The sequence below is a fragment of the Giraffa tippelskirchi genome, chromosome 4 (assembly GCF_054371585.1).
Source record: "Giraffa tippelskirchi isolate mGirTip1 chromosome 4, T2T-mGirTip1v1.2.pri, whole genome shotgun sequence".
Lineage (NCBI taxonomy): Eukaryota > Metazoa > Chordata > Mammalia > Artiodactyla > Giraffidae > Giraffa > Giraffa tippelskirchi.
The window spans coordinates 99,556,809-99,607,635 of NC_137278.1; the positions used below are offsets into that span (position 1 = coordinate 99,556,809).

The 50,827-nt window shown below is 47.8% G+C and overlaps 1 protein-coding gene across 5 annotated transcripts; it reads right to left on the reverse strand.

Moving 5' to 3' along the window:
- Positions 1–17,779: 17,779 nt before the first annotated feature.
- Positions 17,780–50,166, reverse strand: MALL (mal, T cell differentiation protein like). Of its 5 annotated transcripts, none has more exons than XR_014051953.1 (5): positions 50,029–50,166; positions 26,813–26,980; positions 21,831–21,953; positions 18,764–19,351; positions 17,780–18,479 (listed from the first exon to the last, which is right to left on the reverse strand). XR_014051953.1 is itself a non-coding variant. In XM_081484812.1 (4 exons), exons 1-4 carry the CDS (start codon positions 50,131–50,133, stop codon positions 19,140–19,142), a joined length of 603 nt encoding a protein of 200 aa, XP_081340938.1. In that variant the 5' UTR covers positions 50,134–50,166; the 3' UTR covers positions 17,780–19,139. The 5 variants fall into 5 exon arrangements, 3 of the variants coding, with proteins under 3 accessions (XP_081340938.1, XP_081340939.1, XP_081340940.1); XR_014051954.1 differs by having other exon boundaries at positions 17,780–18,556; XM_081484812.1 differs by having other exon boundaries at positions 17,780–19,351; positions 21,831–21,948.
- Positions 50,167–50,827: the final 661 nt, after the last annotated feature.

The following is a 50,827-nucleotide window of genomic DNA, read 5'->3' on the forward strand; positions in this document are numbered from 1 at the left end:
GACCTGACACAGCCAAATAAATAAACAGACTTTTCAAAAAAATTAAAATGCACCTGCTTTTCAACTGCTTTGCACGAACGCTCATGAACGTCAGTCTGTGGGAAGGGCCAGCTTGGTAGGAAATATAGAAGCTACTTTATTTCCTTCTTCCTCACCCTGCCCTTCAAACACCATGCAGAGTCCTTCTTCTCCTGACTCCTGGTTGAAATCTCAGCTTCTCTCCTCACAGCCTTGTTGTCCAACAAAAAGACAACTTGAGCAAGCCACAGCTGCTGCATGCTTAACTCGAACATTCTAGTAGCCACAGTAGAAAAAGCAAACTGGGACAAGCAGAATTAATTAATTTTAATAATGTATTTTATTATAATGTATAATGTATGGGCCACCTGATGTGAAGAGCTGACTCATTGGAAAAGACCCTGATTTTGGGAAAGATCGACGGCAGGAGGAGAAGGGGATGACAGTGGACGAGATGGTTGGATGGCATCATCAACTCAATGGACATGTGTTTGAGCAAACTCCAGGAGATAGTGAAGGACAAGAAAGCCTGGCGTGCTGCAGTCCATGGGGTCGCAAAGAGTCGGACACAGCTTAACAATTGAACAACAATGATAACAATGTATTTTATTTAACCCAGTATATGTAAAATATTGTCATTTAAACAGTTATGTAAAATAGATATTTCACACTTTTCCCCCGTACTAACCCTTTGAAATGCAGTGTTTCTAAAAATTTTATTTTTTGATGATTTTCTTGGCTGTATATAAGCTTTTTAGTTTGATGTAGTCCCATTTGTTTATTTTTGCTTTCATTGCCAGTGCCTTTGGAGTCCGATCCAAAAAATTACTGCCAAGAGCAAGGTCAAGGAGCTTACTGCCTATGATTTCTGCCAGAGGTTTTATAGTTTCTGATTTTACATTCAGATCTTTCATCCATTTTGACTTAGGTTTGTGTGTGTGGTGTGAGGTAGGGATCCAGTTAGATTCTCTTGCACATAGCTCTCCAGTTTTCCCAGCACCAGTTATTGAAGAGACTGTCCTTGCCCTGGTTTGCATTCTTGCCTCCCTTGTTGTAAATTCAGTTCAGTTCAGTTGCTCAGTCGTGTCCGACTCTTTGCGACCTCATGAATTGCAGCATGCCAGGCCTCCCTATCCATCACCAACTCCCGGAGTCTACCCAAAGCCATGTCCATCGAGTCAGTGATGCCATCCAACCATCTCATCTTCTGTCGTCCCCTTCTCCTCCTGCCCCCAATCCTTCCTAGCATTAAGGTCTTTTCCAATGAGTCAACTCTTCGCATGAGGTGGCCAAAGTATTGGAGTTTCAGCTTCAACATCAGTCCTTCCAATGAACACCCAGGACTGAGCTCCTTTAGGATAGATTGATTGGATCTCCTTGCAGTCCAAGGGACTCTCAAGAGTCTTCTCCAACACCACAGTTCAAAAGCATCAATTCTTCAGCACTCAGCTTTCTTCACCGTCCAACTCTCACATCCATACATGACCACTGGAAAAACCATAGCCTTGACTAGACGTACTTTTGTTGGCAAAGTGATGTCTCTGGTTTTAAATATGCTATCTAGGTTGGCCATAACCTTCCTTCCAAGGAGTAAGCGTCTTTTAATTTCATGGTTGCAATCACCATCAGCAGTGATTTTGGAGCCCCCCAAAATAAAGTCTGACACTGTTTCCACTGTTTCCCCATCTATTTCCCATGTTGTAAATTAATTGACTATAAATTTATGCATTTGTTTTGGGGCTTTATTCTATTCTGTTGATATGTGTGTCTGTTGCTAAAGAAAACAGAACAAATGAACAAACAAAACAAAAAACTCATAGCTACAGAAAACAGATTGGTGGTTATCAGAGAGACAGGGCCTATGGGGTGGACAAAAGGATGAAGGGGTCCAGTTGTTTGGTGACAGATGGGATCTTAACTTTTGTGGTGATTACTTTGCAGTATACATGAATATCGAATGGTTATGTTGTACACCTGAAGCTAATATACTGTTCGTATCAGTTTTATGTCAATTAACAAAATGAAGTGCAGTATGTATTTTACAATTCTAGATTATCTCTATTCAGACTGGCCTCATTTCAAGAACGTAATAGCCTCATCTGACTCTCAGATATCGAGGAATGGTTTTGTTTCCAGGTGTTTAAAAAATGTGGTCCAGTCTGGAACTAAAGCTGTGATCTTTTATTCAATTTGAAAGTCCCTTCCCCACCCTGGACAGATTTGGGCTTGGAAACCAGCAGTAGAAGAAGGGGCAGAAGGTGTGTGTGTCAGGGATGGGGGGAATAGGTGGTCTTCCACTGATAGGTGGTCTTTCTGTCCCTTAGCTCCATCCCTCTTCCTCTGCCCAGGACTAGGGGCCAGGGACAATTAGAGGTCAAGGACAGAATCCTGGGTGTGTGTCTCCTTGACGTTGTACCTGCCAGAGTAACATCCTAGGCTGCCTTCTTCCATCCCGTGCTTCTAGGCTGGGGAACAGTCACCTGTGGTTCCCTGATGGGGGCTCTTCCTCCACTGGCTGTTTGCACTCAGCTCTGGGCTGCTGGCTGCCCTCCACTCCTAGATTCCCTTTGGGGAGGTCACCTTGCCTCTCTAGGCCTCCCGAGCCCTTCAGAGATGCCCATTCCTGTGACTGCCCCGGCTGCCCACCTGCGGGGGGCAGTGCACGCCCGCCATTACTCTCCCATTTTGCTCCAGGGGCAGCTCCAGCCCTGGTCTTGCTCTTAGATGCTCCAGGGACAAATCTGGTGCTGCTCCCTGAGCCCACTCCCCCACCCCCAGGGGACCCAGCCAAGTTCTCTGGTGACTCCCTTGATGCCCATTTGTTTGGTCTGCAATCACTGTCCTCCCTTACCCTCTACCTTCAAAGTGGATAACGGAGAATAATAGTAGCAGAACCTCCCTTTGCTGAAACCTACATGATTGGACTTCCTGTCTCTCTATGGAGATGCCAAGACCCCCTTATCAGCCTGTGACATTTACAAATACAGTCAGGAAGGGTGTGCCACACTAAAATATTAACATTGGCAGCCCCCAGGTATAAACATTCCAAGGGATTTTTATTTTTGCATCTTGGAATTTTTTATTATATAAATGTCTGAAATTTATTGTTTTTATTATAATTTTTAAAATTATAATTAAATTATATAATTATATAATCTTATAATTAAATTATAATTTAAAATTTTATTATAATTTTTTGAGAAAACCAATGACTCTGGGAGTCAAGTAAGATAAGAATATGAATGTTTAAAGAAAGCATAAGTCAAGAGTGAAGTGCACATCAAGTGTGTGTGTTCCAGGTCTGTGCTCACATGTATAAACAGGATGCTGTGTATTTGGAGAGGAAAACTTCTCTGCTCCCTTCCTTGACTCTATTCTGCGTCATCTCCCAGGCTTCTCGCTGGCTGCTAGTGTTTTGTTACCTTTCCAGTGGCAGAATCTGGCCGGACGTTGGAAGGTGGTGCAAGGAAAGAGTGGTTGTTCTTTAACCTCTGCTTCCAGTGGTTGTTTGGCTGCTGCTGCAGCCCAGGACTCCAAGGGCCTCAGGGGCCCCCCTGGAGCAGTGTCTGCAGCAATGCCTCCTGGCGTAGCCACCTTCCCTCTCTGCTCCCCTGGCACTTGCCTCCTGCAATTATAATCTCTGAGTTACCTCTCATTCCCCTTTTCGCTCTTCAGCCCTTCAAACCATTTGTAATGTCAACTACAAATTGGCACCTGCCATCCATCTTTACAAGGATTAAATCATGTGCTCCTGCAGCTGCTGATTTTCAACACCCCGTGAAAGGAGTTCAGGGTGGAGAGCAGAAATGAGGCACTCTGTGCTCTGGGAAAAACTGGCAGGACAGGTCTTCAGATAATTACATATTTTCAGGAGCTGATTTTATGAGTCCAATTCTTGTATCTCCCCATATCTGTTGTTGTTCAGTCACTAAGTCGTGTCTGACTCTTTGCAGCCCCATGAACTGCAGCATGCCAGGCTTCCCTGTCCTTCACCATCTCCCTGCCCCATATCTAGAAAAGCACTAAATCCTTCATGATGATGACTGTTTCTCCTGACTAGCAGAAGCTTCATGAGACTAGTAGAAACCTTTTGCAAACTATGTGCTTGATTGTATGTACTCCCCCTTCACCAAAATCAGATATATACTGACGTTTTCCCCCTGTCTCTTGGGAGCAGTTTCTTAGAGCTATCTGAGGTGCTGTCTCCTGGGCTGCAGTCCTCATTTTGCCCAAAATAAAAATTAACTTGCAACTCTCATATTGTGCATTTTTTTTTAAGTCAACAGAAGAACTTTCCTGAGTTAAATCCTAACTCTTTGAAACACCTAGCTTGCCTTCATTTCTCCGCACTGGACTCTGGCTGTTTCACAGTCAGCTGAGTGCTTTCCCATCATCTGCCCATGTAGCTACGTGGATGCAGCATCCCAGTCCACTCTGTACCTCCTGGCTGGGTTCTCCACTGCCCAGGGGGAGCAGGTGTGTGGTTGTAACGTGGGACACTGGCCCTAGGCCAGCCTGGCCCTGGGTCTGCAGCGGCAAGAGATCCCTCAGCCCAGGCCTCCTGGTCTCTGTGCCTAACGTCCTCCCTGGGATGCCACCTCCACCCCCAGTGACAGGGCTTACTTCTGGAGATCTGTCCCATCAACCTGAGAAGCCTTTCACATTTGCCCTCAGGTCACACTGACACCCTGGCTATGACTCCAGACGGTCTGCCCTGAAGGACACTTTTGGGACATTAAAACCTTTATCTTCTGGATAAGGAAATGAAATTGACACAGAAGTGGAGAGAAATGATCTGTCCAGGGTTACACAGGGACTTGATGAAACAGCCACTGCCAAATTCCAGGCCTCCTACTTTTTGATCCAAACCACTTAAATAAACAAAAACAAAACTTAATTTTAGATCATTGTAGATTCCTATGCAGTTTTAAGAACAACACACAGGGAGATCCTGGTACCCTCTGCCCAGTCTCCCTCAGTAATAACAGGTTGCAAAACCATCGTACAGCATCACAACCAGGATGTGACGTTGACGTAGACCCCTGATCATGTTTAGATTCCCCTACTGTTATTTACTTATTTGCATGTGTGTGTGTACTTACGTCTATGCAGTTTTACCATGCGTATATTAGTGTCTCCACCACCACAATCAAGATACAGAACATTTCCACCACCACAAGGATCCCTTGTGAGTCCTTTTTTTTTATAGCACAGAGAACTGTATTTAATATCTTGTAGTCACTGCAGATGGTGACTGGAGCCAAGAAATCAGAAGACATTTGCTTCTTGGCAGGAAAGCTATAAAAAACCTAGACAGTGTGTTGAAAAGCCGAGGGAGACATTACTCTGTCAACAAAGGTCCGTGTAGTCAAGGCAATTGTCTTCCCAGTGGTCATGTACGGTTGTGAGAGCTGGACCGTAAGGAAGGCAGAGAGCTGAAGAATTGGTGCCTTTGAACTGTGGTGCTGAAGAAGACTCCTAAAGAGTCCCTTGGGCAGCAAGGAGATCAAACCAGTCAATCTTAAGAGAACTCAACCCTGAATATTTGTTGGAAGGACCGATGCTGAAGCTGAAACTCCAGTATATTTGGCATCTGATGCAAACATTAGAAAAATCCCTGATGCTGGGAAAGATTGAGGGCAGAGGAAAGAGAGAGTCAAAGGATGAGATGGCTGGATGCCATCACCAATGCAATGGACATGAACTTGGGCAAACTTCAGGAGATGGTGAGGGCTGCAGCTCATGGGTTCGAGAGTCAGACATGACTGGGCGACTGAACAACAAGAACAACAAATAACCTATAAGGGGCTTCCCAGGTGGCGCTAGTGGTGAAGAATCCACCTGCCAATGCAGGAGATGAAAGAGGTGTGGGTCCAAGCCCTGGGTTGGGACAATCCCCTGGAGGAGAGCACAGCAACCCACTCAGTATTCTTGTCTTAGAAATCCCTTGGACAGAGGACCCTGTCGGGCTACAGTCAAAGGTATGATCATAGGGTCACAAGGAGTCAAACATGACTGAAGCAACTGAGTACGCATGCTTTAAGCTATAATGGCAAAGAATTTGAGAAGAATATATAGGTAGGGGCTTCCCTGGTGGCTCAGACGGTAAAGAATCCACCTGCAATGTAGGAGACTCAAGTTCAATTCCTGGGTCAGGAAGATCCCCTGGAGAAGGGAATGGTTACCCACTCCAGTATTCTTGCCTGGAGAGTTCCATGGACAAAGGAGCCTGGTGAGCTACAGTCCATGGGGTCATGAAAGAGACAGGACTTAGTGCTGAAACAACAACAACAACATATATATGTGTATATATACAAAGCTGAATCACCCTGCTGTACACCTGAAACCAACACATTTACATCAACTATACTTTAAAAAATGTTAAGCAAAAAATATGATTCTCTAATAAATATTTCTAAGTGGATCAATGGAAATTTTGCCTTACTGCCTTCTGAATTTAGCACACTCATACACTATGAAACAAACGGTTTACCGGACTTATGAGTCCTTTATAAGCACACTCAGTACCCGACTGCCCCGCCCTCTCCTCAGCCCCCAGTCCACTGATCTGTTCTTTATTTCTAGAATGTTGTCAATTTAAGGTTGTTTTTTTATAGAATCATATGTAATATTTGGGGATTTTTTTTAAACTCAGCATAATTCTCTGAAAATTTATCCAGGTTGCTGTGTGTATCAATTATTCCTTCTTTCCAATTACTGAGCAGTGTCCCCTGGTATGGATGTACTGCTGTTTGTATAACCAGTCACCCATTGAAGGTATCTGGGTGGTTTCCAGTTTGGGGCTGGTACAAATAAAGCTGCTGTGTGTGCTCATGGGCAAAGATTTGTGTAAATGTAAGTCTTCGTTTCTCTGGCAGCAGCGCCCAGGAGTCCAATCACTGAATCATAAAGTGGTTGCATGTTTAGTTTCACGCAGTGCTATGCCATTTTGCATACACTCCCATCAACAACGTGTCAGTGATTCAGTTTTTCCGTATCCTTGCCAGCATTTGGTGTTAGTCATTGTTTCAAATTTTAGCCATCTTGATAGGTGCACGGGTTTAATGAGAATTTTTCTGCTGGTGAAGGAGGAAAAACAACTCTGCATGTGCTTATCAGCCACTTCTATATAATTCTTTTTTTCCTTCAGATCTTCTGTCCACTTTTTAATACAGTTCTGTCTTTTTACTATGGAGTTGTCAAAGTTCTTTATATAATCTAGATACGAATCCCTCATGAGATATATAATTTGCAAACACTTTCTCCCATTCTGTTAATTGTCATTTCACTCTTTCAATAGTTGTCCCCAGCAACTTCCCTGGAGGTCCAGTGGATAAGAATCTGCCTGCCAGCGCAGGGGACACAGGTTCCATACCTGGTCTGAGAAGATCCCACATGCCTCAGGGCAACTAAGCCCACGTGCCACAGCTATAGAGCTCTTGCTCTAGAGCCCAGGCACTGCAACTACTGAGCCCATGTGCTACAAATACCGAAGCCCTGGCACCTGGAGCTTGTGCTCTGCAACAAGAGAAGTCACTGCAATGGGAAGTCCATGAGCCGCAACTAGAGAGTAGCCCCTGAGCAACAACAAAGACTGAGGACAGTCAAAAATAAGTGAATTTTAAAATATGGAATCCTTTGAAGCCTAAATACTTTTAATATTTAGCAAAGCCAGTTTCTTTCTTTTTTTAGCTTGTAGCTTTGGTAACATATTTAAAAATCATTCAAGGTCATGAAAATTTACTCCTATGTTTTCTTCTAAGACTTTAGCAGTTTTAGCTCTTAAACATTTAAGTCTCTGATTCATTTTGTGCTAATTTTTGTATCTGGTGCAAAGTAAGGATTCAAGTTCATTCTTTTGCATGTAGGTATCCAGTTGTCCGCACTGTCTGTTGAAAAGACAAGTCTATCTCCATTGAATTGTCTTGGCATTCGTGTCAAAAAACAATTGACCATAAATGTAAGCGTTTAATTCTGGATTTTCCATCCTGTTTGTTTGATCTGCTTGTCTAATCTTTTGCCAGTACCACACTGTACTGATTATTATACTTTGCATTTAGTTTTAAAATTGGGAAATGTAAGTCTTCCAGCTTTGGTTTTTCTTTTTCAGAGTTGTTTTGCTTGTTCTGGGTCCTTTACATTTTTGTATGAATTTTGGGGTCAGTTTGCAGTTTCTACAAAACTGCCTCTGGGATTTCTGATAACTATTGCACCGAGTCTGTTGGTTAATTGCAGGAATATTGCTATCTTAACAATATTGAGTCTTCTGATCTATAAACAAGGGAGGTCTTTTTTTTTCAGGTCTCTTAAAATTTCTTTCAACAATGTTATGTAGTTTCCAGTGTGTACAAGTCTTGCAATTTTTAAATTAAATTTATTCCTAGATATTTTTTTCTTTTTTGATACTATTTTACATGGAATTGTTTTCTTAATTTTATTTTGGATTGTACATTGCTAGTGTACAGCCAGCAATCACTTTTAATGGGCTTTTGATTAGCATGTGTTTCAATTGCAAACTTAGTTAAGGAAACCTCTTCTGGCATTGAAAACTGTGTTTGTAAGTTTAACAGATGTGTTTTCCTTAAGTATTTCAATGGTCTGATAACAAAGTCATTTTGAATGAATTTGGAATATGACGAAACTTATATTCTCTTAAATGTTCCAGCACTGTTTATAAACTTAGATTTCAGCCTAAATCACAAATTGAAAGCAACTACACACCAGAGTGTGAGTCCCCAGTCTCTACTTGCAAAAAAAATTCCAGACATGAGATCCTTTCTTGACACCCAGACCTTAATACTGAACCATTTCTGAATTCATGACTAGTCCTTCTGATCTGAGTATCTGGGTGCCTGCTGGGAAGAACAGTTCCTGCCCCAGTTACCTGCAGACCTTGGGGGCAAATGCACTCACTCAACTGAGGAATCAATTAACAGCCTAGATCAGGAGCTGATTGTAGCCAGTTCAAACAAACAAGCTTACTCCACAAAGCATGTACATAAATGCAAGAGCAAGTTTTTTTTGGAAAACATATTTTGATGTTTCATACCAATTCCACATTTAATATTTCCTCCAAACTTTTAAATTTATCTTTATCATAATTGTTTATAAAGATAACGTAATGAATTTTTTCCACTAAGCCCTATATAGTTATTCAGTTTATCCCAATGTGCAAAAAGTTGTATTATTTTCTGTGTTCCATGATATAGAAAAGATTGGGAAGTGGGACTTCCCTGGTGGTCCAGCATTTAGGACTTCGCCTTCCAATGTAGGGAATGTGGTTTTGATCTCTAGTGGGGGAGCTAAGGTCCGACATGCCTCTGGGCCAAAAAACCAAAACACAAGACAGAAACAATATTGTAACAAATTCAATGGAGACTTTACAATTGGTCCACATCATAAAGTCTTTAAAAAAAAAGATTGGGAAGTAAAATGCAGGAGGTTCTGCTATGTGCCTGTCTGTCAACTCCATGTTACCTTGCTTCTCACCTAACAGCTGAACACCTGGCTGCCAATAAACCTTTGCTAAGGAAGGAATGACCCCTGTCTGTCATTTACACTTTCAGCCAGTCAGGTCAGTCCCTCAGTCGTGTCCGACTCTTTTGGATCCCTGGACTGCAGCATGCCAGGCTTCCCTGTCCATCATCAACACCCAAAGCTTGCTCAAACTCATGTCCATCAAGTCGGTGATGCCATCCAGCCATCTCATCCTCTGTCGTCCCCTTCTCTTCCTGCCCTCAATCTTTCCCAGCTTCAGGGTCTTTTCTAATGAGTCAGTTCTTCACATTAGGTGGCCAAAGTATTGGAGTTTCAGCATCAGCATCAGTCCTTCCAATGAATATTCAGGACTGATCTCCTTTAGGATGGACTGGTTTGATCTCCTTGCAGTCCAAGGGAATCTCAAGAGTCTTCTCCAACACCACAGTTCAAAAGCCTCAATTCTTTGGCGCTCAGCTTTCTCTAGTGTGAATTTATTTATAAGGTGGTATTTCACTTCTCAGTGTGACAGGAAAGGCAAAGGTCCTGTTTACACTGCACCAGTAAGAGATGCCTGTGGGGCTGGCTGGTTTCAATCACACAAGCGTTTAGCTTAGACCCAAAGCTGCAGAATACTCTGAACTGATTCAGCACCAAAAACAGAAAGTTTGTCGATTTTGGGCAGATGAATCCACCTGCCTTGGGACTCATAACTGCATTTCAGGCCAGAAGGGAACCAGCAGCTCTATGGGGAAGTCCAATGCTTTGCAGACAATGTTGCCCCTCCATCGCTTTTTTTCCCTTTCTTTCTTTTCTTTAACTGAAGTATAGTTGATTTACAATATTATATTAGTTTCAGGTGTATAGCACAGTGATTCAGCATTGTATAGATTTTACTTCATTAAAAGTTACTATAATAAATGTATATTACGTAACATAATATATACAGAGTGAAGTGAAGTCACCCAGTCGTGTCCAACTCTTTGCGACCCCATGGACTGTAGCCCATGGGATTTTCCAGGCAAGAGTACTGGAGTGGGTTGCCATTTCCTTCTCCAGGGGATCTTCCCAATCCAGGGATTTGAACCCAGGTCTCCAGCATTGTAGGCAGATGCTTTACCGTCTGAGCCAGCAGGGAATATTAATATATACAGAAGGACTATACAGAAAAGATCAAATGACCTGGATAACCACGATGGTGTGATCACTCACCTAGAGCCAGACATCCTGGAATTCAAAGGCAAGTGGGCCTTAGGAAGCATGACTACAAGCAAAGCTAGTGGAGGTGATGGAATTCCAGTTGCGCTATTTCAATTCCTAAAAGATGATGCTGTGAAAGTGTTGTACCCAATATGCCAGCAAATTTGGAAAACTCAGCAGTGGCCAGAGGACTGGAAAAGGTCAGTTTTCATTCCAATCCCAAAGAAAGGCAATGCCAAAGAATGTTCAAACTACCGCACAACTGCACTCATCTCACATGCTTGCAAAGTAATGCTCAAAATTCTCCAAGCCAGGCTTCAACAGGACATAAACCATGAACTTCCACAGTCAGTTCTGGTCTTGCTTTTGCAGACTATATAGAGCTTCTCCATCTTCGGCTGCAAAGAATATAATCAATCTGATTTTAGTATTGACCATCTGGTGATGTCCATGTGTAGAGTCTTCTCTTGTGTTATTGGAAGAGGGTGTTTACTATGACCAGTGCGTTCTCTTAGCAAAACTCTGTTAGCCTTTGCCCTGCTTCATTTTGTACTCCAAGGCCAAATTTGCCTGTTACTCCAGGTATCTCTTGACTTCGTACTTTTGCATTCCAGCCCCCTATAATAAAAAGGACATCGTTTTGGGTGTTATTTCTAGAAGGTGTTGTAGGTCTTCATAGAACTGTTCAACTTCAGCTTCTTCAGCATTACTGGTTGGGCATAGACTCGGATTACTGTGCTATTGAATGGTTTGCCTTGGAAATGAACAGAGATCATTCTGTCGTTTTTGAGATTGCATCAAAGTACTGCATTTTGGATTCTTTTGTTGACTGTGATGGCTATTCCATTTCTTCTAAGGGATTCTTGCCCACAGTAGTGGAAGGGGATGACAGAGGATGAGACAGTTGGATGGCATGACTGACTCGATGGACGTAAGTTTGAGCAATCTTCGGAGTTGGTAATGAACAGGGAAGGCTGGCTTCCTGCAGTCCATGGGGTCACAAAGAGTTGGACGTGACTGAGCGACTGAACTGAACTGAACTGAATCCCATACCATTAGTTTGTCCCTCCTCACTCCCCTCTCCCACTGGTAACCACTAGTTTGTTTTCTATTTCTGTGAGTCTGTTTCTGTTTTGCTAGATACATCCTTTTTTTTTTTCTTTCTAAAAATGTGGAGCATTTTTAAAGTCTTTATTGAATTTGTTACAATATTGCTTTTGTTTTATGTCTGGGTTTTCTGGCCCTGAGGCATGTGGGGATCTTAGCTCACCGCACCTCCTGCATTGGAAAGCGCAGTCCTACCACAAGACCTCCAGGAAGTTCCTGATTCTGTTTTATTTGTTAGATTCTACATTAACATGTGGGGACTGAACAGCATGCTACTAAAAAACCCAGTGGGTTAAGGAAGAAACCAAAGAGGAAATCAGGAAACACCCTGGGACAATTGAAAATGGACACACAACTTTTAAAAAATCCAAAATCTATGGAACTCAGCAGGAGCAATTCACAGAGGGAAGTTGATAGTGATACAGGCTGAACTCAAGAAAGAAGGAAAATCTCAACTAGACAACATAACCTACAACACCCTGCTTTCTCTTGCCTTTCTGGAATGTATGCGAGGGGCCACTAGCCAGTTTCTCACACAAGCCATCTGAGGTTAGGGGCAGAGTCCTGCGCCTCTCGGTCTTCCCCTCAACTGTACAAGCCCTGCTGACAAGCTGTGCTGGGCGGACCCAGGCCTGAACCCAGTGGCCCCACTGGTCACGGGCTGTGGGCTGGCTGTGTCCCTCCTCCCACTTACCCAGGAGGGAAGCGGGTAGGGTACACCTTTAAAAGAATGACATAGCCATAGGATGTGACACAAACAACAAGGTCCAAGATGGTGGAAGATGCAATTTCCAGTGAACCTTGAGCTTCAGTATACACTCACTGTAATGCGTTACCATCTAAATGACACACCCACAGGTGCCAACACAGTTCTGAAGCCAACCATTAGAGGCCAAAAAGTGGGCAGTGGCCCAGTTCCTAGAAATCCCCACCCCTTCCTGAAATAGTTGGAATAATCCTCCCACTCATTAGCCTATAAAATTACCCAGCCCATAAAAACTAATCACCCCACCTTGTGAGATGGCCCACACTTTGTCTGTGGCGTGTGTTTCTCTCTAAATAAATCCACTTCTTACCTATCACTTTGTCTCTCACTGAATTCTTTCTGCGATGAGACATCAAGGAACTGAGCACGTGTGATCTCAGTTAAAAGACAGTGGGTTCAAGTCCCAATAAGAGTTACGTGGTGTTACTACCACCCCTGGGGCTCCCCAGGTGGCTCTAGTGATAAAGACCATGCCTGCCAATGCCGGAGACGTAAGAGGCTTGAGTTGGATCCCTGGGTCAGGAAGATCCCTGGGAGAGGGCATGACAACCCACTTCAGTATTCTTGCCTGGAGAATCCAATGGACAGAGGAGCCTGGTGGGCCAGTGTCCATGGGGTTGCACAGAGTCGGACATGACTGAGTGTCTTAGCACACATGCACACCGCACATGAGCCCTCAGTGCAAACCGAGCGAGACCCCCAACCTTCATTCCAGCGAAACGGGCGACTGACTCGGCTGGGCCACTGCCGGTGTCCTGGGAACAAGGCCATGTGGAGCAGGGCTGTGCTGGGCCGCACCGTCCTTTTCGATGTTCTTCCAGGTTGCTCATTGCTCCTCACCTGGCCGACCCGACCCCTCCCTCTTGAACAGATGCTGCCGCAGGTGGAAGCGCTTTCCTTCAGCCCCTGCAGGTGTTCCCTGCAGATTCCAGTCAGTCCCCACAACACAGCACTGGGTGACGGCTGATCTTTGCTCGGGAGCCAAACAGAGGAAGAAAGGCAGTTGGTGTCCACAAGTGCAAGTTCAGGCTCAGAGATCTCTCTGTGGGCAGCACCCCGTGCTGAGGGTGTGTGTGTGTGTGTGTGTGTGTGTGTATGTGCAGTTGTGTATTTGTGTGCAAGTTTGTGGGCTTCCCAGATGGCACAGTGGTAAAGAATCCGCCTGCCAATGTAGGAGACACAAGAGGCATGGGTTTGACCCCTGGGTCAAGAAGGTGCCCTGCAGGAGGAAATAGCAACTCACTGCAGTATTCCTACCTGGAAAATTCCATGGACAGAGGAGCCCGGAGGGCTACAGTCCATGGGGTCGCAAAGAACCAGACACAACTGAGCGACTGAGCACGCATGCACACACATGTATGTGTGCAGGGGTGTGTGTGTGTACGTGTGGGTTAAGGAAGAAACCAAAGAGGAAATCAGGAAACACCCTGGGACAATTGAAAATGGACACACAACTTTTAAAAAATCCAAAATCTATGGAACTCAGCAGGAGCAATTCACAGAGGGAAGTTGATAGTGATACAGGCTGAACTCAAGAAAGAAGGAAAATCTCAACTAGACAACATAACCTACAACACCCTGCTTTCTCTTGCCTTTCTGGAATGTATGCGAGGGGCCACTAGCCAGTTTCTCACACAAGCCATCTGAGGTTAGGGGCAGAGTCCTGCGCCTCTCGGTCTTCCCCTCAACTGTACAAGCCCTGCTGACAAGCTGTGCTGGGCGGACCCAGGCCTGAACCCAGTGGCCCCACTGGTCACGGGCTGTGGGCTGGCTGTGTCCCTCCTCCCACTTACCCAGGAGGGATAAGTGGGAGGGTACGTGTGAGCTATGTAGGTTATAATTTCCAAAACTAAAGTGGACTTTTTCCTTCTTGACACATTCTTTTAGATGAAAAAATTTTACAGAAGCATAAAAATGAAATCATATTCAGCTACAGTTCCAGTGGATCACCTCTGAAAAAAAAGAAAAAATAATTTACTTTCCATGAAATTAGGGCTCTTCTAAGAAACTCCAAGATCCCCAGCAGTAGAGATACCAGCTAAAGACAAACTCGGTCGATGGTCAAATGGCTGGAATGGTCTCAGGGTTCACTGTGGTCCAGAGCATGCTGGTCAGGGGACGTTTCCACCTTGGTGCCCACCTCAGAGCAAGCCCCCAGCTCCTTGCTCAACATCTTTACCTTGGTTTCTCAGAGTCTGTGAGCTCTTCAATAGCAGAGGCCATTTCTTATTCATCTCAGCATCCAATGCCCAGACTGGATGCCATAGGTGCCCCAAAATTGTCTAAGAGCATCTGAGACAGGGTCCTGTGTTGGTGGGAAACACAGATGGCCCTGACTCAGCACTTTGAGCTTCCTGAGATTCAAACTCTTCTCACTCTGCTCCTTCACATCTCCAGTGACCTCCAGTCAGAGCCTGATGCGAAGAGCCGACTCATTAGAAAAGACCCTGATGCTGGGAAAGATGGAGGGCGGGCAGGAGAAGGGGATGACAGAGGACAAGATGGTTAGATGGCGTCACCAACTGAATCGACATGAATTTTCACAAACTCCAGGAGATAGTGAAGGACAGGGATGCCTGGCATGCTGTGGTCCATGGGATCACAAAGAGTCAGATACTACTGAGTGACTGAACAGCACCAAGACCTCCCAGGCTCCAAGTGGACTTGGGAGAGGGCCATATTCAGAGCAACCCCTAATACCACTTCTGAGCTGAAGCCTCCTAGGAGCTCTGGTGTGGGCATGCATCTGGGGGCCCTTGGTGGTGTGGCCCTGGCGCTAGCCCTCACCCGTGCCTGGAAGCCCCGGGCAGAACACAGGACTTCCCACTCACAGTGAGGGTGGCACTTAATACCTGTCATGTCTCCTCACAAGTAGACACCCCCATGGCCAAGGGAGAAGTGGCCATGTGAGGGCTTGGGTCTCCCAGCTTCTATGAGAGTGTTGGCCATTATTCTTAATTACTGATATAAATGACCAATTTATTACTAGTATGAAGAGTGTGATCCTCCTTATAGTTGTACCATGATGGGGAATCCAAGGTAGGAGTAGTGTTTTGTTTTTGGAAAATTCAAAGATACAGATTATTATTTTTTTGGTCACACCTTGCAGCTTGTGGGATCTTAGTTCCCTGCCCAAGATTGAACCCAGGCTCTTGGCAGTGAAAGTGTGAAGTCCTAACCACTGGACTGCCAGGGATTGCCAAGGATGTTGTTGTTGTTTAGTTGCTAAGTTGTGCCCAACTCTTTGCGACCCCATGGACTGCAGCCCACCAGGCTCCTCTGTCCATGGGATTCTCCAGGCAAGCATGCTGGAATGGGTGCCATTCCCTTCTCCAGGGGATCTTCCTGACCCAGGGATCAAACTCACTGGGGCCCAAAACCCCCTACATAAAGGTTTGGGGTGCTGGAGGGAGCTGGGGAACTGGGTGGGCAGGGTCAGGGGTGCCCCTGAAAGCTTCTGGGAACCTGGGCATATACCTGATAGGCAGAAGCTGATGAAAGGAAAGGGTGGGTGTTAACACTGTGCCTTACCCTGGGATCAGCCACGCTCTGCCCCCCCTCCAGTGGTCCCTGGGAGCAGCCCTGGGTCAGCTCGGGCCAGTGTGTGCCCCTCCCCAACACAGGCGCATCACTCCAGGGCCCGGTGAATACAGCCAGGCACAGAGGGGAAAGTGGGCAGTGATGGCTGTGAGGATATCAGACAGAAGACCCTCCCCCCGCCCCCACCCCTCTTCAGGCAGAGCAGACCCTTCTTCTGGCTTGGGTCCGGCCATCACCCGGCCAAAGTGATGGTGGATGGACCAAGGGGCCTCCGTGTGACACCCGCCCCCTCACCTGAAGCCTTAACCCCACAGGCAAACTGTGCCAGGGCAGGGCCCCGGGCCTCTTTCTCCACGTGTGAGACAGTGGGTAAAGCTCCAAGGGCAGGGAACATCCCTGTCTCCCCCTGCGGCAAGGGCAGGCTTCTCTGACAAAATCCCCAAGGACGCCACTGGGGTCGATCAGGATTTTCTGCCACCTCCCGCCCTAACCCCCTCCCACCACCGGGAAGGCCCTCTGTTTCCGCATCGGAGTGGAGCCTGCGCGCCACCCAGTGGAAAGCTTGGATAACTGCACCTCTTTCAGTCAGTTTCCCACCTCTATCTGGCTCCTTCATTATGTTCCCTTAAAAGGCTTCTTGGGCTTCCCTGGTGGCTCAGTTGGTAAAGAATCTGCCTGTAGCGCAGGAGACCCGGGTTCTATCGTGGGTCGGGAAGATCCCCTGGAGAAGGGAACGGCAACCCACTCCAGTATTCTTGCCTGGGAAATCCCATGGACAGAGGAGCCTGGCGGGCTGCAGTCCATGAGGCTGCAAGAGTGGGACACGACTGAGTGACTAAACCACCACCGCAAAAGGTGTCTTAACACTGAAAAGAGAAATAATTTCACGACCTTAGTGGTGGTGGAGTCATTTCCTATGGTTGCTGAAGAAAAGGACCTTAACTCAAGGGGGCCCTGGTGCATTCCTGCCAAGTTTGATGACACAAGTCTTTAATGATCCACTTACAGGGATCACAGGTTCCATCCTGCTGCTGCCACTGCATCTACAGGTGCCCCAGAGCTGACCTACACCTTGCAATAACTTGCCATAAGTACACCTGAACACAAGTACATCTTGGTATAACTCCTCTTAACCTATCAGCACCTTGACATAACACCTCTTGACATATCTAAATCTTGCATAACTGCATCTTGACATGATACACCTTAATGTTACCCCACTTCCTCATAGTTACACCTTAGCACACCTGTGTGTGTGTTAGTTGCTCAGTCGTGTCTGACTCTTTGCGACCCCATGGACTGCAGCCCACCAGGCTCCTCTGTCCATGGGATTTCCCAGGTAAGAATACTGGAGTGGGTTGCCATGCCCTCCTCCAGGGGATCTTCCCCACCCAGGGACTGAACCTGAGTCTTCTGCATTGGCAGACGAGTTCTTTACCGCTGAGCCACCAGGGAAACCATTCTTACTGAAGTGGAAACAATGCCACAAACCCAAGCGTTGGAGCCAGATTTGGCATCTTGGTGCAGCTGCCTGTGAAGCCAGGCTGGGTGGGCTAGGCCTTAGAACCCTCCACAGGCTGCGGGTGTGGGGTCTCAGTGCAGCTGCTGTTGGGACCTGTGACAAGGTGGCCAGCTCCAGTGGTGAGCCCACAAAAGTGATGAGTTCCAGGCTTTTCACTGTAGAAACCACTTTTATTTGGATGTGACTGCTCAGGAAATACTGAACATCCCAGACAGATGACAGGTGGGAAAGTCACAGATGAATGGTGGCTTTTTAAGCTATGGGGTGATTAGAAGGTGAGCTGTCAAGGCATGAAGCCAATTTTCTCTCTGGTGATCTCCCCACATTCCTGACCCTCTCTCCCCTAAGAGCAGAGAAAAGTCAATACAGAACTGTAAGCCCTCAAATTGGCTCAGACAAATCACTCCCACATAATAACTTATCGCATTTCAAAATGGCAGCAGGTCCATGCAGTTGGGGGGCTGAGCCCTGACTCTCATCAGAGACTGAGCCAGACGAATGAGGGACCCCAGCACAGGGCCAGAAGCGTCAGACAACACAGCCTTCTTTTGAAAACTATTTAGTTGGGGATCCAGCACCTTGATTTTACATTTCTCTGGGCCTTTTCTTTGAGAATGCCCTGGAGCACAAATGCCTTTGCATGTCCCGGCCCCCTGGAAACCCTTCACTGCAGGAAGCTGGCTGGATGGTCCAGGGCCCACCCAGCTGGACCACTGTGAGGAGGCACGCAAAAGAGCAGGGACCCTGGGGATGGGGTCCTTTCCAGCTTCCTTGATATCCTCCGTGTGACTAGAGCCCAGAAGAGAATCCTGGCACGTAATGTCCTTCTTGCTTCCTTGATGGTCTTTTCTGAGGGAAAGGAGTGGGGTTTGAAGGCCTGACCCAGGCGTCCTGCAGCCCTGAAGTTCTCTGAGCAGCCTGACTTACTGAGAATCGGAAAAATGGGTTACAGCCTTCTCTGTCCGACCCCTCCTCCCCTCCCAGTCTTGGTATATAACAATTTTGTAGTCAGTCCTTTATTTTTCCCCACAAATCTACCCTCAGATTTCCCTTGGCTCCTAAAACTGTAGAGGAAAGAGGAAGGGGACATGAATTGGAGTCAGGCAGTGTGGGAGGGGACAGCAGGTTTGTACCACCACTGCAATGAAGAGGCAGGATCCCGGGACAGGAACAAGGTCTGTGGTTCTTCAGAACTGCAGGCGTTGACAGCACCATTTTGATTTTAAGAAAATAATGAAGGTTCTCATCAGTCAGCTGTGGGGAAGCTCATTGCCGAGGCAGATCCCCAAACCGGCAAGATGATGGTAGACCTGGAATTTTCCGCATAAGATGTTAGTTTTCTAGAAGAGCGAGGGTCATTGTCAGATAATCCCAAGAGACAATTACTCTCCCTGGGCGAAACAAAACAAAATGAAACAACAACAAACTCCTCCCCCCCACCAGCCTTTTCATATTCATCACAATGAATTAAAATGTCCAAACAGATCTGCCAGTGTGTGATTTCATCGCTTAGTCTGAAAAGATGGTCTGTGGATCCCATGATGTCATCGTTGGTGAGCTGTTTATCATCCAGATGGCAAAGGTTGAAAACCACTTTTGGAAGCTGACACTCCTGGTTTTGAAAGGGCATCTTCCACGTCGCCTGGTCCCCTGCTTCTTCAGTGGTAATAGATGCTGAAGGCATGCAGGATGTAGAGCAGGGTGGTGATGAAGGCAAAGAACTGGAAGAGCCGGGGAGTCACTGCCTTAGAGATGCTGGCAATCACTGCCCCCTCCCAACCCCACACAGGCCCACGGCAGCCTGGATAGCCCTTGTTTGGACCCTGCTTCATCCGCTGTCTGCCTAAGCCCTGCCTAGCCTGAGGGTAGCAACCACTGGGCCGCCCCTCCACCCTCCTTGAAGCACTCCATGCCCTTGTCCCCCTGTGACTGTGCGGCATCGCTCTCACCTGCAGACCTGGACTCCTCTACCTGCCATAAAGTGGTCCGTCTCCATGTCTGCCCTGTGTGCCCTCACCTCATTCTGGGCACTTTCCCCCTCCTTCACCTTCAGCCACAGTCTGTGCTCAAATGACAGTTTCACTCACTGGTCCAGAACTCAATTCTACGCACCCACCTCTTAGATCTTCAGAGGCTCAGAGGCCCCACAAGCTCTCTGTGGGCAAACTGAACTCCTGAGATTCCCTCACAAGCTCAGTTGATCCCAGGATCCTCATCTCGTCCAGCTACCCAAGCCCAAAACCTGTGCTCCCTCTGACCCCTCCCTCCCCCACCGGCCATGTCCAAAGCCATTCCCAAAGATACCCGGCTGCACTGTCTAATGATCTCTTGGTCCAGCGGAGGACTCCATCTTCCCTTTGCTCCACTCTGTCCAATCACACTCTGTTTCATTCATTCATTCAACACATATCTTGTAAGCACCTGCTATGGGCTTCCTTGGTGGCTCAATGGTAAAGAATCTGCCTGCAATGCAGGAGACGCAAGAGAAGCAGAATATGCAGGTTCAGTCTCTGGGTTGGGAAGATCCCCTGGAGGAGGGCTTAGCAACCCACTCCAGTATTCTTGCCAGGAGAATCCCATGGACAGAGGAGCCTGGCAGGCTAGGGTCCATGGGGTTGCAAAGAGTTGAACAACACTGAAGTGACTTAGCATGAGCACGCATGCTTCAAGCACAACCATGGATCTAATGGTGAACAAAAATTCAAAAATTCCTATCCTCATGGAACTTGCATTTTAGTGGCACATGCAGAAAAGACCCAAGATAAACCAGGAGAGAAGTAGGAGCTACTACTCTGAGTGGGACTGAGTGGCAGCCTCACCGAGAGGGGGTCCAGGGACAGCAAGGAGGCTGGTGTGACAGGGGCCGCTGAGCAGGGGCGAGCAGCACCCCGCGTGATGGGAGGCAGAGTGGTGCTGGGCTGGGGGGCAAGGAGGCAGACAGGCCGGAAAGGCAGCTGAAATACCCCCGGGCCATCCTGGAGGGTCACCGCATTGGCCTGGTATCTTTCTGACAAAGGGAACAGCACCCTATATCACACCCCCTCCTACTGCTGCCCGATCCCTGGGGGAGCCCGACTGACACAGGACATTTCTGGCCACAGAGACTGGAGCTGATGGGCTGGGACCCAGTGGACGTTAGATCTTCCTGAGAAGGAGTAAGGAGGGTTAGGAGCACTTGCGTGCACACAGACACACACTGGAGGAACCCACCACCTGCCATGTGAGCCACCTGCCACTTGAGGGCACCATCCCCCCCCCAAGCGGGAAGAAGCCACCTCAGGGACTGGGAAGGCTGTCGGGCAGGCAGGCAGTGAACCCGAGTTCCAGAAGTCCTGCTCGTCCCACAACTCGTCTGGACCACCTTGCCTTGGATTCCATCAGCCAATATGTAACCCCGTGGATGTCTGTCACTGAAATAGAAGCACGCGGGAACTTGAGCCGTAATGAGGAATTGAGCTCCATTCCACCAGCAGTTTTTCTTTCTTCATTTTTTTAATAAATTTTTTATGTGGACCATTTTGAAAAATCTTTAGTTAATTTGTTACAATATTGCTTCTGTTGTTTATGTTCTGGTTTTTGGGCCATGAGGCATGGTCTTAGCTCCCCGACCAGGGATTGAACCCACACCCCCTGCCTTGGAAGGTGAAGTCTTGACCACTGGATTAACAGGGAAGTCCTAAGGATTTTCAATAAGAGATGTGCATTTTGGAAAATTTATGTTTTGGAAAAACATATTCTGAGGACAGTGTAGTAGGTGTGAGTGAAGTGTTAGTCACTCGGTCATGTCCAACTCTTTGCGACCCCATGGACTGCCAGGCTCCTCTGTCCATGGAATTCTCCAGGCAAGAATACTGGAGTGGGTAGACATGCCCTTCTCCAGGGGATCTTCCCAACCCAAGGATTGAACCCCGGTCTCCTTGCATTGAAGGCAGATTCTTTATTGTCTGAGCCATCAGGAGGAGAGACGACACCTAAACATGGACTTGGCACCCTGTGAGCTCAGGCACATCTGACTGCCAGCGCATCTGTGTGCCCGCATGCGCTCACACACACACACACACACACACACACGCACCCCTCCCATCCCACAAGACTCCTTCAGTCTGAGGATGTAGGGTCGTCTGTTCCAGAGGAGACAGAATTGAGCCCCCTGGGTTTCCCTCCCTGGTGGTGCCTGTCATGTTCTTGTCCAGCACTTACCGAGGCCGCAGTGTTTATATAGTAGTTTTTCAGGTCCTGGGTCTCTGACATGATGGTGGCGTGCACTTGTAACACGGCGGCACTCATGTATAGGATGCCTGTGGTCCCGTGATACAGGCTGTCCTGGAAAGATGGAGCAGAGGCCACGGCCACTGTCACATGGGCTCGCAAGCAGGTAACACCTTCCCCTCTGACTCAGCTGCTGGGCAGAGGGGGCCAAAGAGACAAGCCTGCTTCCGAAACTCCTGCTTTTTCCTTTCACAGTGTTTCTAGTGAAATTTCTATGTTGTGAACAATAGTGGATTAATAAATGGCAATACCAGTATGAACCAAGATTTATTGAGTGCTTCTTCCTGGTCAAACTGTAGGCTAAATCTTTTCCTCATTTATCTCATTTAACCTTGTGAACTATGAGGTCGGTTCTATTTATCGTTAATGCCATTTTGAGGAAATAGAAGACCAAGATTAAAGTCAGTGACTAAAGGCTGAGCCAGGACTTGAAACCAGGCCACATTAACAGCAAGCTTGTCCTCCCCAGTTGTTGGTGCTACGAAGGCCTGCTGTTCGCTAGGTGTTTTCCTGACTGTATACACTTGTGTCATTTCATCTTCACACCTAGTTTCATAAGGCAGCTACTATTAACATGCCCACTTTACAGATGAGAAAACCGAGGCTTAGCTGACACATGGCAGAGTTGGGCTAATCTGACTCTAGATTTCCATCCATCTTTGAACCTTTGTGCTAACCTCTCAGCAGTGTTCTTTAACTTATGATGTTATTCTGGAAGGAATGTCATAATAGGCAAATTGGCATTTTGCAACCCCTAAAGAATATTCATCAGAAGATGAAAGAGAACATTGGAGAAAAGAGTGATGGGGTAAGGTTGTCACAGTGAAAGCAGGACCACCAGTCACCATGTGTGATGTGACTTGAAGACACTTATGAAGCATCCTTGCCAGAAAGGTTTAGCCCACTTTCAGTTTAGCCTTTAGGTGCTAACTTCTGGCTTACAGAAAATTCAGGGACTAGAGGAGCAAGTCAAATCACACCAGGAAGAAGCAAACAAACCAAAACGTGGGACCTTCTACAGCGGTGGTCCCCAGCCTTTTCAGCACCAGGGACCGGTTTTGTGGAAGACAATTTTTTTTCCACAGACCGCGGCTGGGGGTGGGAGGGTGGGGGTTGGTTTCAGGATAATTCAAGTGCATTACATTTATTGTGCACTTTATTTCTATTATTATTACATCAGCTCCGCCTCAGATCATCAGACATTAGATCCCGGAGATGGGGGACCCCTAGTCTACAGGACCGCTGACCACTCAGTTTTTTCAGCAAGTCACTGGAAGGGAGAACCATGATAGTGAGAGGGTAACAGGCAGGAAGGCCAGGGGTCTCCAAACGGAGGAAACAGACTGCAAGTGTCAGACATTTTTTCTCTCTCTCTTAAGCGGCAGGATTTTTTTCCCCTTCTCTATACAAATTTTAAAAGAGGTTTCCCTTAAAATTCTCTGCTGCCATGAAGACACCAGGCTCAAACCTTGAGCTAACCAACGCGTTTTTCTCATGGAAATGTTTGTCTTAAGCTATGTTAATGAACTATGTATTTACCCTAGACTCTGTCTTCAAGTCTGTTCTGCCTAAGACTCAGAACCAAGTTGACAAACCAGTGTGTTTTACTCATGCAAATGTTCTCTTAAGCTATGTTAATGAGACTGTTTTTGCTTGGAAACCTGCCTTTCTTCAAGATTCATGTCAATCATTTCATGGCCTGGGACAACTCACCTTGTGCCAATGTTATCTCAAAATGCATGTTGTGGGTGAGGGGCCTGGCACCAGTCTCTGAGTTTTGAGACAGCTCCTTTCTCTAATTAACAGCTTGCTGACAGGTATATAACATACCACTTAAAGGCTAGCAGGGGGGCACTCTTTCTGCCCCTTTCTGATGTCTATGTCAGAAGCTTTCTCTATCTCTTTTATACTTTAATAAAACTTCATTACACAAAAGTTCTGAGCGATCAAGCCTCGTCACTGGCCCCGGATTGAATTCTTCTCCTCCGGAGGCCAAGAATCCCGGTGTCTTTTGTGGTTCGGCGACCACCTATTGAAAAGTAGATTAAAGGTAGTCAGGAAGCACCGCTACCGAGAGCAGGTGGGCCTGGAGAGGACCCAGATCCAAACAGGTCAACTGCAAAAACATATTTCAGTTATAATGGGAAAAAAAGTGAGGTCGCTCAGTCGTGTCCGACTCTTTGCGACCCCATGGACTGTAGCCCACCAAGCTCCTCTGTCCATGAGATTTTCCAAGACAAGAGTACTGGAGTGGGGTGCCATTTCCTTCTCCAGGGAATCTTCCTGACCCAGGGATCGACCCCGGGTCTCCCGCATTGCAGGCAGATGCTTTTACCGTCGGAGCCACCAGGGAAGTGACTGTGTTATAATGGGGGACAGTTATAATTTTCCAGGACTGTGACCTGTGTCTTTGATGATAATGAAGAATTATCATTAACTTTATGTAAGTTTGATAATGTAAGAAGGCTTGTGTATTTTTTGGAGGCATTCTGAAGTGAAGTGTGTAGAATGGAATGACATGGTGTTTGGGATTTACTTTAAGATTCTTTAGGGGAAAAAAAAGCTAGGTGAAGCAAATGTGGTAAAGTCTTGAAAATGCTGGAATCTGGGTTATGGTTATATGAGGATCCATAATATCAATACAATCCTCCCTACTTCTGTTCTGAATTGTTCAATAGAGAAATATTTCCAATGGTTATCAGGATGGTGTGATGACATGAAAAATATTTAATGGATGGCATAATAATAAATGAAAGACTCTACATCTAAAATGATTGGTTCGGTGAGATTTATACTATTAGGTAGTTAGAATAGAAAACAGGAGTCCAAAATGACGGTGGCTAAAAGACAAGGAAGGGAAAAGCCTGTGAAAACAGAACAAAGGAAGGTCCGAGGACCCGAGTGAGAACTTCAGGTAGAATAGCACTCCTGGCTAAGCCCAATTTGCATAGGGCAGGCCCAGGGGGAGGAAAAAAACATATAAAAAGAGCAGCCAAAGTGCTCTCCCCACCCCCGCGTGCTGGCGCGCTCCTCCACTTTCTTCTCTTCGTGCCTCCCGGTTGGCATGCCCTCAAGCTTCAAGGATGGATTCTCCATCTAAATAAAATAAAGCTGTAACACTGATTTGTCTAAGAGCTATAACATGATCTGTTTGAGACCTGAGAGCTATAGCACGGTCTGTCCAAGACCCGAGAGCTGTGACCTGCCGAGGGCGCTAATGTCGCTCCAAATCTCTGTTGTGACAAGACAGAACCGAGGAGCATACACTCGCCTGACAATACATTTTGCATAAAATTTGCCAGGAATAGGGAAGAATGAATTGTGATAGGTGATTGTGGTAAGACCTTGAGATCGGGGTTGTTCTTTTCCTACTATATTTCTTTCAATACTGCTCAAATGATTTTACCATAAATTAAAATTAGAGGGAAAATGCGTCAGGATGTGCTTGCTACGGGAGGAGCTGGGCTGTGCGTATATACCTATTAAGGGAGGCAGTGGAGGGGAATACAAAGCAGGATGGATTCTGGCAGAGGAATGCTTTTATTCCCATCTAAAACTCCAATACTTTGGCCACCTCATGCGAAGAGTTGACTCATTGGAAAAGACCCTGACGCTGGGAAGGATTGGGGGCAGGAGGAGAAGGGGATGACAGAGGATGGGGTGGCTGTGGATGGCATCACCGACTCGATGGACATGAGTTTGGGTAAACTCCAGGAACTGGTAATGGACAGGGAGGCCTGGCGTGCTGCGATTCATGGGGTCACAAAGAGTTGGACACGACTGAGGGACTGACCTGAACTGAACTGAATAGTTGTTGTTGTTTAGTAGCTAAGTCGTGTCTAACTCTGCAACTCCATGGGCTGTACTCCACCAGGCTCCTCTGTCCATGGGATTTCCCAGGCAGGAATCCTGGAGTAGGTTGCCATTTCTTCCTCCAGGGGATCTTCTCAAACCAGGGATCAAATCCCTTGTCTCCTGCATCTCCTGCATTGGCAGATAGATTCTTTACTACCGAAGCCCTATCTAAGAGTTGTTGTTGTTCAGCGGCTAAGTCATGTCTGACTCCTTGGACTGCAGCATGCCAGGCTCCTCTGTACCTCACTATCACTTGGACTTTGCTTAAACTCATGTCCATTTGAAGGAGGAAATAGACAGAACAGGCTTCATCTAGAAAGCAGGACTCCATCTTGGGCCGGACTGTGGACTTTGAGCTATAAGCCTATTATCTATGGAAACGACATACCAATGGAAAATCAGACCCCTCAGATGAAGGAGCCTCAGGACTTGTACCTAGAATCTCTGTCACCTAAAAGAATATGCTAATTATCTCTGTAACAGAACAAAGTCGTAAATCCCATTATGCTTATCGGGGTATCACCACAGGCCTATTGATAAAAGTCCACTGTTTAACTATCTAGGCTTATGACACATGAATCATGAGTTAACTTTGATCATATCTCTCTTTTACCTTGTGCAGACTAGTTTCAAGGAATTTGGGGAGGTGGGTTTGAGCATGTACACTTAGGGTATATAAGGTTTTCACAAAAACTGGTCGGGGTCCTTGGCTAAGAGGAGACTCTGCCTTGGGCCTACCAGTGTAATAAACTGCACTCCACTATATGCATTGTCCTTCTGAGTGAGTTTGTTTCCTGAAACACGTGGCTACAACACACTGAGTCGATAATGCCATCCTACTATCTCATCCTCTGTTGCCCCCTTCTCCTCTTGACCCCAGTCTTTCCCAGCATCATGATCTGATAGTAAACACATTCAGATAAAATGTTGAGATTCCCTAGGGGGCCAGCCCAGGAAACGTCTCTGGTTCCTCCTCCCACCCGTGTTTGTCCTCACCATGCCCAAGACATTGGTCTGGGAGGAGCCTCAGGCCCTGGGTCTCTCTCCCTGATTCTTACCAGAATTTTCCAGGACTCATATCTTTTGTAAAATCCAAACATGTAAGACAACAGGAGCATCAGGGAGATGAGGAAAGAGGTGAGCGAGACATACATCACCCATCCTTGTAGCAGCGGGCTTGCTACCTGTGTGGCTGCCACCAGGATCCAGACCCAGACCCCAAATATCTGTAAGAGAAAAGCACAGAAGAAGGGGCTTTATTGGCTGGTGTTGATTGTGATGCTCTTTGCATATTTCCCATTTCTGTCCTCCTCTGGCTTTGGTTAAGCACTCTTCAGGGGCTTCCCTGGTGGCTCAGATGGTAAAGAATCTGCCTGCAATTTGGGAGACCCGAGTTCGATCCCTTGGAGAAGGGAATGGCTACCCACTCCAGTATTCTTTTCTGGAGAATCCTATGGAGAGAGGAGCTGGTGGGCTACAGTCCATGGGGTCACTAAGAGTGGAACACGACTGAGTGACTAACTCTTTCACTTTCACTTTTGGTCTTCTACAGTTTGTGCAATGGTGATACAATGTGTTGAGGTATGGATATCTTTTTATTAAATATGCTTGGTATTCATTTTCTATTCAATATCTGATGATCCCATTGTCTTGATCTTGAGAGCCTGATTCTATAGTTTGTGGCTTCCGTTAATGTTCATTCCTGTTCACCTTTTCCCTCCTATATTTGTTGAAGCTTGATTGTGATCACAGCTGTAGGCTTAGCTCAGTTCTAAACGATTCTCTTAGAGACTTTCTATATAAAGAGCTCCACTTACTTCTGTCTAGCTTGGATGGAAGATACACAACTTTCAGGTCCTGGGACTACCAACTCTCATCTTACAAATAAATGATACATAGACATAGATATGGGCTTCCCAGGTGGCTCAGATGGTAAAGAATCTGCCCATAATCCAGAAGACCCGGGTTTGATCCCTGGGTCAGAAAGATTCCCTAGAAAAGGGAGCAACTAACGACTCCAGTATTCTTGCCTGGGAAATCTCATGGACAGAGCAGCCTGGCAGGCTACAGTCCATGGGTTGCAAAAGAGTCGGACTCAACAGAGCCACTAACACTTTCACTTTCAGACATAAATAAGTCACCCCATCCCTTATGGGGCTCCCACTGCTGTTGTCCTGGAGGTAAAAGCACTTTTGAATTTATGGAGAAGTCTCAGGCTCTTCCGAAGAGACAGGCAACAGCAGGAGAAGCCAGAAGAGACCAGGGAGTGGACCACAGGGCAGAGCTTCTTAGCTTCTTGCAGGGTTGGGCAACATTCCCGGAAGCCTGGCTGCCTCTGACAGCACATTGCCCCAGGCCTCAGCAAACAATCTCCAGATGAATTGTGGAAGTCCTAGGCTGCACCTGGGACTGCCCATGAGTGAGCCAGGGGCCACCTCGTTCCAAGGAGGAAGAGTAGAGGAACAAGAGCTGCTGTCCTCCTGAGCCGGGCTCTTGTGTGTAGATTACAGTGACCAGGTGGCTGATGCTAAAGGAGGTGCCAGGGCATAGGTTGGGGGCACCTGCCAAGCACCTTCCCTACCAAGCCATGAGAAATGCCTGAAGATGCTGGCCCACTGCCAGTACCCAAACAATGCTGGTTGTTAGCGGCAATGGCATTCAGGACTTAGTGACTGTGGAACCTATAAAATTTTACACTCACAGGAGACCTCTGAGGGCAGAGAATTGTCTGTGCCATTCACCGATGTATTCCTGGTGCCCAGCCCAGGGCCTGGAGAAAAGCAGGTAGGGAGGGTGACAAAGAGCATTCTTTGGAATGTCTCAATGATAAACCCATGGGCTTCCTTGTTGGTAAAGAGTCCACCTGACGCAGAAGACCCAGGTTCAATCCATGGGTGGGAAGATCCCCCTGGAGAAGGAAATGGAAACCCACTCCAGTACTCTTGCTTGGAGAATTCCATGGACACAGAAGCCTGGTGGACTACAGTCCATGGGGTCGCAAAGAGTTGGACACAACCTAGCAACTAAACCACCACGATGATAAACCCGCCACCACTACCTCTAGTTCACTAGGGGCTTTACAGTTTATAAAGTGCATTCACAGAGGTGCATTCACCACTGGTGGTCCAATGGTTAAGAATCCAACTGGATATTCAGGGGACATGGGTTCCATCCCTGGTCCAGGAAGACCCCACCCACATGTCTGTGTACCACGACTACTGAGCCCCATCTTTAGAGCCCACACTCTGCAACAAGTGTAGACCCCACTTGTTGAAACTAGAGAAAGCCCGCACACAGCAATGAAGACCCAGCACAAAAAAAATAAATCTATAAATAAAATGCATTTGCTCAGCTGCCCTCATTTCGTCTGTACAGGAATTCAAACTCCCATGGGCTTTCTACAGTGAGCTGCCACTTGATACTTGCCGTCTCTTACTGCCAGCTTCCCTGCACCAGGCCCAGGGGCTGACTAGGGTGCTTCAGCCCTACCAGGCCCATCAGTGCTGGCAAAGTGGTCTCCCCACCCCGGCTCCTGCCATCAGAGGCCGCCCTGGGCAGACACTCCCATGTGCTCACCATCTATATGTCCGCACTTCATTCTCACACAGTGTGTGAGATGCTGCCCTCCTGGGGAGCATCTGGAGAAGGAAATGGAAGGAGGGGCTGAGGTCTGAGGCCACGTGGGACACAGAGAGGGGAACCGGTGGGTCTCTCCTCCTAACTAGATTTCACGCCCCAAGGGCAGAGCCCCTGAGCATTTGGGAGAATCTACTCAAAGTGCCCCGATTCTTCTTGGCATAAAGGTTGCACAATCAGCTTTATGCAAAGGAATGTTATTTACTTTTTATTTCCACACCCTCTATCTTCTGAACATTAGAAGGGAACCAAGGCCAAAGCCAAACTCCAGGTGAATTTAAAACCAGTGGAGTTTGCTATCCTGTTTCTGTCTCAAGCAGCCTTGGTTGGATTCATTACAGGGAAAACAATTTCCAATATTAGTCTTGACTTTTTTTTCTAAACTTATATTTAGCTTTCCAAATTTGCTTGGCAACCTAAATCATTCTCTCTTTTTAATCCTCATTTTTGGATATCTCAAGAGCTGGAGATATTTTTAGATGTTGGGGGCTGGCCTTCAATGTGGAAGAAGATTGTATTAGAGGCAGATATTTCAAGAAGTGTATTTCTAGTACAATTTTGGCAGTCTGTTTCTTAAGAACAAACACAGATTACTCACTTGTGTGTTTTCTAAAGGTTGAACTGAAACTGGAAGGGATCACTTAAGGGAGGGTAGAGCTTAACAATAAGTTTATTACTCATTCTTCTCTAAAACATGAAGAATAGGCCCCTCACATTTAGATAGCTGGTTAAAGAGCTAGAGGATGAGAACTGGGGTAACAGCACCCAGATGCAGTCAGGAGCAATGGCCAATTCCAGGTCGAGGCTGGGGAAGCTGACATATCATCAGAGCAGACAGCAAAATGTTTTCAAAGGCTCTTAGGGTTAGGTCAGGATTCAGAAGGCTGCTGCTGACTAAAGATGGGGCAATTTGACCTTCAAATAAATATAATAACTACTGTGGATTGCACCTAGTTTCTCAGTCTTGTCCAACTCTTTGCGACCTCATGGACTGTAGTGCACCAGGCTCCTCTGTCCATGGGGTTCCTCAGGCGAGAATACTTGAGGGGGTTGCCATTTCCTTTTCCAGGGGATCTTCCCAACCCAGGAATCGAACCCGTGTCTCTTGCATTGGCTGGCAGGTTCTTTACCACTGCACCACCAGTGGATTGGACTGTATCAACCAAGTTGAAATCTATGAGTTGAAAATAATGCTTTTTAAAAGCCCTACTTTGGTCATTTTTGGAGGACCAAAAATTATTATTTTAGAAGGCAGCCATGTTCACCACTATACTACCAATAATTATTATTTTGAAAAATGCTTAATAAAGGAAAAGAATTATGCCAAAAGCGTGGCATAAGGATAAGGAGCTTCTAAAATACATAAATTCCTGAGCCTTAACCCTCAGAGCCACATCCTGAGTCCTGCTACTCCTGGGACCATCCTGGGACTTTGAGGAAGCCTCAACGTCTGGGTGTTGCCCCAGAGATTCCGATGGAGGTGGTGAGGGAAGCCGCATTGTTAAAAATTTCCCAGATGACTGCAGTGAAGACTGAGAAGCCCCAGGGCCCATCTTGTTGCTTCCAGGCTCTTGCATTCCAGTTCATGCACAAGCAGTACTGATGCTTCCGGGTTCAAATCCTAGCTCTGCTAAAGGGGCAGGTTATTTAACTCATCTCTGCATCCATGTCCTGGTTCATCAAACAGAGGAGGTGGGGAGGACTTCTCTCTCCTGGTTCCTGTGAGCATTAGATGAGTCTCTCATGCACAGGGTGAGTGTTGAGCAACCATTGTTGGCCGTGTTATTGGCTATAAGGACATGGGAGGGAATCTTCCCCGAGAAAGACCCAGGAGAGGGAAAGTCCAAGGCTAGTCTGGGAGAGCTGGGACACCAATCGGCGAGGAGATAAGATAGCATTGAGGGGGCACAGACTCTTCTAAGGAGTTGATGAAAGCTTTGGTCACCTAGAAAAATGTACCTGCATACATGCATGATTTTTATCTACAAATGTGGGGACTCACAGTCCCTCCAAGCCCACCTGTAGCCCCCAGGTTGAAGTCTGTTACCATTTCCAGGATAAACAATGGTTCCATCAGCCAGTCTACTATTTTGATGATGTTGATCAAGATATTAAATGCATATACTCTTCGACCCAGTAATTTCACTTTGGGAATTTGTCCTATAGACAACATACATGCACAAAATGGTAAATGTACAAGGTTGTTTACTGAAGCCTGCTGGTTACAGAAAGATAAAGAAACAAGCCAAATGTTTCATCCGGTGTGAAGGGGGGTCGTGAAAGCAATTATGTCATATAGTGGAAAACTCAGCAGCCTTCAACGAGAATGAAAAACTCTGTATATCAGAATAGAACAAACCCTAGAATTGTACAAGGCAGAGAGCAGCGTGCCCGGTGTGCTATGATTTACATAGAAGAAGAAGAAAATGTACAAGCGTATGTATGTGTATATGAGCATTTGTTTGAATATTTCTGGAATGAGACCCAATAAACCAATCATGCCCTGGCCTCCCGAGAGGAGAATTTCTTGGCTCAGAGACAAGATCTTTTAAATTAATCCAAATCACCAACAGACACATTGAAAAAGAAAGAAGAAAGACACTGGGCTGGATGATGGGGGCTTGCTTCAAAAGTCAAAAGATTTTGCAGCAAAATGAATGAACCTAGAGACTGGCATGCTGAGTGAGGTAAGTCAGAAAGAGAAGCATGAATATCATATGATACCACTTATATGTGGACTTTTAAAAAATGGTACAAACAAACTTATTTACAAAATAGAAATAGAGTCACAGATGTAGAAAAGAAACTTATAGTTACCAAGGGAGAAGGGGGAGAGGGAGAAATAAATTGGGAGATTGGGGTTGACATATACGTACTACCTACCATACACAGACAGCTAACCTGGACAGCTACAGTCCACAGGGTCGCAAAGAGTTGGACGGACACGACTGAAGTGACTGAGCACATATAGTACAGGGAGCTCTACTCAATATTCTGTAACGACCTGTATGGGAAAATAATCTAAAAAGAGTGGATATATGTATATGTATAACTGATACACTTGGATGTACACCTGAAACTAAGGCAACATTGAAAATCAACTATACTTCAATAAGGATATTTGAAAAGATTTTGAATGGGAGTGACAAGAAGAGAACTGCCTCTTCTTTGGGGAGAGTGGATCTGTCTTAACAGGACAGAGCAGGAGGAGAGCCAGGGGGCCTCCGAGGGGCTAGGTGCAGGGGCTGGGTGCACGGCCACAGGGCAGTGAACTTCACACTCTGATTGCCTGTGAACACAGAGCTGCCCTAGCAATGACCCCGCATGAAGAGGGAGGAGGAGCTGAAATACACCAGGCTCAGGGCTGCACCTGGGCTCCTGGCCATAGCTGGGAGGCGTGGTCCGGGTGCGGCCAATCATGAGGTTGAGAACTAGGAGGAGCTGCTGGCCATATGATACTATGGGTGATACCAGTGGCAGGTTTTTCTGCATAGCTGGGCGTTATTTCAGCCTGGCTGGTCCACTTGCCACTGACATTGCATTCCTTTCCTTACTACTTGGCTTAATCTTCACAAAGCTTGGTGGCCCCTCCTCCCCTTCACTGGAACTCCGGTGAACACAAGCTGCAGGAAAAAGGTGAGACTCCTGGGATCTCCCTGGCAGTCCAGTTGTTAAGAATCCACCTTGCAATGCAGGGGACGAAGGTCCAATCCCTGCCCAGGGAACTAAGATCCCACATGCTGTGGAGCAACTAAGCCTGCAACTACTGACCCTGCACACGCTGGAGAACCGCACCTACTGAAACTGTGTGCTGCAACAAAAGACCCAGAGAGGCCAAATAAAGAAATAAACACTCAAAAGGCAGAAAAGAAAAGGCCAGACTCGAGACAGGGAGGCCCAGGAGGTCAGTGAGGTCAAGTGAACTGGGGGCTCCTGCTCCCTCTGATGGCCCGGGAAGAATGAGCTGAATGAAGGACAAGGTCTGGCTTGTCCACAATGGGAACCAGGACCATTTCAGGGCCCCTTCCAATGCTGAGATGTTTCAAGATGAAGAAAACTATAGTCCCTCACATTCAAGTAGCCATGGCCCACATTGTGTGAGTCCAAGTCCCTTGGCCATTGTTTACCTTCCCAAAATTGTGATAAAGTACACTGAATAAAGTGTGCCATTTTAACTGCTTTAAAATGTACAGTTCGGTGGCTTCCCTGGGGGCTCACACTGTAAAGAATCTGCCTGCAATGCGGGAGACCTGGGTTCGATCCCTGGGTCAGGAAGATCCCTTGGAGAAGGGAATAGCTACCCACTCCAGTATTCTTGCCTGGGAAATTCCATGGACAGAGGAGCTTGGTGGGCTACAGTTCATGGGGTTGCAAGGAGTCGGATGTGACTGAGCGACCAACACTTACCTTGCTCAGTGGTATTAAGAGCATCCACATGGCTGTGTGCCATCTCCACCATCCATCCATCTGCAGGACACTTTTCATCCGGCAAAACTGAAACTGTCCCACTCAACACTGACTCACCATCCCCCTCCTCCAGCCCTTGACAACCACCATTCCTCTGTCCCTAAAAATGTGACTACTCTACTTTGTATGGAATCATAGAGTGTTTGTTCTTTTGTTTCTAGCTTATTGCACTCAGAATATTATCCTCAAGCTTCAATCATGCTGTCAGAATTTCCTTCCTTTTAAAAGCTGAATAATATTCCATTATGGGGCTGCTCAGATGACTCAGTTGTTAAAAAAATATATATATATATCTACCTGCCGATGCAGGAAACACAGGAGACTCGGGTTCCATCCCTGGATAGGGAAGATTCCCTGGAGAAGGAAATGGCAACCCACTCCAGTATTTTTGCCTGGAAAATTCCACGGACAGAAGAGTCTGGCGGGCTACAGTCCATAGGGTCGCAAAGAGTCAGACACAACTCAGTGACTGAGCACGAAAATATTCCATTATATGAATATACCACATATCTATTTTATTTGCAAAATATTTATTTATTTACTTATTTTTGGCTGTGCCAGGTCTTAGTTTCGGCATCCAGGCTCTGGAGTGTAGGTTTAGTTGTCCCACAGTATGTGGGATCTTAGTTCCCCAACTAGGGATGGAACCTGCGTCCCCTGTTTTGGAAGGCAGATTCTTAACCATTGGACCACCAGGGAAGTCCCCTCATGTCTATTTTATTTATCCATCCTTTGATGGACACATGGGCTGCTTCCGCCTTTCAGCTATTGGGGGTAGTGCTGCTGTGAACATGAATGTACAACTATATATTTGATGCACATCCTTTAAAAGGGAAAAATAAGACGAGCCCCATGTAGGAGCTGTTGTTTGGAGCCCATCTGGCAGTTCTGGTGCAAACTGCCCAGAGAGTCACAGCCCCTTCAAACAGAGCACCCCCTGTTCGTGTCATTGAGGCTAGCACAGGCATCCCTTGGGACTTTGGTACTGTCCACTTAAAATGCCTCAACCCAGGGTGATTTAATGGTTTAAATGGTACAACAGGAATTAGATCCGTGTTTTATTTTCTGATCGTGCGGCATGTGGCGTCTTAGTTCCTAGACTAGGGATCAAACCCGTGTCCCCTTTAATGGGAGCATGGAGTCTTAACAACTGAACCACCAGGGAAGTCCCTAGATCTGTTCATCATTTTTTTAATCCTAAGATTTTAAATTGATTGTAAAAATAAGGTTAATGTTATCAGCAGAGGAATTCTTTATTATGTCATGTTCCTTTTGGGGCCTAGTGCTGGTTGCAAATTGTGGGGAACATACATTTTGTATTCAATTTTTTTTTTTATTTTTCTATTTTGCTACGTGGCTTAATAATATAGTCGATTCTTGTTGTTCTAGGTAGTTCTGTCGAGTTGCCCTGAACACTGGCATGTTTAGGTGTGAATTGTGAATCATTGCTCCTTGGTAAATACAGACTACATTCCTACAAGCTTGCGGTCAAAATACCATCATCAACTGATCAACAAATAACTTTTTTATGTGTCCTTCTGTTTAAAGACACATTATTCAATATAGTTAATATATAATGTTAATCCATTAATATCGAGCTGTCACCAACATCTCTATAACTATATGCTTACCTAAAACTTACTTTCTATGTAAGGCAAGTCACTGCCTTGCCAAATTTAGGAACACTAGACATAACTTCAGCAGTGTACTTGGGCTATTTTGAATACTAAAATCACCAACAAAAAGCACAGAAATTAGAAAGATAGGGCACTAAACAGACTTGGGAAAGGACCCTGTTAACACTATGAGCTGTAAGAAGGCAAGGGCTTCCGCACTGGCTCAGTGGGTAAAGAATCCACCTGTGATGCAGGAGACTTAGGAGCTATGGATTCGATCCCTGGGTTTGGAAGATCCGCTGGAGGAGGAAATGACGACCCACTCCAGTATTCTTGCCTGCAAAATCCCATGGACAGAGGAGCCTGGCGGGCTATAGTCCAAAAGGTCAAAAAGAGTTGGACATGACTGAACAACTAAGCATGCATTTAAGAAGGCAGGTATTGACCTCAGGTTGAAATGTGTGTGTCTCAGATTTGTGACTCGAATTTTTTTCTGCTCTGCCTCAAATGACACAGGTTCTCGAATCTGTGTGACACCTCAAGTATTGATTGTGGGGTTACAAATAAAGTTTGGTGAGCAAGTGAACTTGGAAATGCAGAATCCGTGAGTAATGAGGCCCACCTGTACTTTCAATGCCACCATTACATTCCATCACGTTGATAAAACTTCATTTACTCAATGAGGCCTCAGGGCAAAGAGGGTGGATGTTTCTAGCTTTTCCCTGTTATAGATGATGCCATAGTAGGTAACACTGCAAAGAGAGTTGTCTTTTTTTAATTCTTCCCATGGGGCTTCCCTGGTGGCTCAGTAGTAAAGAACCCGCCTGCCAATGCAGGAGACACGGGTTTGATCCCTGATCTGGGAAGATCCCACATGCTGCAGAGCAACTAAGCCTGTGTGCCACAACTACTGAGCCTGTGCTCTAGAGCCCGGGGGCCGCAACAACTGAGCTCATGTGCTGCAACCACTGCAGCCCGCCCACCCTGGAGCCCATGCTCCACAGCAAGAGAAGCCACTGTGATGAGAAGCCTGAGCACCACAACAAGAGGGTAGCCCTGCTTGCCGCAACTAGAGAAATGCCCGAGGAGCAATAAGATAAATAAACAAATTCTTCCTATGGAATAAATTGCCCAACTGGGTGTACTGGTGGGCAGTGGGGTGGGGGTGGGAGGCAGGTGACTTTCCAGCATCCATTAGGTTCAACATATCTCTTGGCTGGGACACACATGTGACAACCCTGGACAACGAGATGCAAGGCTTCTGGGTCCTGGGAAGGGTTTCTTCCTGCCTCACAGATGAGACAGTTCTGCCCTTGCTCTGGCCATGGCTTGTCTGGGTTTAGGCCTGGAGCTATGATGAGGAAGAGGAGAGAGAAGGGGAGAGGCTGGGCTGGATGACACAACTGTGCTGCCAAAGAACCCGCCCAGGCAGAGCCCGCCAGCTCCTCCGGGCTTCCAGGGATGTGAGGTCTTCCACTTCCCTTCTGTTCCAGCCGTTCTGAGCCAGTGGCAGCCATCGTCACAGCACTGCTAAGGACCTGGGGTAAGAGTATGCTCACGTGAACTATCCCCTTCACCAGCTCTTAGAACCCCCCCAGTTGGCTTCCCGGAATCCCCAGGCCAAACTCGGCCAGCACCCAGCAGTCTCCTGTTCCTATGCAGTGCCTCCAGTGCCCAGCCTTACAAACGGTGGCTGAGATCTGTCAGTGGGTGATGAAATCCACCTGCTCACTACCAGCATTAAAAGGTTAAGTAGGGACTTCCCTGGTGGTCCAGTGGCAGGGGGCCCGGGTTTGACTCCTGGTCAGGGAGGTAAATATCCTGCATGCCATAATGAAGACAGAAGACCCCACAGGCCACAACCGAGACCCGGAGCAGCCAAATAAATGAACAAACAACCATTAAAGAAAAAGTTAAACAGACCAGCAGCAACATGAGTGGACCTAGAGATGGTCATGCTAAGTGAAGAAAGTCAGACAAAGACAACTATGATATCACCTACACGTAGAATCTTATAAAGATACAAATGAATGTATTACAAAACAGAAACAGACTCCCAGACATAGAAAGCAAACTCATGGTTGCCAAAGGAGAAAGGGGTTGGGAGGGATACATCTGGAGTTTGGGATTAACAGATACACACCACTATAGATGAAATAGATAAACAACAAGGACCTACTGTATAGCACAGGGAAAAACTATATTCAATATCTTGTGAAAACCTATGATGCAGGGGGACTTCCCTGGGGGTCTAGTGGCTACTAATTCACCTTGCGATACAGAGGACATGGATTTAATCCCTTGTCCGGGAAGATCCCACATGTTGAGTGGCTAAGCCAGTGCCCCACAGCTACTGAAGCCCTCTCGCTAAGAGCCTGTGCCCTACAACCAGAGGAGCCACTGCTCGCTGCAACCAGAGAAAGCTCACCAGCAGCGCCGAGGACCCAGCTCAGCCAAAAATAAATGAATAAATCTATCTAAAAAAAAACATAATGAAAAAGAATCTGAAAGAATATATATGAATCACTTTGCTCTACATCTGAGACTAATACTACATAGTAAATCAACTTTACTTCAATCAAAAGTAGTTTGTGTTGAAAAAAACAGGTAAGTAGACTAGTGAAGAAAATACAGTGCATTGTTCATAGGAAAGGGAAATACTGTTTCCTGAATCTTTTGTTTTAATTAGTCATACACAGACACACACACACAGACAAAGTTGCCACGGAAACATTTTTTCCGTGCATCACGGCCAGGAGTGGACCCCTAGCTCCAGTCTACCTCTTTCTGTCCGAGAGCCTCAGTCCAGGCTGGTGTATGCCCCCTGCCCCCACAGCCCCCCCTACCCTCCCTGGCGTCAGCTCACAGCTGTGGTGGCTACGGCAGCAGGAGCCCCAACCCTGGCCCCGGGGGGATCACGCTGAGGTCTGTGTGGGAAGCATGAGCCTCTGAGAGGAAGCGAGAAGGGATAAGGGGCTGTCAGACACTCGGAGGAATTCCTGGAATGTCCTCCGCCTGCAGTGATGGAACTTGGCATAAAGGCACCGGGGCCTCCACAGCTGGAGGGTAGAGCCCAGCCTCTTTCAGGCCCTCCCTGGGGGTGGGGGCAGGCACCCCTGGGAAGTCCTCACCTGGCGGCGGCCCTCCCTGTGGTGGCGCAGGAACCCCAGCGCCCATCTCTGCAGCCTGTAAAGCTCTTTGGGCTGGCACGTCACCTCCTCTGATGGGGGAGGAAACCCATTCTGAGAGATCAAGCGACTTCCCACAAGTACCCATGAGCAGGGGGCATGTGGCAGGCCTGGGCTGCAATCCAGGACTCCCAAACCACTGGCTTTAGGTGGGAGCTCTAGGCGCCATAATTCAACCTAGGACCCTTCCAAAGACCAGTCACTACGTCCTGACTCTTGGAGTGAGAATTTTCTCTCTGTGGCTTTAAGGGTAACAGGAAATTGCCTGCCCAGGCCCCTTGAACTCCCACGAGGACCCCGGTCTTATCCGGTCCACTCCAGAAACAATGGTGCAGGCCACAGCTCCGTCCACCCGCCTCCTGCAGAATAAGCCATATTAGGAGCTCCTGGTACCCTCATGGGCTCCTAGGCCTGGGCAGGCCCTGCGCCAGGGAAATCAGTGCCTGCCCTGGGGTGTGAGCCCAGGAGGGGCAGGATGCCGTCGGGAGGGGCTGGTGAGTCAGCGGCCAGGCCTCCTCTGCTTTCCTCCCCTCCCTCTATCGCTTCCTCCCCTAGGACCGCACCCACCTGTTCAGACCTCCCAGCCCCCCCTTCCCACTGACCCAACTTCTCATTGACTCAACAGCACAGATTTACAATGTAACATAAACTAGGATAATAAAAACATTCTTATTCCTCCAAAGTCTAAAGGGCTTTTCCTTCCAGTCTCAAAAAAAACAAAACAAAAAAACAACTAAGTATTTTCGGGAACACATTCTCCCCCACTTTAAAAAAAAAGCTTGTGTACCTTAGAACAGTTAGAAAGTACAGGAAAGATGTAAAGAAGCAGTATAAATGCATACAGCTCCCCACAGCGGCCTGGTAGACAAGACTTCCCCATTCCCCAGCCCCACCACCTCCCTTCTTGGCTCCACTGTGCTTACTGACCTTGTGACCCTTCACGTTGTCCCCAGGAAGTCCCCCGATGAGCCCCTGGGCTCAGGGGAGGTCCCCACCTCCTCCTTCCCCATGAAGCGCAGACATCTTGTGATCAGTGGCCGTGTTCCTGCCCTTAGTCGGGCACTGAGGACCCAAGGACGTCACCATTCAGTCTAGCCCCTGGGGACTCCTGCCCAGCTTTCTCCTTCCCTGCTAGTCTAAGACTGGATCCTCGAAAACAGGTACTGGACCAATGTCACCTCCTCCAGGAAGCTGCTCTTGTTTACTCCTCCCTAGCTCCTGGATGGAGGACTCTGCCCTGTGGTCTCTGAGTCCTCGTGTGGTGCAGGGAGCCTGGCACGACGCACAGGTGCCCAGCATGTGCTGTTGACTTGAGCAGGAGGCAGGAGGTAGCCTGCTGGCAGCTCAGGCTCGCCTTTGTGGGCCTGATTCCCACCCAGGTGGCTGCCACTGGTCCAGACACGGACGGGCATTTCTGCCAAGTTGTTGTTTAGTTTCTAAGTCGTGTCTGATTCTTGCGACCCCATGGACTGTAGCCCGCCAGGCTCCTCTGTCAATGGGCTTTCCCAGGCAAGAATACTGGAGTGGGCTGCTATTTCCTTCTCCAGGGGATCTTCCAGACCCAAGGGTGGAACATGAGTCTCCTGCTTGTCAGACAGATTCTTTGCCACTGATCCACCTGGGAAGCCCATTTCTGCCAGGAGCTGGGACCAAATGGGAACAAACACCCATCTGTTTTATCCTCACCCATACCCTCACACATAGGAAGGACTAGCCAAAGAGGACAGTGTTCAGGGAATTCCTTGGTGGTCCAGTGGCTAAGACTCTGAGCTTCCAATGCAGGGGACCTGGGTTTGCTCCCGGTCAGGGAACTAGATGCAACATGGTGCAACTAAGAACCTGCAGCCAGGAGATTGAAGATACTATGTGCCGCAACTAAGACCCAGTGCAGCCAAATAAATTAAAAAGAGAGAGAGAGGAGGATGTTCAAACAAACACATCACTCCTCCCACCCAGCATCATGTGGGCAGTGAGAGCGAGTCAGATGGGCAAGTAGGGGCAGAGAATCCCTCCAAGGGAAGGGGCTGGGGGGAGGGTGTGTGTGCCACGTCTTTGAAATAGATCAGAGGACTCTGGAGCCCCAAACCTGTGTTATCTGGCCCCTCTGGGTGGGAAGTCCATGGAGACCCCACCCTGAGCTGCACTCTGTGTCCAGCCTGCGGCACGAGTGAAGGAACCGCGGGCCTGTGGTCTGCTACAGCAGAGCTGGGCAGAGACAGAGAACATCTGACTAGGTAGCAGCAGCTGAGGGCAGGCCGGCTGCATGGCAGGGAGGAAGCAGGGAAGGGCTGGTGAGAGTAGTCAAGGCCAGGGAACCCGCGTGGGGCTCCTCCATCCTGCCCCACTCTGCTCTACTTCCTGCCACTGCCAGTCTGGACAACACTCTAGAAACCTCTCCTCACCCCAGGGAAAGTTCTCCAGGCAGAGCACCCCCGGTAGGGCGCTGGCTGCAGGTGGGGTCTGCTTATGGGTGAGACTTCTTATCTGGGCCTCCATTGTCCAGGGGGACACAGTGTGCCAGGGCACCCGGCTGTTTCCTTCAGGGCACCTGCTGTAAGAGGAATTCTCCTGGGGACTGACCCTGCAGCAGCAGGCTTGGCGGCCTGTCTTGTCCGAACTGAGAGAAGCCAGCAGCTCAGGGAAGGTTGCATGTGGTTCAGCCGAATTCTTGGAGGAAGAATGGCCTGAAGTCCAGACATGGGTGGAAGGGAGTATGCAGAACTGACCATGTGGGCTGTTACTTCTGAGGGTCCCTCAGCTCAAACTTGTCCTGCTGTGGTCTGCTCTACCAAGCAGGCTGGAATCTGCCAGCCACGGCTCCCAGCTCCCTTCAAAGCTGGATTCTTTTTCAGTTTATTTATTTTTTTAATATTTGTTTATTTATTTGGCTGCCCCAGGTCATAGTTAGGGGCTTCCCAGGTGGCACAGTGATAAAGAATCTGCCGGCCAATGCAGGAGATGAAAGAGAGGCTGGTTTGTCCCTGAGTCAGGCAGATCCCCTAGAGTAGGAAATGGCAACCTGCACCAGTACTGTTCCCTAGGAAATCCCATGGACAGAGGAGCCTGGCAACTTGCAGCCCATGGGGCCACGAAGAGTCGGTCACGACTGAGCATGCATGCACACAATTTGACTAGGTCCTTAGTTGCGGCATTTGGGATCTAACTCCCTGACCAGGGATCAAACCTGGGCCGCCTGCGTTGGGAGCATGGAGTCAGCCACTGACCATCAGGCAAGTCTGGAACCTGGATCCTTGCGAGGTTCTGGCACTGGGAGGACTTGAGGGGGTTCCTGTCACCCTCACTCCTTGGGGTTTTCTCCAACCTTAAGGTCCCTGTGCCTCTCCTCTGGGGAGACCACTGGCCTCACCGCACCCCCTCCCCACGAAGCCCACAGCCCGCTGGGCGGGGCCCCCTCTCACGTGACTCCTGGATGCATGGTAGTGGCTTTGTGTACTCATCAACGTCTGGGGCTTCAGCTTCTTCTCTCTGCCCTTTCAGCCTTGCAGCAATGGTGCAAACAGTCCCCTATACTGCATCCTACCTGTGGGCAGAACTTCCTGGGCATCCCATTCTCTCCCAAACATGACAGGCACCACTTACTGTCCTTCCCACCTAGTCTCCATCTGCCCCCATCAGGCATCAAACTCCCCAAGGCGGGGGCCATGTCTGTCTTCTGCTTCTTTACAGTCCTGTGGTTGCCATGGGATAGGGGCTTAATAAATATTTGTTGACTGAATACATGGGATTTAATACATGGGATTGTCTTCCTCTTTCCTTACAGTCTGAGTGTACACATTTGTATACATTTCCTTACAGTCTGAGTGTACACACTCCTCTGAGTCCTGGGAAGCCCTGGTCTGCACAAGCGAATATCTAATCCCTTAATCCAAACCCTGGAAAGAATACCAAATTCTCACCCTGAGCAAGCTTGTCCTGACAATGTCTCTAAACTCCAGGAGCCTTTAACAAGTGAGGCCGTGCACCCTTAATTTTTCCCTGTCTCGGGGTGCTCTTTAATGTTCATGCATCGCCCCTTTAAGACAGGATCCATGAGTTACCATATCCCTTTTATTACTGTCTTTTTATTCTTGTAACCCCTGAGAGCAAAGCATGGGTTTAGAACAACAGTAACACCTCAGTAAATATTTCTTGGTTTGCAACTGAAATTCTTTCATGAGAGACTCACACTTTATAAAAAATTGTATTTATGTATTTAACTGTGCCAGGTCTTTAGTTGTGGCATACAAACTTAGCTGTAGTATGTGGGATCTAGTTCCCTGACTGGAGATTGAACCTGGGCCCCCTGCACTGGGAATGAGGAGTCTTAGCCCCTGGGCCACCAGAGAAGTCTGAAGACCCACGTGCTGTAGTAAGAGGCTTAGACAGCCGCCAACAATAACACGTTGTGGTCTCACGTTTCTGGAGCGGCCGTCTTGCACTGATGCTTCCAGGAGAGTCCTTACTGCAAGCCCACAGTTGTCTCAGGAGGTCTTTGCTGATGTTGCCCCTTCGTTGAGGCTCAGAGTGGTTAAGTCCCCTGCCCAGGGTCTCACAGCCACTAGGCAACAGAGCCAGGCTTATCCCTCTCAGCTGACTCTGTGCAGCTGAACCTGGACACGTCAGGGGCCTCTGAGGGTAAGGGCTGGGCCTGGGGCCAGGAAGCCAAAGTGGGTCCAGGCCACCAGGGAGGTTGGAATCTGGTTCCTTCTTACATGGCCCCTCTCTACTCCTGCTCCCCTCCTCCCCCTCTCTTCTCAGCAGCCTTGCTCTCCCCCAGCCTCACACTTTTTCTTCCCTGTTCTCTCTTCCTATTGAAGCTTCCCAGGGCCTCCATGGGCATCATTTCATTGGGTCTCAGTGGTACCCTGGCCATGGAGGCCATTGATCCTGCAGGCCCGGTCCTGCAGGGGCTGGGCGAGGTCAGAGGGGGCGAGGCCGGGGACCAGGTATGGAATGAAGGGAAGGACAGATGCCCCGAAGATGAAGAAAAGCTGGGGCAAACTGAGTTTACTTTTGCTGCTCCCAAGAAGCATAGAGAATTGAAAGCGGAGCAGAAGGAAACAAGAGAAAGGATTTTTCCTTTGGGAAAACTCAGCTTTTAAAGAAGTGTTATAACAAAGAGGAAGGAACCTGCTTGCCCCAAGCCAGGCCTGAGATGAGCCCTACTTCCCTTTCTCAGCCCCACGCAGTTGACAGATGGCTCCAGGGTTCAGTAAGTTCTCAAACAGGCTTTTACATACAGCCTTGCCTTACGTGTGTGCTCTGTCGTGTCCAGCTCCTTGTGACCCCACGAACTGCAGCCCTCCAGGTCCTCCGTCCATGGGGATTCTCCAGGCAAGAATACTGGAGCGGGTTGCCATTTCCTCCTCCAGGGGTTCTTCCCAACCCAGGGATCCAACCGCATCTCCTGCATCCCAGGCGGATTCTCGACCACTGACTGAGCCATCAGGGAAGCCCATTTACATATAGACAGAGTAGAAAAAGAAACCAGCCGAACTGAAGGTGAAACTGGGGATGTGGATAAGACATCAAGGTGAGCTTCCCAGCTGGAAGGTTCCAGAATGAGCTTCTGGGGGAGCGGGTGAGGGGGGTGTGGGTTGGGAGAGGGGGTGGGGGGGGTGTCAGAATATTTCCTTCTGATCATTGTGCAGGCAAGTTAAAAAGCTGGAAACATTGAACACCGAACAGAGTGTTCAAATCATCTTTCCTTTTAATCAGTCGACTCTCTAGAAACCTTCTCAGCTGTTTCTTTATAATTAGTCAAGTATCTAATTAATAAGTGAACTAGTGAAAAGGTTGAAAGACTTCCTTGGACTCTTATTCATAAAACTCTCCCTCAGTTGTAGTTGCTGGGGTTAGTTCTATGTTCACCCTTTCATCTTGTTAAAAAAAAGCTGATGAGCCAGCTTAGAGCAGACAGGGACTCAGGGGGTCACGTGATCCCTGCCCCAGGGCGGACACCCGCACGTTTGCTCTTAAGAGCCAGGCAGCAAGAATGTGAGTCACCTGGTCCCCTGCCCACCCAGCGCTGGCACCAGCAGACTCCCACACTCACAGAGAGATGGAGAGAGGAAATAAACAACATCTGCTCTCACCTTAAAATGCACTGATTCAAAGCCTCCTCAAGCTTGGAACTTAGGTTTTGAAATTAATACTGTTTTCAGATGAGAAATCTGAATTCAACTGTAAACCAAACAAAATGCAAACTTAAACATTAAACTCTCTAAAGGCTCATCTATTGCCCGTGGAAATGTAAAATGGTCCAGCCACTCTGGAAAACAGATTGTCCATTTCTTAATAAAAAATGAAGCAGACACTTACAGAAATCATACTCATTCTGGCATTTACCCAGAAAAGTGAAAATTACATCCACCCAAAAGCCTATATGTGAACGCTCATAGCAGCTTTATCAGAATAGCTAAAAATTGCAAAATACCAAAATGTTTCTCACTACGTCAGTAGTAAAACAAACTGTGGTAAATACACACTGTGGACTATTACACAACAATGAAAAGGGACACACTACTGAAGAGCACATGATTTGGATGGACCTCAAAGGCATTATCGGGCTTCCCAAGTGGCATGGTGGTAAAGAATCCACCTACTGATGCAGGAGATGCACGGGACTTGGATTCGATCCCTGGCTCAGGAAAATGCCCTGGAGGAGGAAATGGCAACCTACTCCAATATTCTTGCCTGGAAAATCCCATGGACAGAGGAGCCTGGTGGGCTACAGTCCATGGGGTCACAAAGAGTTGGACACAACTGGGCAACTGAAGCATTCATGCAGACATTATGGTGAGTGGAAGAAGCTAATTGTTAAAGACCAGGTACTGTATGATTCTATTCATTTCTGTGACTTTCTTGAGATAAGAAAATTACAAAGATGGAATTAGTGGTTTCCAAGGGTGAGGAAGGGTGGTAAGAGAGGACAAGGTAGGGTGACCATAAAATGGAAGCAAGGGTTTCCTTGTTGGTCCAGTGGTTAAGACTCCATGCTTCCACTTCACGGGGCACAGGTTCCATCCCTGGGCAGGGAACTAAGATCCTGCATGCCACCCAGCGTGGCCAACAAAATTTAAAACAGAAGCAGGAGGGAGGTCTTCATGGTGATGGGATGGTTCTATGTCTTAATGGTAGTGGTTACATGAATCTACACATGTGAGAAAATGGCATGGAATATAGACATAGCTTATGAACATCAGTTACCTGGTCGATATTGTATTCTATAGTAGAGAGTTATTATGAAAGCTGTGACTACTGGGGGGAGCCATGGGGAAGGGTGTGGGAGACCTCTCTGAAATGTCTTTGCATCTGCCTATTAATCTATAATCATGACAAAAGTTTTAAAATGTGCATTTTAGTGTGAAAGACTCTCAAAGTTATTTAGGCAAAGATCTGTAAGAGCAGTCTTCGGGGAGCAGAGCTAGCACATGCAGACCCCTGGCGTCCACGCTGTCCTAGTCTGTCATCATCACTGATACAAAAGAGCCAGAGATTCTTGGCAACAGAGGTGGTGTGAGGACTCAAGGGAGCCCTTGTTGAATTCTGCACTCCTAGAGTTTTTGGTCCCTCCCTCCATGGGAAGAGCCTCACTGTCTTGGGGTACAGTGGCTGGATGGAAGTACGCCACAAGTGTACACACTGGCCACCCCGTTATGGACCACCTGTGAATCCGGGTTACAGATTTTGCCTTCTCTGCCCCTTTCTGCTGTCCTGAGCTCCCAGTTTTAGAACCCACTCTCTGGAAAAATCGGCTCTCTGCCTTAGAAAAGCACATGCCTGTCTGTGATGCCTTAGGTCCGCAGACTGAGAATCTGGGACCCCAAGGCCTGGGGCTCTGTGGTTAGCTCTGTGGGTAGAAGCGGCCAGCATACTCAGGAGGCCCAGGACAAAGGGACTTCTGCTAGGCTGGCCCTGCTCTCTCCTCTCTAGCCCAGCATATGTGCTCATGGTGATCAGAATCAACCACCAGGGACTTCCCTGACCATCCAGTGGTTAAGATTCCAAGCTTCCACTACAGGGGGGCTCAGGTTCGATCCCTGGTCGGGGAACTAAGATCCTGCGAGCTGCGTGGCATGACCAAAACAAAACAAAAAACAGAATCAATCACCAACTGGAATTCTCTCCTCCACTCCTGTTTACCTCTCTATCCGCACCCCAGATATGATGCATGCTTGGCCTTATATTCCATGCTAGGAACACTCATTTAAGGAGCTGCTGCTGCTGCAGCTAAGTCGCTTCAGTCGTGTCTGATCCTGTGTGACCCCATAGACGGCAGCCCACCAGGCTCCGTCGTCCCTGGGATTCTCCAGGCAAGAACACTGGAGTGGGTTGCCATTTCCTTCTCCAATGCATGAAAGTGAAAAGTGAAAGTGAAGTCGCTCAGTTGTATCAGACTCTTCGCGACCCCATGGACTGCAGCCTACCAGGCTCCTCCGTCCATGGGATTTTCCAGCCAAGAGTACTGGAGTGGGGTGCCATTGCCTTCTCCGGCATTTAAGGAGCAAGCAGATGCAAGCAGATGCAAAAGAGCATGTACAGAATAAATTCATTAAACACACACATATGTGTATAAATGGGCTTCCCTGGTAGCTCAGCTGGTAAAGAATCTGCCTGCAGTGCAGGAGACCCTGGTTCGGGAAGATCCCCTGGAGAAGGGTATCCACTCCAGTATTCTTGGACTTCCCTGGTAGCTTAGATGGTAAAGTATCCACTGACAATGTGGGAGACATGGGTTCAATCCCTGAGTTGGGAAGATCCCCTGGAGGAATTGGCCCAGATTAAAGTAGATGAGGGATTTCCCTGGTGGTTCAGTGCTTAAGACTTCACCTTCCAATGCAGGGGGTGCAGGTTCAATCCCAGGAGCTGAGATTGATTCCACATGACTCGTGGCCAGAAAGCCAAAACATAAAACAGAAGCAATGTTGTAACAAATTCAATAAAGACTTTAACAATGGTCCACATCAAAAAAAAATCTTAAAAAAAGAAGTATTGAAATGGTCATGTACACATGGCTATATTTAAAAAGGATAACCACAAGGACCTATTGTATAGCCCATGCAACTCTGCTCAGTGTTATATGGCAGCCTGGATGGGAAAGGGGCTTGGGGGAGAATGGATACATGTATATGTATGGCTGAGTCCCTTATAGCTTGTATATGGCTATACCCCAATACAAAATAAAAAGTTTTTTAAAAATAAATAAAATATAACCAGAAAATCAAGTTAAAATTAAATCTACTTAATAAAAATAAAAGAGTAGATGAAGGAATTATGACCACCAAATGCCACTTGGAATTCTGAGCTGGATCCTGGATCAGGAAGAAGACATTTGTGGGGAGTTCAGGACAATCTGAACAACTGATGCTAATTCCCTGATTTTGATAGTTGTACTGTGTAAGATGTGGCCCTGAAGGGAAGCTAAGTAGAGAGTACATGGGAGCACTCTTACTATTATTGTTATAAATCTAAAATTATTTCAAAAGAAAAATAAATGAATGAAATGCAATCAGTGACAGTACCCCACCCCCTAAGATACCTAAAGCCCTAGAGCCCAGCACAATCATGCACTTTTCTCTCCCCAGAAATTCCACCTGCAGGAGCCCAGTATCCTGGGGGTGATTGACCAGATGGCCCTGCTCACCACTGCCAGGTGCATCCCTTACTCTGGAAATCCCATCCCTTCAGCCTTCTGCCAGCTGGCCTCTCCTGGAGTCTAGGCCTTGCCCCCTCCTGCCTCCCAACCTGGAGATTCAGCCTGTCCTTTTAGGTCTAACTGCAAAGTTGCCTCCCAGGTGATAGGCCGGGACTCCTCTTTGACTTGACAAGGTTGGACGGCCTCTTCTTGCTTGTACCCAGCCCAGGACAGTGGCCACCCCCCAGCAATCGACTGACTATATTGTGGAAGCGCTCATGAGCCTTCCGCCAGCAGGTGGGGAACCCGGCAGGGTAGTGATCCTGTCACCAGTGGCTGTGTGACTGAGACGGAGCACGAGCTCCAAATAAGTGGGAGTCAACCCCCACCCCGGCGAGGGGCACAGCCGGTCCAGAGAACTCTCGGGAGCACAAAGATGCATTAGTCTGGTAGGACACCCTCCCTGGTACACCCAGGCCTGGCAGAAACCTATTCTTGGCTGTGGTTTCAGCTGGAGCCACCCAAACACCGGACCCACCCCGCCTGGCTTCCCTTTCCTATTGCCACCGATGGGCATCCTTTAGCCAGTTTATGTCAAAAGGTGCTCAATCAGGCTGGCTTCCGGGCAGATGACAGGATGAGACCTTCCTGTCCAGCTGGACATTGGAACCACTCTTTGTCTTTTCCTCCCTGCCTAAGGCCAGTGCTGCCAATTCAGAGCAGCACCACAGAGGTATGGAGAGAGAAACACGGAAACATATATTACCATATGTAAAATAGATAGCCAATGGGAACTCAAATCAGTAACAACCTAAGGGGTAGGATGCTCAGGGAGGTGGGAAGGATGTTCAAGTGAGAGGGGACATGGGTAAACTTCTGACTGATTCATGTTGATATTTGGTAGAAACCAACAGAATACTGTAAAGCAATTATCCTTCAATTAAAAATAAATAAATTTAAAAAAAGAAAGAAAGAAAGAAAATACCTCCCACAAGCTAGATATTTCGGAAGGTGTTCAGAGACTGAAATAAACTCCTCTGCCCTAAATCATTCACCAGGCTTGTGTCCCCATCAGTGAAAAGGACGTGGTGACAGCCAGCTCAGAGCAGACTCAAGTTCTGATGAACATTCTGAATTCAGCAGGTGTTGGGGCCAATTTGGCCATAGAGACCCGGAAAGGAAGGCAGTGAGAGGTCGTTGAGAGCACCCAGGGCATCTCATGGTTTTATGGCCCATGTTGTCATAAGCAAACTCCCCTGGGGAGTCCACACAAGTCAAAGTTCAGTGTCAATCAGGAAAATACTGGAAGGGTTTCTCTCAGAAGGAAAGACAGAGGGCCCCTGTTTTGAACTTTAAAAAAGTACAGAAGGCAAGTAGTTGGAGGAAAGAAACCACAAAGTAGAAGTCCATTCCTAACATCTTGTTGAGGATCCAGGACGCTTTAGCTATTCCTCCAGGCCTCCAGTCACCAGGTGGCCTGCCCAGTACCCGAGCTGGTTTCGTTTTGGGAGGAGGAGACCCACTGACTCTGCAGAAGCCCAGAGGCGCTCTGGGAGGGATTAGGGGACACCAGGCCCTGAGCTCCATGGGAGATGAGAGGCCACGGCAGCTCTGGACCCACTGTTCCTTCCCCAGGGACCTGCTTCCAGCACCAGGCCAGCCCCTCCTTGCTCCCTCCCGCCCCTCACCTGGCCACACTTTCTGCAGGTGGCCCTCATGGCCGCACTCACCAGCTCGGGCAAGATGAAGGCGTAGGGGATGGTGAGAAACAGCGAGACCCCGGCAGGCACGTCAGGAGGGGCATGGCTGGTGGCGGGCGGGTCCCTGGAGGCCATGCTCTCACCCTCTGCCTGGCGCCCTGGCTTGGCAGCCCGTGCCCGCAGCCCTTCAAATATCACCTCCTGCCTGACACACCCATCAGACGTCGCCTGGAAGGGAAAAAAAAAGTTCCAGCCAAGCAGGTCCTTCCACTGGCTGCGGCCAAGAGACTCCTCAGTGCAACGCGGTTTGTGCATCAGACGGGCCTCCCACCAGCTGGGGCAGAGCCGCTCAGGAAGGCGAGCAGGAGCCTCTTCCTAGACTTCTTCCTCCAAGGAAGTTCTGAATCCCAGGCATGCTATTCCAGGGGAGGCCAGCTGCAGCAGCCGCTTCCACCTGGTGCCCAGGACAGGCTGCGCTGCCCACTGCGGCAAGGACCATTTACTGAGGACCTACTGTGTTCTGCTGTGCTCAGTCGCTCAGTCGTGTCTGACTCTTTGCGACCCCATAGACTCTAGGCCGCCAGGCTTCTCTGTCCATGGAATTTTCCAGGCAAGTATACTAGAGTGGGTTGCCATGCCCTTCTCCAGGAGATCTTCCCAATCCAGTGATTGAAGCAGGTCTCCCGCATAGCAGGCAGATTCTTTGTTGTCTGAGCCACCAGGGAAGCCCTGAGGACCTCCTAGGAACCATGAAAACTTCAGACGCCTCTGGTACTCCCTACAGCCTGACTCGTGGCTGCTTTCCTTCTTTTCCAAGCAAGGAGACCCA

Bases quoted from the DNA above. Each gene is read 5' to 3' on its own strand.
- MALL (XM_081484812.1), bottom strand. From the start codon at position 50,133: ATGGCCTCCAGGGACCCGCCCGCCACCAGCCATGCCCCTCCTGACGTG. The intron at 26,981-50,028 runs GTGAGTGCGGCC...TTTCTCTTACAG, and splicing joins CCTTCATCTTGCCCGAGCTG to ATATTTGGGGTCTGGGTCTG. The intron at 19,352-21,830 runs GTAAGTGCTGGA...CGGCTCTTCCAG, and splicing joins ATATAAACACTGCGGCCTCG to TTCTTTGCCTTCATCACCAC.